This window comes from Nelumbo nucifera, chromosome 5, assembly GCF_055504915.1.
Source record: "Nelumbo nucifera cultivar China Antique chromosome 5, China Antique-T2T, whole genome shotgun sequence".
NCBI classification, from domain to species: domain Eukaryota; kingdom Viridiplantae; phylum Streptophyta; class Magnoliopsida; order Proteales; family Nelumbonaceae; genus Nelumbo; species Nelumbo nucifera.
The window spans coordinates 56,805,875-56,877,963 of record NC_142653.1 but is presented as its reverse complement, the minus strand read 5'-3'; the positions used below and the strand labels follow the sequence as shown (position 1 = coordinate 56,877,963).

Below are 72,089 nucleotides of genomic sequence, written 5' to 3'. Positions count from 1 at the left end.
TTGGATTGAGCTGCTACAAAGAAGCGGTTCATGTTGAGAATCCATGTTCCGGGTATGAATTTACTTAGGCCACGTTAGGCATCATCCTTGCCTGTTTCTGTCCTGCTCTAGAAACAATCAACCTAAAAGTGATCTTGTAGATGGTCTCCCAAAGCTGAAATTCACCAAAAACAAGGTTTGTGAAGTATGCCAAATAGGTAAGCAAGTGAAGACATCTTTCAAACCCAAAAGAAGGTATTATCTACCACTGGTTCTCTTCACCTCTTGTATCTTGACTTATTTGGACCAATTAGAACCACTAGTACTCTTAGGACATAAACATAAAATCTTGAAATCATTTACAAAATTTTGTAGAAAAGTGGAAAAGGGTGCCAAATTGTGAAGGCTAGAAGTGATCATAGAGGTGAATTAGAAAATCTATAATTTGTTTAACTTTGTAAAACATTAAGCATTAGTCATAACTTTTCAGCACCTAAAACTTAGCGAAATGGAATTGTCCAAAGGAAGAATATGATCTTACAAGAAATGGCAAGAAACAATGTTAAACTATCATAAATTACACAAGTTTTATAGTATGAAGTTGTAAATACCAAGGTTTTTAAAATTGACCCGGAGACCGAACTGGTCAGGGGTCCGGTTTCCGGGTTGAACGGTTGGCTCGTTTTGACAAAAAAAATAATAAAAAAAAACAGGTAAAACTGTTGAACGGTTTGAATGATTCAACTGCCCAAGTCAGCGATTTGCTGACCAAATCAACAGTTTTTTACAAAAATCCGATTTTGGAGAAGAACGAAATTGTTCACCTGACCGGTTCCCGGTTTTGAAAACCATGATAAATACAGCTTGTTATGAGTTGAATAGAGGTATAATAAGACCAATCTTAAATAAAACATCATATGAACTTTGGAATGAAAAAAGAAACAAAAAAATTGGGTATTTTAAGGTGTTTAGATGTAAATGTTTCATTCTTAATAGAAAAGAAAAGCTGGGTAAATTTGACGCAAAATCTAATATTTGCATTTTCCTAGGATACTTAACCAGTGACAAATAAAGAAAGAGTATATAACAACAGAGCTCTAATTAATGAAGAATTAAGTTATATAACTTTTAATGAGTTAGACCCTCTTGATCTAAACATCTTGATACACATGAAGAAATTGAAAAAATAATAAAAAATTGGAAATAGATAAATGTCAAGAAGAAGAGAGTGAATATGATAAAGATAATGTTGAATATACAATACCTAGTCCTAGAGAATGGAAGTTCACTAGCAAACTTCCTTCACTCTAATGATGTATCTATATATTGGTTAGCAAACTTTGCACTCTATATATTTGTATTTATACTCCTTCCAAACTGAGCCTAAAGACCTATATTGTCAGTTGGAGTAGCCCATAAAATTCTATACCAACATAATTTTCAGGTTGGATCAGATCAGATAATTGAATCCAATTGAAAATCGGATTGAATTCGGATCGACCTATATATATGTATATATTTATAAATATATTTACTTATAAAAATATATGTATATATTAATACGTTTATTAACATATTTATTTATAAATATGTTTATATTACAATTTTTTGTAATTTTTTTATAAAAAGGCACGCATATATTAATATATAAGATAAAAATAGTTAAAAAAATACTTGCACTTTTTGTTTTTCTTTATATAAACTGTTATGTTTTTATCTTTTAATAATTTATTAAAATTTTCAGAATTCAAATCGGATTGGATTAGATTCCGATATCCAACATCCTTAATGTATTCGAATTCGAATAACCATTTGTGAGATTTGATCAAATCTTTGGATCGGATCGAATCTTGAATATATGCTATCAGATCGGATTCAGATATACTGGATTGGATTCAGATATACCTGATTTGAATCTGATCCATTCTGTTTGGATCCCTACACCTTTTCTCTCATCCACTTTTACGCAAAGGTTAATTTCTAAGGCTCAGGTTGGAAAGAGTAAAACACAAATATGTAGAATGCAAAACCTTGTATTTTATATTATTTTGTATGTATTTGTATTTTATATTACTTCCAAAGGAAGACTTATGGACTAATCCTCTTATTTTTCAAAGGATAAAGTGATGAAACGTCTCCTGAAGTTTTTTATTATTGCTAAAACCTCTCCTTAAGTTTGATTAATTGCAATCACCTCCCCTAAACTTTTTGATTCAATTGCAAGTAAATTCCCTATGTTAGAATATTCTAAAAAGTACACAAAATGTCCAAAATACCCATGCGATTACTTTTGAGAAAAATGTTTATTTTCCAAATTTACTCTTTATATCAATTGCTACTCGAGTCTTTCCAATCTCTTTTCTAAAATTGATTTACTTTTCAAATTTGCCCTTCATATCAATCACTCAAAGGTAAAACTGCAACTTTAAACTCTTTTTTTTTTTGTTGTTCGTAAAGTTTGTATTGGTTTTATTGTAGAAACTAGCCTCAATAGTAACTACATGGATATTTTGGAAATTTTCGTGCCTTTTGTTAAAGAATTTTAACAAAGGAGGTCTACTTGCAATTGTATCAAAAAGTTTAGGGGAGGTGATTGCAATTACCAAACTTCACGGGAGGTTTCATCAATTTACCCTTTTTTAAAATGAAGAAAGATATTAGAAAATAATAAATTAATTACTTTTTCATATATATATATGTCATATATATTAAATTCATATAAATATGAAATATTGAATTTATTACATGAATATAATTATGGTGTAGAAACTGTACTGCAAAGGAACATAAACCAATTACATTAAAGAGGTAAAATGTCTACTTCGCTTTTCTTTGATTCACATTTTTGCTTCATGTTGTAATTAAACAGTTAGCACTTGCCTTATATAAAGGGCAGCCTAGTGCATGATGCTTCTGCCAATATAGGGTCTAGGAAGGATGGATGTATGCAGACTTACCCTTGTCCAAACAAAAATAAGAAATGATTTAAGTATCAATAATTGAAAAGATATGACATTAAATAGAATAGAGTAATGATAAATTGGTGTAGCTAACCCATTAGTTGGGATAAAGCTTGGATGATGATGATAAAGGTTCAAAATATTGTTACGTATTGGTCTGTATTGTTCGATACGTATCGTATCGGGGTTGGCCTTCTTGATATGCCCTTATAAGGGTTGTATCAGGTCAGGCCATGGTTTAGAGGGTAGCTAGGACTTAAATTGATGATCTCTCTGAATTGATTTTGATAAAAAAAAAATAAAATATAGGAAAAAGCACCGATATAGGCTGATTCACCGATATTTAGAACGTTGATGATGATGATGAATATTTATGTGCCAATTTCAAATATTAAATAAAGACAAAATTATAGTTTTAAGAGAAATTTGCATAATTAAGGTTCATTTTTTTAGAAAAAAGAAAAGCTTTATTGAAAACATCATGAAAACTTAACTCACGTTAGTTATTTTCACGCGACATGGCCCCGTAATGATAAAATTCAATACACAAGGATACAATTAATTATCTCTTAAAATATTTAGCTTTTTTTGTTTATAATATTTTCTAAATTTTATTAATAAATTCTCAAAATACAAGATATAACAAATTCAAGAAAGTGATCACAAAGAAATACAGAAATAAATCCTGTCAATAGACTTAGAAGGAAAGCAAGATTTATGTCCTATTATTTACCATATATATTATATTCAGAGAACCGAATTTAATATAAACAGGTATTAACACATTGCTTAAACCAAAATTAGGATTTTAACTATCTTGTGCAATATATTCTGAAGAAAATGTTGATTTTTATTATAATTATTATTATTTTTATCACATTTAATACAATTGAAACATTTGGGTTCTGTAATATTTTTTTCTACAGTTCACATTATTCATCTGTTTTATTATTTTTTTTGGGTTTCTAGCATAGAAGGGAATTTTTGGGGTTTAATATCAATAAAAGATATACTTAAAAAAAAATTTCAAAAATAGGTTAACTTTTTAAAAATAAGTATAGATGTATGTGTACATATATACTTATATAACGTATGTATATATATATATATATATATATATATATATATATATATATATATATATATATATATATATATATATACATATATTAGTGGGAATCCCATGGGGCGGGGATCGGGGTCCTTGCGGGGTGGGGAGTGCTCTCCCCGTCCCCGCCCTCTCCCCGCTAATGGGGATCAAAATTTCCCCATTCCTGTCCCCACGGGGGGAAATCATCCCCATCTCCGCCCCATTCGGGGCGGATCCCCATAGGGATCGGGGAAATGGGGAAAATTGCCATCCCGAATCTGATCCGATCCATCTATATTCGGAATATGCTTAATGCATAAGTACTGTATCGTATTTTTGGACACCAATATTTATAGGTGTTTATACAAACTCTTTTTCTTTAGAAAGTGCTAATGGGGTTTTTCTTTGTGGAATTTTTATTTGACATAAATTGTCCCCTATCTATAGATTTCAAAGGATAACTTTGTATTTTAATATTTTAATAAAGAAGTCATGGTTCTCAAAACTGGAGGGACTGAAAAAACTAGGAATTGGTTAGGTAACCGTTTCCGATTCATGCTAAATCCGCTTTTTGGTAAAAACCATTGATTTGGTTAGTGATCCACTGATCCGGGTGGCCGAACCATCAAACTGTTGATCCAAACAATGGTTTTTAGCCATTTTTTATTTTTTATTTTACTTTTTTTAAGTCAGAACGGGCTATCCGTTCAAACTGAATGGTTGAACTGTTCGAACTGGGAAATGGTCCCCAGAACGATTCCCTGTTTGATCCAGTTTTAAAATGCTTGAAAGAAGTGGTAATTAAAACAATTAACGTTGTATTAATTATCATATTACAAATCATGTAATTGACACTTCCATTAAAGTCATCAACCAATCTAAGCCATTAAAGATGTACTTTCTCCACATACACCATTAAAAACGTATTAATAATCATATGTGAACACTTCACCTCCACATACACCAATAAAAACATACTTTCCTCTAATATTAATCCTTCTATCCTATAAACTTTTCCTCCTAATACCTCTTACCTATCAAAACCAACCTCACTACCTGAGCTATGATCCAACCACACACCCCTAATTGGTTGCATCCACTATTTCCGCTTATCAAAATGCCATTCACAAGCTCGTTGCCACATGCCCTCTTAAGACTAGTTAGGCATAGATTTTCGGTCTTTGGGTTGGATGAGCCCAAAAGTTTTGCATTTCTTAGTTTTTGGGTTGGGCTTGAACATAGCCCTTAGGTAGTTGAAACTAGCCCAATTATATAAATATAGAGACATTTGCATACTAGTAAATGTGCATGTACTTTGTACATTGCAATTCTAGATAATGATTGCTGATATATAAGTTTTGGGCCCAAGAACTGAAATAAATAGGGCCCAACATGAGATTGAACAAAACGGAGCTATTGGGTCCACTAAGAAAAGAATAACAAAAAATTGGGCCCAATAAAGATGTTGGATGAGACCCAATGTGAAATTCAACTAGAAAATGGGCTCCCTAATGTATTTATGGGGAAGGTATCATTAAATTCAAACCCAAGAGTATGATGGGTAGGGCCCACTACAAGCCAAACTTAGTAGTGACAGGCTCACCATTTATGGCAATTGGAAAGATTTTTTTTTTCTCTCAAATCAATTAGAGAGGTTTTCTCTAATCAATGTAGTGGGCCCGATTGATTGGCTAAAAGGAAAATTTTGTTGGCTGATTCAAGGAGAATTAAGTTAATTCAATTAATGGATTTTCTTCCTTATGTGGGCCCTAATTTCTTGCCAAGTGGTACCCTTACAAACCACTTCTAATCAACCTTATTTATACAAAGATCACCGATCTGTTAATTGGAGTTCTCAAACCCGTCAATTTTCCAAAATAATACAAATTTTTATTAAGAGAATCCCATTAAGTTGGATGTCTTTCAAATCAATCTTGTGGGGCCCTTCATTTAAATGGCAATCATTACCTATAATAGAATAAAAAATTATTGTCAAACGAAGAAAGAAACCATAGCTAGCCGAATATGGTTCGTCTCATTTGAATTCAAATTTCATGTGCCTATGTTGAAGTTTCAAATTAAATGCTCTTAGCCACGTGCATGTTGAGAGGTGTTCAACTAAAATCATTCTCTTCTCTTCGGCTCTCTCTAGCAATTCCTGAGTATTGTTTCAACTTTTCTTGTTCCAGGAAGGAAGAACTAGAAATTTGGCTTCTCAACTATTGAAGCTTCAAAACTGTTGTAGTTCCGTGTTACATGAATCAAAGAATTTGGTCATTTGAGTTTCTATAATCAAAGAAAGCTCCATCAAATTACTGCAAACAAGAAATCTTCTATCAAATTAATTGTTGTAATCAAGAAGATCTTCATTTCTCAAAAAAAAAAAATTAATTTTTTTAATTTGTCTTCATTATTTTTTGTACTCCAAAATTACGCACGAAACTTGTGTTGACTAATTTCTGGCATTCCCAGTGGAACATCTCTTTCCTCTCATCTCTCAAGCTGGCACATCAAGTTTTTGTAAGTGGCTTGGATACATGGCTCCTAAGAAAGTCATTTCTAGTGTCACAGACAACAAGAAAAATGCAACTTATAGTACAAGGTCATCTAGTTCAAGTGCTTTGCCAACTTCTAAGTATGAGAGGCCAACCACTTGTCTCATGACGAGGTCCATGAATTCACAATTGGTTACATCTCTTATTCCCTTTAAAAAGCTGAACCAAACAGAACCTTTAAGGCAACCAATGGTGAAGAACGTTATTAAGGAAGGGATAACTCCAAGAAAAGAGTTGATCTCAACAATTCCACTTGAGCATCCAAGTGGATAAATACTTGTGTCGGACGCGGAATATAGTACCGGATCAAGGTTCGACTCTCAGCCTAACTCCTCTAAGACTAGAGGGTCCGATTACATACAAACACACTCCTACACTTCGATAGCACTCGTTATGATGACGAGAACTATTACAGTTGAATTACAACTTGCTGAAATGACTGCAACTATTGCTATGTTAACAAAGACAGTAGAAGAAAAAGACCTCCAAATTGCTTTTCTCATGAACTGAATTGAGCAAATGCAAGCAATGACATCTAGTCATGGACCTTCACACCCACAACGTATATAAATTAAAAAAAATTACCGATAGATAAAGGTATATCTTTACTTTGAACCATGAACGTATCAAAATTTGTACTATATATTATATTTGATGAAGAATTTCCTCCATTAGTAATGCAAATATGACGGTACGTGGATGCATGTTAAGAAAAGAATAATACAAACAAAGGGAATTATAGCCAATAGTTGGCTTATGGCTACATTAATGTAAAGCATCTTCCAATATCATAAGCTATCGAGGAGATCTCTAATATCCGAACAACTGTCGCTAAACTTAAAAACGAAGAAGCTATGTAGTATTTGCTAGTGAAGAAGGATACCATTTGCTACCCCAAACCTGATGGTAATTGGTAAGGCTGTATTTGGTTGCAATGCAAATAAATTTGTACTGATGTAAAACTATGACAGTATAAATGATATAAATGATTTGAGTGTAAATTTTGACCTATTTTTTTTTTTAAATTTTAGCTTATTTTGTTTGATTGTAATACAAATAAAATAAATTAAGACATGAAAAAGAATAAAGTAAATCTAAAAAAGATTAAATGAGAATTTGTATTTTTTTTTTCATTTGCACTCCCATGCATTTATACTAGTGCAAATAAAGTAGCACTACAACCAAATACAGTCTAAGGCTGCGTTTGGAATCAGTGTAAATCAAGAATGATGTAAAAATTTACACTGGTTTGCTTTTGTTGGCGTTTCGAGGGAGTGTGTAATCATGATTGTTGGCGTTTCGAGGGAGTGTGTAATCATGATTGAAGTAAAATTCCACTCCGGTTCAGTTTTATGTGCATTTGGATGGAGTGGAGTTTTACGTCATGAATTAGTGTAAAACTTTATCAAATGTAAAGTTTTACATTGATTATCGATGTAAATACTATATCGACAAAATTGATGTAAAACATTACACCGATCAGATCACACTTTTCAAAAGTGCAACAGTCACGATTCCAAACACATCCTAAGGGATTTTGAAATGTTAAATTGTGAACCCTAAAATTGTATGCCATTTAGAAAATCCATATATTTACTTCAAGGTTTTTAAAACCGGACCAGACAGGGAGCCGTTTGGGGACCAGTTCCCACGTTAAATGGTCTAACCATCTGGTTTGAATGGATGACCTGTTTTGACTTAAAATATAAAAAATTAAAAAATAAAAACGACCAAAAACTATTATCTAGGTCAACGGTTCGATTACTTGGGTCAATGAATCATTGACCAAAACAACAATTTTTGGCCTAAAAGCGGTCACGAGACTATCTAATGCCTGTGTAAAATGCAGATTGATAATAAACCGAAACAATCAAATTATGAGTGGAGTTTGTATTATTGGTATATCTAAGAAAACATCTTGATGATGCTGAAAAATTCTATACCAGGAATTTTCTTAGGAAGATGATCATGTCATTGATCAAATTTTGGGGGCATCTGTTTTAATCGTTGGGGACTTTCAACTTCCGCCTTCTAATTTTACACAAACTAAGCTCAAATTTTTGTTCATTATAAGTGAAAAGCACTACACTGTAAGTCTGTAACCACATAGATTTATAGTCTTTACATCAATTTACATTGATGATGAGTTGGCCAACTATATATGTAATAGAACTCATCTTCTAACCTTCTTGATAATAAGTTCGTAATGTAATAGAACTCATCTTCTAACCTTCTTGATAATAAGTTCGTAGGAGTAAGCTGGTTCCTTCCAGCAGCAGAGACGGGAATTTGAATTCCGCTACCATCAAATTTGGGGTGGGGGTTAGAAGTGTGGTGCTGTGCCACGCAAAGCCCATTGGGCTTGAAGCTTACAGACCACTTATGCCTTATGTTGAAATTTAATTAAATATAATGAAGGCGATAAGGATCGCAACATCAGACCACTTGGAATAAGCTCTGATACCATCTCAAGTAACAGTTTAACCTAAAAGATTAAGATGATAGGAAAGGTCCTTGAATAGTTTTTATTATCTAACACTGTAAACGGATAAGATTTTCTTTTCAGCTTTGGACTGTGATCAAGGTTCAAGGTATTGATACTGGCCGATACATCTCAGTCTTTTTTTTTTTATCTTGTACTTATTTTTTTTTTCGATTTTGGTTCAGAGGGGCTGGTTTAAGTCCCGGCTATCCTTTAAAGTAGGCCCTGACCTGATACAACCCCTGTAGGGGAGTATCGGGAAGGGCCCGATACAATATGTATCAACTGATACGTAACAATTTTTTGAACATTGATTGAGCTAGAAAGTGTTTTGAGCATTTAAAATTGCTTTAAAAACATTATAATTTGAACCAACGTTTTAAAAAATGACCCGAAAACGGAACCGTTCTGGGCACCGATTTTCGGATCAACGGTCCGACCGTCCACGTCGAACGGACGGTCCATTCTGACATCAAAATTAAAAAAATAAAAAAATGGTCAAAACCCGTTGAATGGGTCAACGGGTTGACGGTTCGACTGCTCGGGTCAACGGTTTGTTGATTTTTTCAATGATTTTGACTAGATTTCGGGTTTGGGGTAAAATAGAATCAATTGCCTATTGATTCCCAGGCCAAACGATCCAACCGTCCGAGTCAATGATGGTTAAAAAACGTTGGTTTGAACTCAAAACATTTTTAACCCCCAATTTCAAAAGCTAAAGTTGGGGCTTTGTGTTTATGGGCTTTACTTATCCAAACACAACCTTACAATCCATTACAGTTCTAGTATCATAAGGTCTGCTGATTTCTTATATTATTTGGAAATGAAAAGATTTGGGCTTTGTAGAATGAAAATGGCAGTCTTAAAAAGTATACCCAACAGCGTGCCTTTTAATCTCTTATCTCTCTACTCAAAAATGCAATTCATAGACTTAAACCCTGGTTGCCCCTTACCTATATATGGGACCTTAAATCATTAGGCTGCTCACTGATTTCAAGTTAATAGATAAAGTAAAATACCTTTTATTCATTTTTGTTTCCACATGCAAATAGATGTTTTATGTTTATGCTCAACTAAAAATTAAAAAGGAAAACAATCTTCAAAATCGGTATTTTATAAATATGGGATAAATGATATACCAAACCCACATTTATATCAAAAGAATGAATTTTAATCTCAAAAAAATTATAGAAATAAAAAACCAATAATAGAATAATTATTTTAGTGTTTAAAATTTATGAATTTTCACATGTTAGAAATTTGTTTATACTTTTGTAAATTGTTAATAACATTTTAATTTACATTAAACAACAACATATTTATTATTTACAAAAATAAAAATATTGTTTACAAATATTCAAGAATTTAATATTAAATTGAATCTATTAAATCCACTAACCTACATCTACAACAAAAATGATTTTTATATTTCAAAATAATTTATAGAAATAAAAATACTAACACTGAAATCATTATTTTAGTAATTAAAAATTTTCATCTGATATGTATTTTAGATGCTTAAATAGATTTGATATATTTTAAGTTGATGCTATGTATTTTTATAAATTATTAATCAATATTTTAATTTATATTTTATAATAACATATTTATTGTTTATAAAAATAAAAATATTGTTTACTAGACATTTGAGAATTTAATATTTTGTTGACTTTTTTATTATTGTTGAAAAGTAAAAATAATTGATATAATAATTAAAATATAATAGTTTCTTATGTTGTGTCTTAGACTTAAAAAGAAATTAACATAATAAATAAATAATGGCTTTGTGCATGTATTACTTTGTAAAAGTCTATATAATTTGTGTCTTGGAGTTTTGATTAATGTATCATTGATAAAACTATATGATATTTATGCATTTTATTATATTTATTGTAATATATTTCTTCTTTTATACCATTAAAATATACATTTCATATGTATTTATGCTTTATTTGTGGCTATTTTGACCCTAAATTTATTGTTAATAATGTATTTATAGGATTTGTATGTATTTCCCTATGTATTCAAATGTTTATATCTTTTGTTTGCATCTAGGTATTTCCAAAGCATATTCAATTCAAGTTGTCCTAATACAATACACGACACACGCCACCAATATTTTAATTATTGCTAAAAAGACAAAATAAATTCATAACTACTTAGATTTCAAATAAGATAAGATAATCTAGCAAAAGCATAAAACCGGGTGTGAACATGAATTGGGGACACATTTAACTCGATAATGAAATGTACATACAGGGCATATCTATAATCTCTTGAAAAAATGGTAGATGGGAACAATGTTGTGCTTAACCTGGAGTAATTTGAAGGGTATGCGCTTAGGAACAAATTTTGGGTTCTTTTTTTGGATTTTGAGAGGGGGGAAAGTTTGTCAATGGGATTTTGGTTCCCATTGACCAAGAATCCCATGTTCTTTTTTCATATTTATGTGAGGACCGGGGAAAGTTTATTTTGGTGGGTATATCATTTTACCCAAGTAAGTGATACCCATTTCCTAGGTGGATAAATAACTTTCCCACATTGGGGGAAAGTTGCTAATACTTGAACGAGAAAAGAATGAGCCTTTTATTAATGGATTTTTATGGCTAAAATAACCATTACCTTATTTACCTGAGAAATAAAAGAATATGAATATACACTTACTCCGGTAAGTGTTTCCCAAGAAAAACTTGTTCAAATAATTACATTTATCCGAGTAAGTAATTTACCGAAAAAACGGGGCCTTAATGTGTTCCTATGGCACAGAACTACAACCTTAACTTTAGTCCCATTGGCACCAACTAATGAAACCATATATGCCGCCTCGGGCTAGGCTTGGATTGAGGCCATGGGTAGCATACATATATGTACCATTATTAGATAAAAAATCTTTTTTCTAATGATATATGCATGTATACATGTATAAAATATGTATTTATAGATTTGTAAATGAAATTTGTACCCTTTATTCTTCTTTAATTTTTCAAAATAAAAAAGAGAAAAGGGAAAAGAAACTCTGATTCATCAAAACCCTAACCTTTCAAACCCAACCATTTCTATCCCGTCTCCGCCTCCGCCTTCATCTCCCTTTCCCTTCCCTACAAATCTCATTCATTCCTCTCTTTCTATCTATCACTCTTTCTCAAACCATAAAGTGGGATATAAGTTCTCTTTGTACTTTCCGGAGCAGCCGCTCAAAAGAAATCGATGGACAAGTCCATCAGCTCTACACAGTCTGCTAAAGCCGCTTGCTCTCTTTGATCATTTAGTTGAAACTTGATACTGTGGGCCACGGATTTTGTCAAGAGCAACTGGAGGACAACTTTCCAACATTTCATGACTTCCCTATGGGTGCCATTTAATGGCTTCCCTGTACCACCAGCAGCACTGTTTTCCACCATTTCATTCCCACCTCTTGTTATTCTTCTTCCACTGAAATCGAAGACAACCCAGTAAGGTGAACCCACCAGAGTACTGATGAAATTGAAGACAGCCCAGTAAGGTAAGCCCACGAGAGCACCAACTGGCCACCACCTGAGCAACAATGGAGGACGACGAGTACCGGTACTACCATCTCCTTCTTCGTTGCTGTCCAGGTCTGATTACCCACCACTGTCATTAATCCTGAGTTCCGAAGCTTATGATCCCTCTCCCGTGTCTTCCAGAGCACCGACTGTCCACTGCTTAAGCAACAATGGAGGACGCCAAGACTTTCTATCTAAAACGAAGCACTCTTTGGTTTTGCAATTCTTACTGATCGCTAAATTGGCTTCTACCATTTCTCATATCTTACCATGGAGCAGCCGTACGGATGGGTTAATAAGGTAGGTAGAAACGGACGAGACGAGAGGAAGAGGGGGAGTTAATCGCACAAAAAAAGTTGAAAGCTTCTGTACAGACGAGACGAGAGGGAGAGGGGAAGTGGGGGAGAAGTTGAAGGAAAGGGAGGGCAAGGCAGGCAGGCAGGGGAAACAGTCTTCATGCGAGAGTTTTCAAACTCAAACAGCGGTGCCGGTGCCGTGCTGGTTTGAGAAATGGTAGAGTGCTTCGTTTTTCAGGTGACTGTGCACAGTCGAATAAGCACTCTCGTCTCGTCCATGGAGCAGTCGACTGGCCCTTATTCACCTGATTTGAGCATCCGCACGAATTCAGATGTGCGCAGTCGCAGTCTTCAAACTCAAACAGCGGTGCCGGTGCTGGAGACTCCCCTTCTCCCCCTCGAGCTGATATTAGTGAGTGGCTCAACCCTATGAGGTACTTTAACGCAGACTTGAAGGGCTTACATGATGGGATTTTTGATTTGGCATTTTTAACATAAAAGGGTAATTTTGGGATTTTTCAAAGTTATAACAGTCATATGATGGCACATTTGAACGTTTTATGGGGGGGACCTTAACGGCAAGTAGTGAGTGGCTCAACCCTATGAGGTACTTTAACGCAGACTTGGAGGGCTTACATGATGGGATTTTTGATTTGGCATTTTTAACATAAAAGGGTAATTTTGGGATTTTCCAAAATTATAACAGTCATATAATGGCACATTTGAACGTCTTATGAGGGGGACCTTAACGGCAGGGGAACATTTAGACAATCGTCAAAAAGGAATAGGGAGAGACAGTCAATTTTCAAACAGTAGAGATACACTTAATCAATTAACTAAATTATAGGGGTAGTTTAAGAAATTACCTTAAATTCTATTATTAATTAATTAGACTATAAAGTCTATTAAAAGATGATTACATTAAAATACATACATTAATTCTTCTAAAACTAACCAACCAGCCAAAGGCCGCTCCAACTCAACTCAAGCACAAGCTAAAGGTTTGGACGTGACCTTCGACCCAACAAAACCCACCCAAGTTGCACCCCTAATAATGTTTGGCTTCCTCCTCCTGCCTTGGCAGTTGTTCCATCAGCCCAGACAACCTCAAGGGTTCTTTCACATAGATTTTCCTATACATGTTTGTAAGTTACAAAAATCCATTTATGGCCTCAAATAGGTTCCACGAGCCTAGTTTCAGAAGTTGTGTCTTTTCTTGCTTGATACGGGTTTTTCACGGGTTTTTCTACCTCCAAGGCTGACTATTCTCTCTTCTTAGCATTAGCAGCCTCAATACACTATTTTTGTACTCATCTATGTTGACGATATTATTATCACATGCTCTCATATTTCTCATGTTATGGATCTCATTTCGGCCATGGACAAACACTTTTGACTTAAACACCATGGGCCCTTTCACGAGTTTCTTGGCCTTGAAGCCCATTGTTCGTCTGATGGTATTTTCTTAAATTAGCACAAATACATTGTTGATTTGCTATTGAAGGCCAAGATGGATGGAGCTCACCTTATCTCTACCCCCAGGTCCACCTCATCTAAGCTCTCCAAAGATTTGGGTGAATCTCTTGAAGATTCACCTTCTTATAGGAGCATTTCATGTGCTCTTCAGTATCTCACTAATCTAGACATGACATATCTCTGTAAATAAGGTGTGCCAGTTCTTGCACAATCCAATGTTTGAGCATTAGACTGTAGTGAAGAGAATATTATGCTACTTGAATGACCCCATCCATTTTGGACTCTCTCTCCAATTTTTAGCTTCATGCTTACTCAGATGTGACTGGGCAAGATGCTCTGGTGATAGAAAATCCCAAAGTGGTAATTGTATTCTTTTGGGCAGTAATCTCATTTCTTGGTCATCAAAGAAGCAGCCCACTGTCTCCTATTCCAACATGAAAAGTGAATATCGCGGTATTGACATGGCCTCTGTTGAAATCTTATGGCTCCAGTCTCTTCTACATGAACTTCATGTCCTTGAGGATGCTAAGTTCAGTTTGTAGTATGACAACTTTAGGCTATGTTTGGTTTGAAGGAAAAGGTAGAGAAAGGAAGGGAAAGATATGAAAACCTATATAAAGTTTGTAAAGATTTCCTTACTTTTCCTTTCCTTTCCCTACTTTTCTTTCAAACCAAACATAGCCTTAGTGTTACATATCTTACGGAGAATCCAGTATTTCATGCCCTCATCAAGGATACAACATCTTCACCAAACCAGTGTCTTATAATTAGTTCACTTGTTTGCATGCCAAGCTCACTATTTCCTTAACCTGGTCTTCTTGAGGGGGGCTATTGGAGATATAGATGACTCCATGCATGTCTCCATGCAACCACCCATACAACAGTGCTAAGATGAAAAGGAAAAGGGAAATCACATGCACTATCCTCTCATCTCAATATTGATTATCTATATCACTATATATGGAACTATTATTCCATTCACTCCCTTACTAATCAACTTTTATTGGCTCTACAAGTTCACCCAACACAGAATAGAGCCAGAAACAACTCCATCTCAAAACTAACCTACAGTGAAAGAAACAAATCTGCCTCAAATCTTTAATGTAAAATCAAACCTTCTACAAAACACTAACTGTGTGTTTGGTACCATTGCAGTTTCTTCATGAAACGTTTTGGGGTTCATTAATAGAAATTAATGAGAAAGACGAGTTGCCACGTTACATATGAAAGTTACTTCAACTAAAAAATGTATGTGGGGAATGATCTTTGCTATTTAGAGTTGAAACATCAAATTTGATGTTTTAAGTGACAACAATTTCTATATTGATCAGCCCAAAACGTTTCAGCTGATTGTGTGACATGACAACTCATATTTTAATTCCTATTTTTATTGATCAACCCCAAACATTTCTTGAAGAAATAGCAATGATATCAAACACAACCTAAGTGACTAGTTTTTTGAAATTGACCAGGAGTTCCTCCGCAAAGTATGGAGTGTGAAGTTTTTTCAAAGAATGCAGCTGAGAAGCATGGTTTTCAAAATTGGACTGGACCGGACAATCAGACTGGAAAAAACCGGTTCCATGTGCTAGGCCTGGCACGACCTGCAGGCTGTTGTGCCATGTCGGGCCTAGCCGTAGGTGGCACGGCCTGAAAAAAGTATTTTTGCATTTTGGCAACAAGAAAATGCTTCACTATTTAGTAACATGTGGTTTTTTAGAACAAAATCATTTGAAGCTATTTTTTTCACTTTGTGCTTCAAAAGTACATTTGGGCCAAACATTCACAAAAACACATAAGGTATATGTACATATATATATACTAGCGGGGACCGGTGCTTGCAACAATAGTTGGGTTAGTATGTGGCCATTCAAGCCTAATAAAACTTAAAATTCTTTTTATTTAAAAGCCAATTTTCATCAATAAAATGGCCGGTAACACAAATATAACTTATGTTAAATTTAGATGTCCAAACATCATAAGTAATTGCAACTTTAGAATTAAGATTTGATAACAAATAAATTAAATTTTGTTTATATGAATAAAAAAATATTTTTTAAAGCATCCGATCTAATAGTATTCCTAGAAATTTTTTTATATTGTGGATTTACAGATTAAGCAACCATTTTTTAAGCTTAGTATCTTCAATTAACATAAATGGTTGTTTTGCATGTAAAATATATTTTGCTAATTCTTGTCTAATTTTTTCTTGTGAATATTTAAATGTACCAAAACTCCCCCTCCCAATTTGTGTTTGTGTTGTTTCTCTCTCTTCTTCTTCTTCTTCTTTCTCATGTGTGAGCAAATGTCTGATCAAATGGTCAGTACCACCCTTGCTATAATAGTTAAAGTCTCTTCTACATTTTTGGCAAACTGCTCATTTTCCCTTCCCCTCAATTTTCTCTACTTTAAATATTTTCTAAATCGGACTACTCAACTTAGAGGCCATCTTTTTCTTTCCTCTAGTATCAGTACCAGGGGTGGAAGTTCCACTTCCATCAATATCAATAGCATAAGTGCTAACACTATCATGATACCAGGGGTGAAAGTTCCACTTCCATCAATATCAATAGCATCAGTGCTAATACTATCATGATGTGATTGAATATTATCAATAGTGAACATGTTGGGGAATCGGTTTTGGGAAGAGCCGGCCATTTTTTTTTTAAATTCTAAAAAGATAAAAATTAATTTAATTGGACTTAGATTGCCGGTTCAGAATCACAACTTGATTTCAACGGTTAAAGTTTTTCAACATTCAAGCCTCCCAAATTACTAACTTGAGATACTTGAACTGGTTGAGCAAGCATTTTTCTTGTTGAAACTTCAATAAAGTTGAGACTTGAGAATTGGAGAATCAGACAATCAACCAATTAGAGTTACTCAGATTGTAGAGAATGTATGAGAGAGAGAAGAGATTAAGACAATTGTTGAATTGGTGTGATGAGATTGGTGGAGGATAAAGCTATCTATAGGAATTGAAAATAATTCAATTACCCAAAATACCCTATAAACTAGCTGTTTTTTAGTTGTTGGGAGGGGTATTTTGGTCATTGTAAAGTTGTTTATAACTTTATCCAAAAAGCCCCCCTAAACTAGTTGTTATATAGCTGTTGGGGGGCATTTGTGCTATTTTTTCTCCCCTCCATAAGCAAAATACATAAATACCCCCCTATATAGCTATTAGGGGGTATTTATGTAAAAATCTCCTAAAAAGCTAAAACTAGCCATTGGGGGGGGGGGGGGGGGGGCGGGGGGCAATGGCTAGTTTTCAGACGTGCCAAACGCAGCTCGATACGGGCCCTGCGGGCCATGCCGGCTCGTGGGTCGCGGGCGGCACCGCACCAACAGTCGTGCTGTGCCGTGTTGGCCCATGGACTACAAACCCCCAGCCCAGCACGACATAGACCAACATGCTAGGCCTGGCACGACCTGCAGGCTGTTGTGCCATGTCGGGCCTAGCCGTAGGTGGCACGGCTTGAAAAAAGTATTTTTGCATTTTGGCAACAAGAAAATGCTTCACTATTTAGTAACATGTGGTTTTTTAGAACAAAATCATCTGAAGCTATTTTTTTCACTTTGTGCTTCAAAAGTACATTTGGGCCAAACATTCACAAAAACACATAAGGTATATATACATATATATATATACTAGCGGGGACCGGTGCGATGCACGAGTTTTGTTCATTACAAAAGAAACAATCAAGACTTATAAAAAAATTGAAAGAATAAAAAAAATGGTCTAATCACTTTGCCAAAGACTAAAATAAACTATAGTAAGAATGGCCAAAACAAAGTCAATTTATTATTTAAAATAAATTATTATTGTTACTATTATTATTATTATTATTATTATTATTATTATTATTACTACTACTACTACTATTACTCTAATTTATTATTTATTATTAATTAATTACGATTATTATATTTGGTTTGTTATTATTATTATTGTTTTGTATTTTTGTTATATTTAAATCATTATTATTATTACTATAATAATTTAACAATTTATTATTTAAAATAAATGATTATTATTATTTCAATAATGTATTATTATGATTATTATTACTTAAATTAATTTATTATTTTTATTTTTACCCATAATATACATGGTTATAATCATAACCATGTACCATACAAGTCTTAATGGGCCCACTTTAAAATAGTTGTATGTGAACTTGTTTATTGGAAATGGGTTCCATCGAAAATGGGTCTTAATGAACCCATTTTAAGTGGAAGTTTAGTGGATTTTTAAATTAATATTTTTACTTCTATTATTTACCTCAACTTATTTATATTATTTGACCTATTAATATTTGACCTATCAACATCAGTAGTCAGTTGTTTGTGGTTGTGAAAACATATTTCCTGGAAACCCTTCAAAGAACCCCGTTTCATAAAATGCCACTGTGCGTTGTATCTAGGAACTACAATCATCTTTCCAAGGTGATTTAGTTCAGAGTTTAAATAGATACCTGATATGACTTGTATATATTCAGATAATTCATTCAGATTTATTTGCAATTGTTGTTAATAAACAACATTGTAGCAAATTAAACTAGGTTATAGAGATAAATAAGCTAATAGATTGTGGGCGAACCAGATATTAGTTGATGCTGAACCAATTTTGGCATTGGAGTATTGGGTAGCATTGAGTTCCAGTAAATCTCAGAAGGTATAGCAGCATCATCAGTTGCCACAGCCACCGCAAGTAGAAGCTGCACAAACTGTTGGATAAATGCATAAGAAGTGGGAAGAATATATAGAGAAGACAAAGAGAATATATAGAATGGGAAGAATTGAACAAAGATAAGATATATGCTGCTTTACCAGCAGAAAGGATGTAAAAATGTTTGAAGCCATTGGTGGCTTGGAAAATCAAATAAGGAAAGAGGCAGGCAGATCGAAAAGCTCTCTATAGCCAATTAAACATATATGGGAAAGAAGAGAAATGAGTGTAATGTGTAATTGCACGGTGCATCCACTACAACATATATAGTGCTTTTATAGACAGACAACCCCCCTCTAAACCCACCAAGTCGCTGTGTGCATTGACAGGTTACCTACCTATGATGTGACATCTCTTGCTAGATATTTCAGAGAAGCTTACAAGGTCCAAACACAGTCCCAAGAGAATTCACATCCTCTGAACCAACTAATAGCAATCTACCAAAAAAAACAAAAAAAAAAAAAAAATTTTAACTCTGCCATGGTAGATTGCTATTTGTCTGCTACTGGACAAGGGAGATGCTCCCCATGCACAGCTGCTATGGCTTGTTGGAAATAAGACAGGTTTGAAAATAAGAACAGTAAATAGAACAGGATTTTGAGAATGGTTCGAATGGCTACTTTATCAGAACCATGATCAGATCTGGAAATCCTAGATAAACTATAACTGAGATTAACCAGTTTGAGTGGAGTCTTGATATCTATCTGATGATGTGGTAACTACTGGTGATATGTCACCATTATCTTCAATATGCCCTCTCAAGCTAATGGGTATAGGAAGCACATGCAGCTTGTCAACTATCAATGTGAAGCGTGGAAATGATAGAGGTTTGGTGAAAATATCAACAAGCTGATCAAGAGAAGGAATATGCTGTATCTGAAATGAAGGCTTAAGAAGAAGACTCAGAGAAAGTGGAAGTCGACTTCAATATATATGGTAGGTGCAAGCATGAAAAATTGTTATCAATTAGTAAAATTAATTATTTTTTGGATTTGCATGGGGCCCTGCTAGTATACTATTAAATCTCGGCATGAGACCTTGATGGCAAAATACCCTTCAACATCAGTTCCAAAGAGAGTTGGAATCTAATATGGAGAGATGTACGGGTTGTTTGGCAAGTCTTTTTGGGAAGATCTTCTGGTAGCTCTGATAGTCAAAAGTCGCATTGAGTTTCTGCGTTAAAATTTGAGCAGCTCGAAGCCTGTTTGGTTAAGGCATGTCTTTTTGCGCGCATTTCTACACAAAGATGAATAGAAAAAAAGCGCAAAAACTCTATTTAGAGCTTCCCGAAAATCACCTGTTTTAAGCTTTTTGCATCTTTTCAGCACATTGGGTTTTGTCGGCTAGATCTACCATAAACCAAACGAAAAAAGACCAAACCACGATCTGCCACACTTATAAATAGCTAACAGACCGCATGGAAAAACATGTCAAATGAGACCGTAATAGTCCCATACAAATTTCAAATCTTCTAATGAAAAGCTTTGTGGAATGGTTTAAACACCAGAGATGAACCGTCTTTTCTCTCTAAGGATGAGAAGTCGTGTCTTTGATAAACACAGGGAGAAGAATCTTGGAAACAACTATCTTCTCTAGCTGTGACACACCATGTTCGTGCTATATTTGGCTGGTAGCTCAAATTGGAATTAAGCCTGATGACATTGGAGAGCAAAGGGAATTAAAATAATTCATATAAAGTACTGACATGGAATAGGTAGATCACATGGCAAAGGTGGAGAAAAATCTATCGTTGAGTAATAAATTCCTGATCATTTTTAGGCTTGTTAGGTGGGAGGCTTGTAGTGCTTTGGCTTTTCATAATAATTAAATGTTGGTTCCTACTCAGGTTCTAACATGCCAACTTGCCAAGATCTTCCATTAATGGCCTGAAATGACAACCCAACCGATAGATCAAACACCTATCACAATGGATACAGAGCTCACTTTTAAACTTCACATCGTTCATTTAACCCTACAACAAGAGTTGGTGCAATTGAGATCATTTATGATTTATAATGATATTCAGATTCTGCTACTATGGTGTAGAAAAAAGAAGTAACACGGTCTGAAAAGCCCATTAGGCTGTGAACACTGTAAATGTTTCTCTACCTTTTTCCTCCTATTCCTATCATTTCTTTCAAACCAAACACAGCTTTAAGATACTATTTTGACACTTATTTGGGATGGCATGGACATGGGATTCTGGCATATTACCAGGCTCCACATGAAACGCTAGTGAAAAACCAAGAAAGCCAAAATAGGCTTATATGAACTACAAAATAAGCCCTCACGAGCAGGTTCTTAATTAGGCTTTTGGGATTTGGGACTTTGAAGTATTTTGACTTTACCATGCTTTCAAAACACAATTGATATATACCTTGGTTGGTTGGGAACATGGGATGTGCTGTGGGATGCATGTGGGGCCTGCTGTGTGGAAAAACAATGGATGGCTGACACGCATATGACTTGAGGAAAGTGGGAGAAGTATATATATTTTTTTGATAAAATAAGGAGCTAGGGATAATAATGAGGGTAGCAGATATATTTTCTATAAAAACAGATGTCAAACTATTTGTGCCCATACAGTGGCTAAGCAGGCCGAATTGTTTACGACCAGGTCGACTTGGTGGGGATCTCATCTAGAGGTGTGAAGTGGGCCGTGCCGGTCTCGTGCAAAGTGTGGGCTGTGTTATCTTGGTTTGTGGGTTGTCATGGGACGTTTCGTTTTTCCCGGTGAAAAATTTGGGGTCGACTTAGCATGGCCCACGGCCCAGGCCCATGCCGTGTCGTGCCGCAGGCCTGGGCTGTGGGCTTGGGCTGTGCTGGATTGGGCCACAGGGCGGCGGGCCTTGGGCCTAGGCCGAACTGGGTTAGACTCATTTTTTTGACTTTTTTGTTTTTTTTTTGAAATTTTTGATTTCTTTTCTAAATAAAAGTATAAAACTAAAATATTTAACTTTTCTTTGAACATTGGAAACTATTTGAAAAATTAAGAAATGAGAAATGAGAAATCTAAGTTATCTAACACATAAATGAAAAATACTTAACCAGATAAGAATGATGGAATAACAAATTGGAAGAAAAATAGAAATTTTATTTCATTTAAATTTGAATGATACAAATTACAAATACAATGATTGGATCATTGGATACTTGGATGAATGAAATATGAAAATAGAATAAATTAATAAAATATAAAAAATACAATATAGTTACAATTGAAAATACAAAATTACATTGTTAAAAAAACAAATAAATTAAATAAAATTAAAAAAATTACAATAATTTGCAAAAATAAAAAATTTTGTGCAACTAGTCAACTTCATGAATCATGACTTTCATCATCTGCTTTAGGTGAAATATCTGGTGCCATACCCTCCTTTGTTTTGTAATATATCTTCTGCATCTAGCCAATCCTTAAAGCAGATGCACATCTCTATACCTTCACCGTCCGTGCAGCTTCTCTTGTCGTCCAATACCTTGGTACCTGCACTAAAACAAGACTCCAATAGAACTATAGACACCGGAGGGGTTAGTAGATCACGTGCAATGGCGACGAAAACTAGATAATTTTTTGAATTTTCACTCCACTAGGATAAAATATCAAAATTATTTGTTTCCTCACCTAAACTATAAAAATTGCTTGTAAATAAAAATTAAGTTCAATAAATGAACTTGTTGTAGAAGTAGTAGATTTCTGCCTTCTACTTATTAAATAAAAATGTTTTTCTCTTCTACTACTGGGCTCAAGATCAGAAGTAGAAGATGTTATACAAGTTGTAGAAATATTTCCTACTGCTTTAGATTCATAAACCATCTTTCCTAATCGTAGGGTCTAATATTGCAGCTAAACGATAAATGAGAGAAACATTCTCCGAATATTTTTTAAAATTATTTTCCATTATTTCAATAATACATTTAAATTATGAATTATTTCTATATTTTGCGAAATAATCACTAATTACCATTAATTGATAAGGTAAATTACAACTAGTTGGATAATAAATACATGATAATTCATTAGTTGCATCATAAAAATGTTTTAAAAAATCTCTTATACAAACTGCAATTTCCAAGTTTTCCTCAAATATAATATCATTAAGAACTTTTGCATTATAAAAATCAGTAAGAATTTGTTTATGAGAAATACAACTTTTTAACATAGAATAGGTAGAATTCCATCTATGTTTTACATGTAATATAAAATGTTTATAATTTAAACCATAATTTTGACATAAATATTTAAATTCTTGTTTTCTTGCCCCTGAACTTTTAATATAAATAATACAATTTATAATTTTAGAAATATGAGTAGAAATAATATTCAAGGCATCTTGAATACATAAATTTAAGATGTGACATGCACATTTGATATGAAATGATTTATCATTTAAACATGGTTTTAATTGATATTTTAAAATATTTATTGTAGAATAGTTATTGCTGGCGTTATCAAAACTAATAGAAAATAATTTATTTTCTATCCCATAAGCATGTAAAGTATTTAAGATGCTTGCAACAATAGCTGGGTTAGTATGTGGCCATTCAAGCCTAGTAAAACTTAAAATTCTTTTTATTTAAAAGCCAATTTTCATCAATAAAATGACCAGTAACACAAATATAACTTATGTTGAATTTAAATGTCCAAACATCATAAGTAATTGCAACTTTAGAATTACGATTTGATAACAAATAAACTAAATTTTGTTTATATGAATAAAAAATATTTTTAAAGCATCCGATCTAATAGTATTCCTAGAAACTTTTTTATATTGTGGATTTACAGAATTACGCAACCAATTTTTAAGCTTAGTATCTTCAGCTAACATAAATGGTTGTTTTGCATGTACAATGTATTTTGTTAATTCTTGTCCCATTTTTTCTTGTGAATATTTAAGTTTACCAAAACTCCCCTTCCCAATTTGTGTTTGTGTTGTTTCTCTCTCTTCTTCTTCTTATTCTTTCTCATGTGTGAGCCCGAAGTCCATACAAGGAGCCCGAACTCCCTACAAGGAGCCCGAACTCCCTACAAGGAGCCCGAACTCCCTACAAGGAGCCCGAACTCCCTACAAGGAGCTCGAAGTCCCTACAAGGAGCCCGAACTCCCTACAAGGAGCCCGAACTCCATACAAGGAGCCCGAACTCCCTACAAGGAGCCCGAACTCCATACAAGGAGCCCGAACTCCCTACAAGGAGCCCGAACTCTCTACAAAGAGCCCGAGCTCTCTACAAAGAGCCCGAGCTCTCCCTTGGAGCCCACCTTGCAAACACGAAGGGCAACAACCCGAACTGGGGAGCCTAATGGCAGTTCGGGACACGCCTCTCTCCGAACTCAATACTTCACCTCGCTCGCCTCGCGGACACCAAGCTAAACCGTACCACACCTGACACCGAGGATGTCCGTACCCAGGGCGGCGCACCTGACTGACTCGGATCTGACGATTGACAACCAATAGCCACCTGCCACCGCCACCTGCCACCGCCGTCTCCAGTCGCAGAGACGGCTCCGACAAAGAGCAGTGGTGGTTGTCCCAGCGGAGGTGACGACACCCGAACTGGCAGGAGCACAGAAGTCATATCCGACCTGACAGAAGCCTGGGAGTGAGTGCGCGAGGTGGTTATAAAAGGCTTCCTACCCCCAAGAACAAGGTATGTGAACTTTGTGCCATCTGGTTTTATCTTGCCTTTGAGATAATACTGACTTGAGCTTCGGAGCAATCTCACCGGGTCCCTCCCCGGAGATTCTCTACCCTTTTCCTGTTTCAGGCCCCCCTGTTGATCCAGTCAGAGGCAAGGTCGTTGACAGCTAAGATCGGCCGGATTGCGCTCCATCAATTGGCGCCATCTATGGGAACGCTTCCAAAAGCCTCCCTCTAAAACTCTCATAACCTCTTTTTTCTCCGAAAAACCCCAACACTCATGGCTTCTCTCAGTAGTGTCGGACGTAGCACGGAGATGAACATCACCGGGGAACAACTTCAAGTCCCCGTGGTGTGCATCAAGCAGATCACCATCCCCCTTCCGGTGGACGGAATCCCCAGCCTGAGTGCGCCACGAGCAGTGGCGCCCATAAACCTTCCCATGGGTGTCCCCTTTCCACTCCCTATCAAAACAACCTTTACTGAACCAACTGCTATCCCCCTGGCGACTAGCCAGAGCTAGTTTGATGACCTGATGCAGTGCATGCGGGCAATGCAAGCCCAAATGTAGCAGTTTCAGCAGCATAAGCTCCAACAGCGCTAAGTACTGCACCACCTCTCTCAATATCACTACCAGCAGCAGTTCCCCCAACTGCCCATCAACCAACCGCAGCTTCCGCCTCGGCACCCCACCCCAAGGACGGTCAAGGCTTCTCCCTAGGATGGATGCCATCACCGAGCTTCCTCCCAATTTCAGAACCCCCCTAACAGCCAGGCCTCATCCCCGGGCCGAAGGGAAAGAAGAATTGTCCCTGCCTCGCAACTCGCAGGCGGGTCCGGGACCTCGCCCACAAAATCAGCACCTCGGCGCTCTAAGCCCGAGTTCCCACTCTCAGAGAACCGATTCAGCGCCTTAGCAGCAGACTGCCAACATTCCGGGCCCATCGAGCTCGGCAACACAGAGGCCAGCAGCGCCAGTACCAGGCCTACTCAACGAAGGTGTCGGCGAAGTCACAGAACTGCCACCCGTGCCCTGCCCGAGCACAGAGGTAAAGAAGGGATAAGCTCGGACGAGGTAAAAGCTACCCCTATCCTCTCAGTTCCTTCCCCCCTCTCATCAGAACTCCTTGCAGTCCCCATGCCCAGAGACTTCAAACTCCCTCCTTTAGACAAGTATGACGAGTCCTTCGACCCCAGCGACCACGTGGATGCTTTCCAATCCCAAATGCACCTGGCAAGGGCTAGCGAGTCGTGCATGTGCGTGGCCTTCACCACCACTTTCAAGGGGGTGGCCCGCACCTGGTACAGAAACTTGGCCCCCGGGTCGATAAGGAGCTGGACCCAGCTCGTACAGGTATTCACCGCACACTTCGTTACCAGCAAGCGGTGCCCCAGAACAGAGGAAAGCAGCTTCGGAGTGGTTCAGAGAGAAGGAGAGCCCATTCGGGGCTACCTCAAGTGGTTCAATGACGCGTGTTTGCAGATACCGCGACTAGACCCCGTGGTACAGCTTGCGGCGGCTAAGAGAGGAGTAACACACAAGGAGTTCAAATGGCACATGGTAGCAAGCCAGCCCACGACCATGGCCGAATTCCTCGAGCTCGCAGACAAGTTCATGAGAACGGAGGAAGAAATAGGCAGGGGCGGTAAAAGGAAAAGAGAAGGCGAGCCCTCTAACCTGGGTGACAGGAAAGACCCGGCCCGGGAAGCGAGGCCAAGCCAGCCGTCCCGAGCTCCCATAGCAGCTCGGACAGACTACACCCCCTTGAACACAAGGCGAACTGATATCTTGATGACGATCAAAGACGCCCCATACGTGAAGTGGCCACCTCGCCTAAAGGGGAACCCAAACGAGAGAAACAAAAATTTGTACTGTAGTTTCCATAAAGATCACGGTCATAGTACCGAACAGTGTAAAAATCTCCGGGACGAGATAGAGGGAATCATCCGTCGTGGGTACTTGAGAAATTTCATACAGCATAATAATAATAATAGTAATAATAATAAGACAGGCCGACAAGGGGAGCACGGTAAGGACGCTCCCGAATCCAACAGCAGGCCAGCCGAACCATCGCAGAGGCAGCCCCTGGAAGAGGCCAGTTCGCGGAACCATCCACGTAATAGTGGGAGGTTCGGTGGTAGCGGGATGCACTTCGGCAGCGGCCCGGACGTCAGTTCGCGAAGTGGCCCGAGAAGAACAAAACCCTCCAAAGAGACCGAAGGCGGAAGAACCGATCTCCTTCACAGAAGACGATGCGCGAGGTGTCCACTACCCCCATGATGATGCGCTTGTCATAAAACTAAGGATCAGCGACTTCGAAGTCAGACGCGTACTTGTGGATTCAGGTAGCTCGGTAGACATCCTCTTCAAGTCGGCATTTGACCAACTTCGGTTGCAGAGACGCGAGCTAAAACCCGCGAACACTCCCCTGGTGGGCTTCAGCGGCGAGGAAGTCAGGCCCCTTGGGAAAATAACAGTACCTGTGGAAGTCGGGACATGGCCTTGTGCGGTGAGACTCAACCACGATTTCCTGGTGGTCGCGACCCCTTCCCCATACAATGCCATAATAGGGCGGCCAATCACTCATGTCCTACAGGCAGTGGTCTCCACCTATTACTTATCAATGAAGTTTCCTACAGACTTCAGTGTGGGAGTGGCGTGGGGCGACCAGCTCGAGTCCCGCAAATGCTATGTTGCCGCCCTGAAGGGAAAAACCAAGGTGGTTGGCGACCTCGAACTGGAGCGACCTACGGAGCAAGGCGAGGAGCGAGCTGCACCCATAGGAGAGACTGTCGCAATCCCAACTTCGGCCGCAGACCCAGCTCGGGCGATACAGATCGGTGCCTCCGTCCAGGAACCTCTACGAACTGAACTGGTGAGTTTCTTACTTCAAAATTTAGATATTTTTGCATGGTCTGCTTCCGATATGCCCAGCATTGACCCCAACCTTATAACTCACAAACTCAATACTGACCCTGAAGTCAGACCCATTAGACAGAAGAAACGCAACTTAGCCCCAGAGCGCTGGAGGGCGGTCGACGAGGAGGTCGAAAAGCTCCTCGCAGCAGACTTCATAAGGGAAGTACACTACCCGAGTTGGGTAGCCAACCCGGTGCTGGTAAAAAAGGCAAACGGCAAGTGGCGCATGTGCGTCGACTACACCGACCTGAACCGAGCCTTCCCAAAAGATTGCTTCCCCCTCCCCAGAATTGACCGCCTAGTGGATGCGACCTCGGGACATGAGTTGCTAAGCTTCTTGGACGCCTACTCGGGCTACAACCAAGTCAGGATGGACCAGTCCGATGAAGAAAAAACCACATTCGTAACCGAGTTCGTCCTGTACTGCTACAAGGTCATGCCCTTCGGACTGAAGAATGCTGGGGCAACCTTCCAAAGACTTGTGAATAAGCTGTTTCGGCCCTTAATTGGCACGAAAATAGAGTGTTATGTAAACGACATGGTCGTCAAGACCCAGTTTGCACAGGACTTAATACAAGACTTAGATTCTGTCTTCCAAATTCTACGTCAATTTAGCATGAAACTGAACCCAAACAAATGTGTCTTCGGTGTCACCTCGGGTAAGTTCCTAGGGTACATTGTCAACCGACATGGCATTGAGGCCAACCTGGACTAGATAAAGGCCATCCTAGATATGAGACCACCCCGAAAAGCAAAGGAGGTTCAGAGACTAAACGGCCGCATAGCCGCTCTGAGCCGCTTTGTGTCCAAGTCGGCAGATCGCTGTCTGCCTTTCTTTAAAGCAATCAAAGGCAAAGGGTTCGAATGGACCCGAGACTGCCAGCTCGCGTTCGACAAGCTAAAAAACCACCTCGCTAGCATGCCGATCTTGACCAGGCCCGAGGTGGGTGAGGTCTTAGAACTGTACCTCTCGGCAAGCGACGAGGTAGTCAGTTCGGTACTAATAAAAAAAGTAGATCGGGTCCAACAACCCATTTATTATGTTAGTAAAATTCTACAAGGAGCAAAGACGAGGTACCCGCAGATAGAAAAGCTAGCGTACGCACTGGTAATTGTAGCTCGGAAACTCTGCCCATATTTCCAGGCTCACACTGTCATCGTCTTGACTGACAAACCTCTGAGGCAAGTCTTGGTCAAACCCGAGGTTTCCGATCGACTGACGAAGTGGGCCATCGAACTCAGCGAGTACGACCTCCAGTATAAGCCGTGAACTGCTATTAAGGCCCAAGCCTTAGCAGATTTTACCGCCGAATGCACGTTCAGCCCCGAAGTCCCTAGGCCGGTTGAGCCCAAGACCCCCAGTTCGGGTGAGCTCGGAGCTCCCGAGCCAACAGAGTCCGAACCCCCTGAAGTAGCAGCCAGTTTGGTATCTCTCCTGGTTAGGCCAAACGCGAACTGGGATGAGGAGCCCTGGATCCTTCACGTAGATGGCTCCTCGAACAAGCAGGGCAGCGGGGCTAGAATAGTGCTGTGCGGCCCGAGTGGCACGAAATTGGAATACGCACTACGCTTTGAGTTCGCGGCATCCAACAACGAGGCGGAGTACGAGGCATTGATAGCCGGGCTGAACCTAGCGCAAAAGGTAAAAGCAAAACACATAGTTATCTGCAGCGATTCCCAGCTTGTGGTCAACCAGGTTACGGGCGAATACGAAGCACGCGAGCTAACTATGAGCGCCTACCTGGCAAAAGTAAAGGAGGCTCTACTCAACTTCCAGTCACACTTCATCTGGCAAATCCCGAGGTCAGAGAGCACTGAGGCCGACGCCCTGTCCCGGTTAGCCAGCACGAGTCACAACACCATGAGAACCGTGTACATAGAGGACTTACCTCAGCCTAGCATTCTCAGAGGGGCAAAGGAGGTCGCTCCTGTCCTTGAAGCAGAGCCGAGCTAGATCGACCCACTCGCGAGCTTCTTGCTAGACGGAACCCTCCCTGCGGACCGCAATGCAGCCAGGAGGGTGCGGCGCCAGGCAGCCAAATACGTTATAATAGACGAACGGTTGTACCGACAGTTCCTACACGCTCCCCTACCTGCGTTGCTTGCGACCTGCCGAAGCCGAGCTCGTACTCCGTGACACTCATGAAGGTCTGTGCGGCGGACACCTAGGGGGCAGAGCCCTCGCCCAAAAGGCACTTCGACAAGGATACTACTGGCCAACAATGAAGACAAAGGCTATCGAGCTCGTCAAAAAATGCGACAAGTGTCAAAAGCATGCCAACATCCACCATCAGCCTACCACCGAACTCAAATACCTCACCAGTCCATGGCCCTTCGCGCAATGGGGCATCGACCTCCTGGGGCCATTCCCGCCAGCAACAGGTGGGAGGAAGTTCCTAGTGGTAGCGGTAGATTATTTCACAAAATGGATAGAAGCTGAACCCCTGGCAACAGTTACAGCCTGAAACGTGCAGAACTTCTTTTGGAAAAACATAATATGCCGCTTCGGGTTACCTCGGGTACTGATCTCCAACAATGGCAAGCAGTTCGAAGAAATGAAGTTTCATGAGTGCTGCCAAGATATGGGGATTCGGCAGAACTTCACATCGGTCGCGCACCCACAGGCAAACGGTCAAACGGAAGTAATGAACAAAGCTATCCTCCGCGGACTGAAAGCACGACTAGACCGAGCTAAAGGGTTGTGGGCGGACGAACTACCAAGTGTTCTATGGGCTCACCGAACCACAGAAAAAACCGCCACAGGAGAAACTCCCTTTAACCTCACCTACGGCACTGAAGCGGTAATCCCAGCGGAGATCGAAATACCTACTCTATGGCTAGAAGCATATGACAATCAAACAAACGGAGACGAGTTATGCACCAACCTCGACCTATTGGACGAGGTAAGAGACCTCGCACACATCCGGACCGCAACATACCAGCAAAAGATAGCTCAGTACTACAACGCCAGAGTAAAAAAGTGAACTTCTGCATCGGCGACCTGGTTCTCCGTAAAATCATGGTGCCCGAGCCCGGCATGGGCAAACTCGGACCAAATTGGGAAGGGCCCTACCGAGTAAAGAGAGCGCTCGGGGGGGGGGGGGGGGAGCATACGAGCTTGAAACTCTAGAAAGCAAACAAGTACCCCGAGCTTGGAATGTCGTCAACTTGAGACGATACTACCTATAGATCAAGCGAAGTGGATTAAGTCGCTACCCCGAGCTCGGAACATCGTCAACTTGAGACGGCCAGTTCGAAGTTCGGGACAAATCCTCCCGCCACCTCATGAACTCCCCGCACCAGGGCAAGTCCCTTGGTGCGAGGAGTGGGGGGCAATTGATGAAGGAAGATTTGGCCCGATCTCACAATAACTCCAACATAGCAAGAACAGCAGCTCGGCACAACAGCGCGCCCAAGGAGCCCGAACTCCCTACAAGGAGCCCGAACTCCATACAAGGAGCCCAAAGTCCCTACAAGGAGCCCAAACTCCATACAAGGAAACCGAACTCCCTACAAGGAGCCCGAACTCCCTACAAGCAGCCCGAAGTCCCTACAAGGAGCCCGAAGTCCCTACAAGGAGCCCGGACTCCCTACAAGGAGCCCGAACTCCCTACAAGGAGCCCGAACTCCTTACAAGGAGCCCGAACTCCCTACAAGGAGCCCGAACTCTCTACAAGGAGCCCGAACTCTCTACAAAGAGCCCGAGCTCTCTACAAAGAGCCTGAGCTCTCCCTTGGAGCCCACCTTGCAAACACGAAGGGCAACAACCCGAACTGGGGAGCCTAATGGCAGTTCGGGACACGCCTCTCTCCGAACTCAATACTTCACCTCGCTCGCCTCGCGGACACCAAGCTAAACCGTACCACACCTGACACCGAGGACGTCCGTACCCAGGGCGGCGCACCTGTCTGACTCGGATCTGACGATTGACAACCAACAACCACCTGCCACCGCCACCTGCCACCGCCGTCTCCAGTCGCAGAGACGACTCCGACAAAGAGCAGTGGCGGTTGTCCCAGCGGAGGTGACGACACCCGAACTGGAAGGAGTGCAGAAGTCATATCCGACCTGACAGAAGCCTGGGAGTGAGTGCGCGAGGTGGTTATAAAAGGCTTCCTACCCCCAAGAACAAGGTATGTGAACTTTGCGCCATTTGGTTTTATCTTGCCTTTGAGAGAATACTGACTTGAGCTTCGGAGCAATCTCACCGGGTCCCTCCCCGGAGATTCTCTATCCTTTTCCTGTTTCAGGCCCCCCTGTTGATCCAGTCAAAGGCAAGGTCGTTGACAGCTAAGATCGGCCGGATTGCGCTCCATCAAATGCCATTGATCATATGCTCATGCGTTTACTTTCTCCTTTGAAGATGAGATTCTGTTTTAGATTTTGTTATTTATTGTGTGCTAGAGTTCCTGTTATATTGATTGTTCGATCTGTTCTATTTTGATAGTGATACGTGTTTGCACTAGGGATCTTTTGGATAGTCAATAAATGGAAAATGGGTAGACAATTGCTAATACGCTCTTTTTCATCATATTAATTGTTTAGAATCCCATGTGGCCCATGATTTAACATTATTCTCAGAGGTCTCATCACCTCAATTTCGTAATCTGATGGATAACAATTCTATTTCCAGCACAAATGAACTGTTTTTTCTCGATGTATAGCTACTTTGCATATTTACTCGTTGGCTCGAGATTGCAAAGGAAAACCACAATGAAATTATTCCAAATGATAATACATAGCATAAGAAAGGACCTGAAACAAGTTCTGCGCTCCCATCACACATGGATATTATTAATATCTAGCAAGCATAAGCTAAGAACCACAAATAGTTCTCCAAAACTAGAAAATATCATCACTTCTGGAATTCCAAAACGCAGCTGTGATATGCAGAACAAACAACTTGAAAACTGGTAAATCCTGAACTCAGTGCCAAGTCCTGGAACTGTTTGTATGTTCTTTCTTTTCCTCCAGGGCTTTGTGATAACATGAGCAAATCCTGTTCCCATACGACTTTACTGACAGGATCGGTCGCCTCAAGGGTCTCTGGAAGAATTGATTCAAGGGCAATCACTTTTCCCAAGTTGGGTAAGGCTTTCCAACAGTTCTTCAGAAGCTTCAAGCAATCCTCGTCGTTCCAATCATGAAGTATGCACTAGGAGAAAATTAAATTGAATTCCTCCAATGAGTCACAGGAGAAAATTGAAGAGCTTGTTTCAAATTTTATATTTTTTACATTCATTCATTTATATTTAAAGCTCAAATTGGGACATATATAGGCATTATTTAATTAGAACATGACAAATTGATATTAGCATATATGAACAATTAATATTAGAAAATAAATCATGAGCTGTAATTGGATGAGCTCGAATTGGGTAAGCTCAAATTTGAGATTCAATCAGCTGGATTTAATTGGGTTGGGTTGAATTCATAATGAGTGAAACTAGCTTTCACCCTTTACATCCCCACAATGCTTAATTATAAAAAAAAAAAGATCATTCTTATATATTAAAAATTTCAAATAAATCACCTTCATAAAAATGGCATCTGCATTTGGAACATATTCAAACATATCCCCTCCAAGATGCTCCACACCTGCTTCATAAGTAATTAAATAGTTTTATTAGGACTCCACTATAATACTCGAAAGACAAGATACCAGAGAAAAAATTGCTGAAAAGTATACTGTACCACACTGCAGAATCAATTTTATATAATTTAAAATGACAAATACCCCCATTCTAAAACACCAATATTCACATGTTTATTGACAGCAATTCCAAAGTGGCACTTATCCTAACTGTACAGTAAGACTAAAAATTCTGAGAGTGTGTTAAACAGTTATTCACCCAAAAAGTTCACCGGAATTGGTAACCGGTGAATCAGTACGACTATAATACTGAAAAGCAGATATCTCTTCAATATTTTAGGCAATAATAATCAAGCAAAAGAAAAAAGTGAAGTGCCTTTACCAGGGTAAGATGGTGCATCTGCTATGACATGGGGTAAATCAAAATTAATGCCCTTAATTTGAGGATACTCGGCTGTGATCATGTTAATTGTGACTCCAATTCCGCCTCCCACATCAACTACCACTTTGAGGCCCTCAAATCCTTTGTATGTCTCAAGAATTTTCACCATGGTCATTGTGGTAATATTTGACATTGCCTTGTTCACGACCTTGTTAAACCTAGCATCTACCCCAGTATATTCAAATACATGCATCCCATGAGCCTTGATGAAAGGAACTCCACCTTCAAGAACCGCATCTTTCAAGCATTGCCTGCAGCCAAGGTTCGATGATCAAGTTTTGATTGAATTGAATATAGAGCTAAGGTTGCAATTAGATATAACAATTTTGGAATTGGAGGCTGTAATTCTCCATTATTTGGGTTCTGTTTTTTATTTTTTTTTGTTGGGTGGTTCCAAAAAAACTAATCAATAGGAAAGATTGAATTCCTGGGCTGCAATATAGGGCTGTTCATGGGTTGGGTTGGATCGGTTTACTGGCATTTTTCCAACAGACCCGATATGGTCGATTTACCTAGAAATGAAACCGAAATCGACCCGATACTAAGTAAAATCGACTTGGTCGGTTTTGTGAATGATTCTCTTGGTGTGAATGGTAAAGGATTCAAGTCTAAAAAAGCAAAAGCTGGATGCCTGAAAATTAAAAATAATTTGATGGATTAAAATTGATATTTTATATATCCGAAATTTTATATATAATATGTATTTTTCTGAAATAAAGCTGAAATATATATATATATATATATATATATATATATTAAAACCGAAATATATCAATATATATAATATATCTGAAATATTATATATATATATATATATATATTATACAATATATATTTAGGTCGGTTTGGGTCGGTTCGATTTCGGTTTTCACACATAAAAACTGAAACCAAACCTAACCATCGGTTTATATTTTTTTATAACACAAAGCCAACCGATGCTGAAGAAAAAATGACCAATTCAGATTGGATCGGACCGGACTGATCGGTTTGGGTCTTGTTATGAATTCAATCTGCTATTGAAAACTGAAATCCGTAATCCATCCAAAATCATTCAGATCTAGGGAGCTCAAATTGGATTCAAATCTTATCAGATCCGGATTTAGCCCAAATTTGCTTTATTTATATTTGTTCAAAACAAAGAAGGAAATTAAAACTGTCACTAACTAAAATACCCTTTATAGATTTATTGATTTACTAAAACCTATCCATAGTTTGTATTTTATAAACACGCCATATAATTTTAGGGATTTGGTTTGATTTAATTGCAATATTACAAAAGAAAGCATAAAATATTCCAATATGTAATGACCCAATTAGGGCAGTGCTTAAAAGAGAAAGCGATTGGGATCAATAAAGTTGAAAGTGTATTGAGCATTAATTAATTGTAGATTTGATATACTTTGTGGGGCCAAATGTGCTAATTTTGTTTTGGGAATGAATGTCAGCTAAAAAAAGAAAGCGACTGATGTACTCTGTGATAACGAATGTCAAACAGTTTTGTTTAGATGATATTACCAACTATCCATGAAGGTTTTGTCCTGAAGCAAAAGCAGGTAAGGCCGTAGCGAGATGTCATCCTGGTTCCCAGTGAGGAATTTGCAGACGGGAGCCAAGCCATAGACCATTTGGACTTGGTTGTCGTCCCGTTCGACAACAGAGGATTTGATAACAGAGTGGACAGCCAGGAGACGCAAGATACGGTCGAGAATGGCTGGAGCATCTGGGTTTTGCGTGGGCAACTGTGAGGCGATGTCCGAAGTCGAGAGGTAGGCACTAGGGCCGGCCCTAGATATGATCTCAAGCACGTCCAGCTCCAAAGCTGCTTTTAAGACCATGGGAAACACCGTAGCGCTTGCCAGTTGCAAGGCCAAGAGACAATTTTCTTCATTATTGTCTTTGCCTTCACTGAACGACCTTCCAAGATCATAGACAGACGACATGTTGCAGCTGGCCGAGCGAGGGACTGAGTTGCAGGTTTTTGGGAAGGAGAAAGATAGTTAATTAGAAGGGGTAGAAGCAACTCTGTCCTCCCATCTAACTTTCACTCCTTTTAAAATAGAGCAAATGGCTCATGGTGGATGATGATAAGACCAAGCTCAAAACCCAACAATGTATTGTTGTGGCCCAACATTGAAATAGATGGAATTAATGAAATCATGATGGTGCCGGAGGAGTCCGGATCTGCTACTTCCACATCGCGTAATAGCATGTACTTGCTCCACATGGGGAACATCTTATCTTATTCATGGGAGATATCGTTGTTTATACATAGTAGAATGTGACTGTGAGGTTGATGTGAGGCGCACTCTGTAAGAAGCAGATCCCAATTCGTACCTCATCAATAAAGGCGATATATGATTCAAGGTGGGATCGGTCAAATATGGTATATTTTCCGTATCATAGTCGAACCCTCGATAATATATATTTTTTTCTTTTTTATATCTTATAAAACATTCGATTCCAAATCTCCTTACCAACCAGCTGGCTGGTACGTACTTTGCATCAGGAGAATAATATGTTAATGCAAAAGTGAACTGCATGCAGATGCATTACAGTCGGTGGTACCTGACATTGTCTATCTTGTAAAAATCAAGCCAAATTTTTGTGTCGCAAACCGAGAGGGGAAACATAAATTAATAAGCGGAAAATTTGTACATCCAACCCTGCTCGACTGAATTGGAATACACCACGTTCTATTCCTTCCTTACATATAACATATTGTTTGAGTTAAATACAGTATGGGCTATATTGTACTTTGTATTTTTTACATGTCGGATATTACATCGAAACACCTCCGAAGATCCATTACTTTATCTTTCTGCGCAATTGCGATTGTAATATAGGTCTTGGTTTTGAAAACTGGACCGGATGGTTGGGCCTGTAAACCCAGGAATTGGTTATGGGTCCGGGTCCGGGTCCAGGTCCAGGTCCAGTTTTGGATCCAAGAACTATCTAACCCAGGGTTAGACCTTTTTATTCCCCTTCCATTGGAGTGTGGTGGTTTAAGTATAGGCACAGAATTCTCTACGTACTTCTGTCTTATTTGAAAATAGGTTGAGCGCCTTTTTCAAGAAAATATAGAATAGTGTGAACATTTAAATAAGTTTAGTTCTTTATCTGATCGTAAAAACCCACTTTCCAAAGATCTTCAGGATAGGGGCTCATTGGACTAGATGTAGTTGAACAATGACCCCTAGGAGGTGAATCGGGAGATCATGTATTAAAATTTCTTGTCATCAATCAACATGTGTTACATTAATTGTTGGGTATGTGTTCTTCAATCACAATTACTTCATCATAACAAATAACAAATGACCTCCATCTCCACACTCTTACTTTATATGCTTTTTCAACTCCGTTTCTTAAACGCTCGTGCTCTCTACAAGGGTGTCAATGAATCGGTTTTGGATCGGACATAATTAATTTGGACGAATTGGACGGACCAATAAGACATATCGGATTGGATTAATTCGGTCCAAAATATTTATTGGATTGGATTGGGCCTGGTTCATCCATAACAAATTTATGTTGGAATGGGTTGGATTAAGCCAATCTAGTTCATTGTTATAAGATAAGAATATATGTATCAATGCACTGGGTTTCGGTTGAAACTAATCTAAATCAAAATGAATTTGAACAGATTGGATGATCCAGACATTAAATTGGTCCAAAACATTCATTGGATTAGATTGGACCTGATCCATTATTTATAATGGACTCACATTGGACTGGATTGGATTGGACCAATTGACACCCCTATCTCTCTACCCTGTAAAACTGGTTTAAGTGTGAAAAACAATTAAGAAATTTGAGATAATTAGAAAGAATATATCTCATTTCACTTGCAATCAATCTTTTCCACAAGTAGAGACTTTTATGCTAGTTGTCGACAATAAGCATGATCTCCCAAGTCCCAACTAAATACTAGTCTGATGCAAAGGCAAAAATATAAAATGTTCAATTTGTGCCAACCAGAAATATGATTTGACAGGATGTTCAATTAGTAGCAATTAAGGACATTAGAATTTTGTAAAAACTTAAAAGGAAGCATCACCTTAATTATATTATAATGAGTTCTTTCTTCAAGAAGCTTCAAGCAACACTGCACTAGGAGCATAAGTGTGAATGCCAATATGTAGAGTGTAATAATTGCAATGTGGGGTTAGTTTTGCACTGACAAATTTATCTTATTACCAAATAGATTTTTGGCTGCAATTGAAGTAAACATGAATTCCAATAAAATATATGCCTTTTTTTATTAAAAGTTTACTTGAATGCAAATTTACTTCTTTTTTATTGATGTATTTTTACATCTTATATTATCAATGTAATTAAATATGTATTGGAAAATGTATTTTCTATCATTTGTCAATGCATAAATGTAATGTTGCCAAACACAGGCAAAAGTAAAGCAGAGTGCAAATTAATCCTGAACCGGGATTTATACTCCATTTGCATATAAGATTTTGCACTCTACAAATTTGTATTTCAAAACTAAGCCTATGGGACAAAGCAGGTGCAAGTGAGGCCCAATAGTCGTTCTAATACCATTGATAGCCTTTGGTTTTGCAGTTCTTCCTATCTGGAGAGGTGCCAAGCACTTGGGACATCTCAATAACTGGGACATATAGGCATTATTTAATTAGAACATGACAAGTTGATATTAACATATGAACAATTAATATTAGAAATCAAATCATGATCTGTAATTGGGTGAGCTCGAATCAGGTAAGCTCAAATTTGAGATTCAATCAGCCAGATTCAGTTGGGGTTGGGTTGAGTCCATAAGTGAAACTAGCTTGATAGTTTTATAGGGTACGATTATAATACCGGAAAGACAAGATATATCGGTAGTGAAAAGCAGAAACTTCTTCAGTATTTTAGAGAATAATAATCAATTCAAGCAAAAGAAAGTGAAAATGCCTTTACTAGGATAAGATGGTGCATCTGCTATGACATGGGGTAAATAAAAATTAATGCACTAAATTTGAGGATACTTGGATGTGATCATGTTAATTGTGACTCCAATTCCGCCACCCACATCAACTACCACTTTGAGGCCCTCAAATCCCTTGTATGTCTGAAGAATTTTCACCATGGTCATTATGGTAATATTTGACAATGCCTTATTCACGACCTTGTTAAACCTAGCATCTACCCCAGTATGTTCAAATACATGCATTCCATTAGCCTTGTTGAAAGGAATTCCACCTTCAAGAACCGCATATTTCAAGCATTGCCTGCAGCCAAGTATGATCAAGTTTTGATTGAATTGAAACAACAACGAAAATGAACTTAAACTCTATTTATAGAACAATTTTGGAATTGGAAGCTGTAAATCTCCATTATTTGGGTGGTTCCAAAAAACTAATCAATAGCCAAATTTGAATTCCTGAGCTGCAATCTGCAGGTTGGATTCGGAGCCTGAACATCTGAATTCAATCTGTAATTGAAAACTGAGATCCGAACCCCATCCAAAACCAATCAGATCTAGGGATGTAGCCCAAATTTGCTTTATATTTCATCAAAACATTGAAAGAAATTAAAAAACTGTAATTTATTAAGATACCCTCCATAGTTATATTGATTTAATAAAGTAAACCTACCCATATATAGTTTGTATTTTATAAACACCCCATATAGTTTGTATATATAATTTTAGAGATTTGGTTTGACTTATCCCAATTAAGAAAAAAAAAACATAACATATGCCAATATATAATGATGACCCAATTATGGTATTGCTTAAAAGCGAAAGCGATTGGGATCAATAAAGTCGAAAGTTGAATTGAGCATTAATTAATTGTAGATTTGATTGATAACGTAGACGTCCATGGGCCCATGCATGGCCCATGCATACCTACGTAACCTCCAAAGCCCATTTAGCAGAACCTTATGGGCTCTTGTATATAACTACCTAGGATAATCTTATTCCTACCCAAGATAAGAATTATCCTAAACAACCAAAGATAATCCTAATCCTATTCAAAGATAAGATCTATCCTAGATGAATCACAACTAACTCAGATAAGCTCTATCTCTGTTAAATTCTCATCTTGTGTAATCCTAGTATAACTCAATCTCTGTAACTATAAATATGGCAGATTCGTCCCCCATCAATGGAAGGGTTAGCCATATTATTTCTTGTGTTTATTTCTCTTTGATTTACTGCTGTTATTCTTATTTTCTTTGTTTGTTTTAACTTGGTATCAGAGCCATGTCGACAGAGACAAGCACACATGGTAGCAGTCCAATAGCATCCAACAATAGCTCATCCATGAGTAGTGCACTCCCTTCAATCTAGAATGTGACTCATTATCTTCCTATTAAACTTGGAAGTGACAAGTGACAATTATTTGTTGTGGCGGGCCCAGTTCCTTCCCATCCTTTGACACCACCATCTATTGGAGCTTGTAAAAGGGAAGAAGAAGCCACCGCCTAAAGTTATACCCGACCCAGGCAGTACAAGGATGATAGTGAACCCTGAATTCAAAAAATGGACTGATATTGACCAACTTGTGTTGAGTTGGCTGATTTTCTCTCTCACTAAAGGAGTTATGGCACAAGTGGTAGGTCTGTCGACATCATCAGAGGTATGGACTTCCCTTGCTCACAATTATTCTACCCACTCCTGATTTTGGGTACTGCAGTTGCACAGGTAACTGCAAAATCTTAAAAAAGGTTCTCTCTCTATTTTTGCATACATACAACGTGCAAAGTCTATTACTAACAGTCTGCCTATAGTATCTGAACCAATTCTCAAATCCGAACTGGTACTTTACATTTTATTTGGCCAAATCAACCAGATGCAATAGATCTTGGTATTGCTGATATTATGGGAGCACTTCTGAACCATGAAAACTGGCTTGAAGACCTATCTTGTGTCAGATCCTTAAAGTGCGAATCTTGTAGGCGTTCCTCCTAAGAAAAATAATTTTCAGAAGCCCCCACAGTAGTTCTCACCAAATTTCAACAATAACAGAGGTAAAGGGCGTGGTCGTGGCTCCCCACAGCATAATCATCAAGCCCTTCAAAATCAGACACAACAATTTTCTAGAGGACGTGGAGGTAAAAATAATATTACTTATCAGATTTGTAATAAATTTGGACATAGTGCCCTACAGTGTAGAAAGGCAAAATATGCCTTTGGATTTTCTGATAACACTTGCAATGATCCTTCTGCATTTCATGAAGGGCTGAATACCCCTCAGAACCAGTATGAAAATAATTTTGGTCCCAACTAGTATCCAGACTCTAGAGTTACTCATCATATGACTCTAGATCTAGACAACCTGCAGAATCGCACAAAGTATACTGGACCAGATCAAGTGAAGGTTGACAATGGTTAAGGTTTGAATATTCATCATACAGGATCTTCTTCTATGATTTTTAATCAGCATGCTTTCTCTTTGAGAGATATTTGTCATGTTCCCTCTATCTACAAGAATCTATTATCGCACAGAGTATACTGGACCAGATCAAGTGAAGGTTGACAATGGTCAAGGTTTGAATATTCATCATACAAGATCTTCTTCTATGATTTTTAATCAATATGCTTTCTCTTTGAGAGATATTTGTCATGTTCCCTCTATCTACAAGAATCTATTATCTGTTAGTCGATTTACTAGGTATAATAATTTATTTTTTGAATTTCACCGTGATTGTTGCTATGTGAAGGACTATACATGGAGAATCCTATTTCGAAGAGCTAGTAGAGACAGCCTATACAGCTTTCTTGCGCCAGCCACTATCTCTCTCGAAGCTCTTCTTAGAGAATGCACCTCTCTTCATTGTTGGCATCTTCGTCTTGGTCATGCAGCTATGCATAATGTATGGCAAGTTGTTTCAAAGTTTGGTCTTCTGTTTATTCATTCTAGTGTTAATGAGTTTGTTTGTGAGTCCTTTCAAATGGTTCTCAATCTAAGCGCCCATTAGATTTAATATTTTCAGATGTATGGGGACCTACTCCCATTAAGTCGAATAATGGATTTTCATATTATGTTTTATTTCTAGATGATTTTTCAAAATTTTCTTGGGTGTATCCTATTGCTTGAAAATCATATGTGTGCGATGTTTTTATCAAATTTAAGAGACATGTAGAAGTCTTGTTCAATACCAAAATCAAGGTATTTCAATCAGATTGGGGTGGAGAGTATCGCTCTCTCTCCTGGTACTTAGACTCACAAGGAATAACACATCGTTTGGTATGCCCTCATACGCATGAACAGAATGGAAGCACAGACATGTGGTCGAATCTGCCTTGTCTCTATTGGCCTCCTCTAAGCTCCCTTTCTCCTTCTGGGCTGATGTAGTAGAAGCTGCAGGTTTCTTGATAAATTTACTATCAACTGAGGTATTGCATGGTATGTCTCCTTATGAGAAACTTTTTCAGACTAAACCTGATTATTCTCTACTGCAATGCTTTTTGTGTGTTTGCTATCCTTTTCTATGGCCCTACAACAAAAATAAGTTTTAGTTTCGGTCTCTGCCATGTATTTTTATTGGATACAGTACCTCTCACAAAGGGTACCAATGTCTCCATGCTCCTTTAGGGCGTGTTTTCATCGCTCGCCATGTTGTATTTGATGAAGATTCATTTCCAAGAATTGCTGAAACAGAACCAAGTCCAACTCCTACTCCCGCAGGAATCCTTATTTTAGTACCAGCACCGCTACAATTTGCAACTTTAGCCGTATCTCCTTCCTCTCAGTCTCCTTTTGCTCTTGCATTCTGTTCTAATTTAGCAACCACCTCTCCAGTTTCAGGACCATTGGAGCAATCTTCATCTAATCGGCCATAGAAGTATCCCAACATTCAAGACTTGCTAGAGTTTATAGCACCTATTTCTCAACCAGTACATACTCACTCCATGCATACTCGGTCAATGAGCGAGAACCTCCCCCGGTCTCAACTTGTGACAAGGAATTCCATCCTTTCTGCTCTTGTTTCTCTCTTCCAAGAACAAAAACTAAAAACTTTAATCAAGCTATCAAATCGCCAAAATGGAAAGAGGCCATGCAAAAAGAATATCAGGCCCTCATTAAAAATGACACTTGGCACCTAGTTCCGTATAATCCCTCCATTATATTGTCGGAACTAAGTGGATCTACAAAATAAAAAAGAAGGCTGATGGAACCATTGACCGTTATAAAGCTAGGTTGGTCGCTCAGGGTTTCAGCCAGGTATCAAGCCTTGATTATTTTGATACCTTCAGTCCAGTTGTCAAACCAATGACTATACGAACAATTCTCTCTCTTGCTCTTGCACAGAACTGGTCAGTTCATCAATTGGATATTGACAATGCCTTCCTTCATGGCATTTTGGACGAAAATATTTATGTGCATCAACCGAGGGGCTTCGTTGATCCCAGGTGTCCCACTTATGTCTGCAAGTTGAAAAAGGCTCTCCATGGTCTCAAACAAGCACCACAAGCCTAGTATTCACATTTGAGTTTTGTCCTTAAATAGATGGGCTCAACTCAACTGCTGATCCATCTCTCTTCATTTTCTCCTCCAACAAATCCACTCTCCTTCTGTTGGTATATGTGGATGGACATCATTTTGACTAAAAACTTTGCTACCGCCATTAGTGACTTTCTCATATCAATCTCTAAAGCTTTTTCACTAAAGGACTTAGGATCCTTGCACAATTTTTTTGGGCATTGAGGTATGTCACAAATCAGGTAGTTTGACTCTCTCACAGCAGTGTTACATCCTGGATTTACTACGTAGGACCAATCTCGAAGGGGCCAAACCTACAAGTTCGCCCATGTCTACCTCTAGTCGTCTAACCAAAGAATCGGGTGATCCATTACCTAATCCCATGGAGTATCACAGTATTGTTGGAGCATTACAGTATGTCACCATCACATGTCCAAATATCCCCTTCGCAGTCAACAAAGTCTGCCAGTTTCTTCACTCTCCCACTGATGAGCATTGGACAGTTGTTAAACGAATCCTTCGGTATCTCAAAGGTAATCTTACTCATAGTCTCCTTTTTCAAGGTTCCTCAACTCGGCAGTTAACGGCATACACAGACGCCGATTAGGCTAGTTGTCTAGATGATCACCGGTTTACAGGAGGGTATGCTGTTTACCTTGACTCCAATCTGATCTCCTGGAGCTCCAAGAAGCAACCCACTATTTCCCGCTCCAACACCGAATCCGAATTCAGGTCTCTTGCCAACACAGTCACAGAATTGCTATGGATTCAGTCTCTTCTATGAGACATTGGTTTTCTAGCCCCTCCCCCTATTATGTGGTTCGATAATATGGGTGCTACCCATTTGGCCACCAACCTTGTTTTCCATGCTCATACAAAGCATCTCGAGGTTGACTACCATTTCCTATGAGATCTCGTCACCAAGAAGCAACTTTAGATTCGGTATATTCCAACTATAGAACAGATCGCAAACATCTTCACTAAGCCACTTTCCATAACCCGTTTTGCCTCTCTTCGGGATAAGCTTCTGGTTACCTTGTTCCGCTTGCGGGGGATGATAATGTAGACGTCTATGGGCCCATGCATGGCCCATGCACACCTACGTAACCTCCAAAGCCCATTTAGCAGAACCTATTCCTATGGGATCTTGTATATAACTACCTAGGATAATCTTACTCCTACCCGAGATAAGAATTATCCTAAACAGCCTAGGACAATCATAATCCTATCCTAAGACAAGATCTATCATAGATGAATCACAACTAACCCAAATAAGCTCTATCTCTATTGAATTCTCATCTTGTGTAATCCTACTATAACTCAACCTCTGTAACTATAAATAGGGCTGATTCGCCCCCCATAAATGAAAGGGTTAGCCATATTATTTCTTCAGTTTATTTCACTTTGATTTACTGCTGTTATTTTTATTTTCTTTGTCTATTTTAACTTTGTTATACATAGTTTCAGCTCAAAAAAAAGAAAGCAACTGATCTCTGATAACTAGATACCGAACATCAAACAATTTAGTTTAGATGATATTACCAACTATCCATGAAAATTTTGTCATGAAGCAAAAGCAAGTAAGGCCGTAACGAGATGCCATCCTAGTTCTCAATGAGGAATTTGCAGACGGGAGCCAAGCCATAAACCATTTCGACTTGGTTGTCGTCCCTTTGGACAACAAAGGATTTGAGAATAAAGTGGATAGTCAGGAGACACAAGATACGGTTGAGAATGGCTGGAGCATTTGGGTTTTGCATGGGCAACTGAGAGGCAATATCAGAAGTTGAGAGGTAGGCACCAATGTAGGCCCTGGATATGATCTCAAGCATGCCCAGCTCTAAAGCTGCTTTTAAGACCATGGGAAGCACTGTAGAGCTTGCCAATTCCTCAAAAAGAAAGTCTTAATTGAGCAATCCTAATCTAAGAAAACACTCCATAATAGAATCCTAATAAAACTCTTCAAAAACAAATTTCTAATTGAATACAAATTTGAAATCTCGCTATAATGCTAACTTGGTAAAAATGAATTAAGATAAAAACTCTGTGATGGCACCAACTTGGTAAAAACAAACTAAGATAGATATTTTGTAATGATGCTATATCGGTAAATATTTACTAAGTTGGGTTGGTGGCATCATCTTTGCTTCTTATGTGTCTTGGAATGGTTCCAACTTGCATAGAATTTATTATCTTCCTCTTGTGCTGCATCATCCTTCCCGAGTTGGGGAGAATCTGTCCTTCGATTTAAATCATCATCTTACTAATTGCCAACATATGGTACCAAGTGTTTGACATTGAAAACATCATGGGTACGTATATGGCTAGGTAGGTTTAGTTTATAAGCATTCTCATTGATGACTTCGACTATCTCGCATGGTCCAACCTTCCTTTGTGCCAGCTTTCCATGTTGTCCAATCGGTAGGCAATATTCAATTAAAATGGCCCAAGCATAGTCTCCCGTATCAAACACTATTTTTCTCCTTTTTTCCATCAACATATTGTTTGTACTTAGCATTGATTACCTCTAGCTTGTTCTCAACTTCTTCCTAGAGGTTCTTTAGTTTTTGTACCATATCATCAGCCTTGTCATGAATTAGGCCTGACCAACTAGTAGCAAGGTTAAGGACACTACGAGGGTTAGCCCCATATACTACCCCAAATGGAATGTATTTGGTACTCTTGTTTTTTGACTTATTGAAGCAAACTCAACTTGTACTAATAAGAGATCCCATTGTCATTCATGGATCGCTGCATTGGTTCTCAAAAGATCCCCCAAACTCCTATTGACTACTTCTATTTAGCCATTCGCTTGAGTATGATATGAACTACTAAATTGAAATGAGGTATCCATTAGCTTCTAGAGACTTCTCCAAAAGTGTGATATGAACTGGGAGTCCCTATCCAAAGTAATCGAAGATGGTAAGCCATGGAGTTTGACAATTTCCTCGAGGAATAAACTAGCAATAAGTGAGGCATCCATTGTCTTCTTACATGCCACAAAGTAAGCCATTTTTGAAAATCGATTTACGATCATCATTACAGAATCTACCTATCGCTTGGTACATGACAACCCAAGAACGGAATTCATAGATATATCTACCCAAGGTCCTTTAGGAACTGGGAGGGGCATGTATAGTCCAACATTGGTTACCGTTCCCTTAGAAACTTGGAATATGTGACAATGCTCCACAAACCTTGTAATGTCTCTCGTCATTTTAAACCAAAAGTAACTAGCTAAGATAAAATGAAGATGAATTGTTTTGTCTCACCGAAAATGTCCTTCATTGTGAAGCTCTTTGATGGTTTTCAGCCACCATGAGCAATCTGGTATATATAGGCAGGTTCCCTTGAATAGGAAGCCATCAGATATCACAAAGTCCATCCTACTACCTACTTACACCTCCTTTATGATACCAACAAAATAAGGGTCAGTGAAAAATAATTCACAAAAAGTATCAAGTCCTAGTACCTGTGCTCAAAACAAAGATAACATGGCTCTCCGTCGGCTGGGTGCATCCATAACTTGATTGTGCACACCCGACTTGTGCTTCAGCACAAACGAATATTCTTGGAGGTATGTTGTCCATTTAGCATGCTTTGCATTCAACTTATGTTGGCCCCCAATATGCTTAAGTGCCTCATGATCTGAATATAGAATGAACTCTTTCTAGACGCGATAATGTTGCCAACACCGGAGTGCTTGCACCACTGCATAGAGTTGCATATCATAAGTTGAGTAGTTGAGGTGTGATCCATTCAATTTTTCACTATAATAGGCTATGGGCTAGCCACCTTGGCTGAGAACAACATTGATTCCAACCTTAGAGGCATCACAATCAACCTCAAAGGGTTACTCAAAGTTGGGAAGGGGTAGCAAGGGTGCAGCTGTCAACCGTGCCTTAATCTCAATGGAAGCTCTTTCTGCTTTAGTAGTGAACACAAAATTCATTATAGCCTTCATACAATTTGTGTATGGTGCCATAATAGTGTTGAAGTTGCTAATGAATCACTGGTAGAAGCTTGCAAGACCATGAAAACTTCATGCTTCAGTAAGTGTTTTGGGGATGGGCCACTCAACAATGGCATGGACCTTCTCTGGGTCTACAGAAACTCCTTCCTTTGAGATGTTCTACCCAAGGAATAAGACCCGATTTGTGGCAATGAAGCACTTCTTTATTGTAGCATAAAGTTGCTCATTGCGCAAAGTCATAAGTATATATCTCGAAGATGCAACAAATGATGGTTCATATCAGTGCTATATATGAGAATATCATCAAAGTATACCACAACACACTGACCAATAAAAGGCTTGAGAACCTAGTTCATGACCGTCATGAATGTGCTTGGTGCACTGGGAAAACTCAATGGCATAACTTGCCATTCATACAAACCATCCCATGTCTTGAACGCTATCTTCCACTCATCACTGGGACGGATTCTAATTTGATGGTAGCCTGATTTCAAGTCCAACTTAGTGAACACCTTGGCCCAAGAAAGCTGATCCAACATGTCATCCAAGCGTGGAATCGAAAATTGGTATTTGATAGTTATCTTGTTAATTGCCCGGATATCAACGCACATCCTCTAAGTGCCATACTTTTTGGGTACTAATGAAGCGGGAATCGCACATGGGCTCATACTATCTCATAAGAACCCTTTAGAAATCAGTTCATCTACTTGCTTTTGTAACTCCTCATGTTTAGTGGGACTCATTCTGTAATAGGCCTTGTTGGGGAGATTAATACCCGACGTTAAATCTTTGCAATGTAGGATATCCCTTAATGGTGGTAATCCTACTGGTAAGTCCTCAGGTAATACATCACTAAATTCATCAAAAAAAGGCCTCACCTCCTCTGGAGCCTCTCCACCTTTCAGGTCAAGCATCTTGTTAATTAAAGCATATGCAACACCAGTCTCTTTTAAAGCACTTGTGAATTCAGTTATGGAAAAAAGGCTAGAACCCTTATCTGGTTTCGGTTTAGGTATAGTCTCTTGTGATGGACATAAGGTCAGCTTCTTTCCTTTAAACTCAAAAGAGTATGTGTTGTTTCATCCATCATGGACCATGTAGCGATCAAATTCCATGGGCACCCACGTAGCAAATAGAAAGCGTCCATGCATACAACATCACACCACATACGATCACTATAATTATTTCCAATAAAAAAGCTCACTAGATGCCATTGTGTGACTGAAAACTCATTCTTTCCTTCTAGCCACGCAAGCTTGTAGGGGTGAGGGTGTTGTTGAGTTTTTAGGTTTAGCTTGTAGACAACTACTTCTGCTATAACATTCTCAAAACTCCCGCTATCAATTACAAGACTTGCAACTTTCCCACCCATAGTACATGTGGTGTGGAAAATATGATTTCTTAGCCAGTCCGATGATTCATCACTAGGAGTTAGGAATGATCATTGCATCACTAAGGCCTCTCTCACATCCCCATACACCATTTCTCCCTCTAAAGTTTCTTTATTATAAGAGTCAAACATAGGTGGGGCTAAACAGTCAAATGCTTCTAATTGGGTTTCACTCTCATCTTCTACAAACAACACTCCCTTTCTTTTCTCACCCCTTGCACATTCAACAGATTTATGGTCTAGTTCACCACACTTAAAACACTTCAATCCAGGTGGACCCACCTGTTTTTGATTAGGTCCGCGTCCTTGGTTTTGGTTTAGCCCATGGGACTGCGACTGACTTGGAGGTGGGTTAGAATTATTACATGGGGGTGGTCTGGCCACATTAGTTTGGGTTCGGCCCAATTAGTAAGGTCATTTGCTTTGTTTTTCTATGGTTAAAGTATGTTGATGTGCAATAGAAACATCATAGAGTCAAATAGGTCCAATATGTCCCAAATATTTGGCCTCAGCCAACCTATATACCTAGCCACTAATTGGTCTTCACTTTCAGCTAACTCATTCCAAGCCACTAACAGATGAAACTTCTTTGTATATTCATCTACTATATTAGTTCCATGCTTTAGATTTTGCAATTCTTGATAAAGTAAATGAATATAATTATGGGGTAGAAATTCTAACCTCATCTTTGCCTTGAGTTACTCCTATGTCTGAATCTTTTCCTTGCCTCTTCTCTGTCGCATAACTTTCAATTGATGACACCATTCTACTACTCGTCCTCTAAACTGAGTGGTTATTAAGAACACAATCTTATTTTCCAGAACTTCCTTGCGTTCAACGACTTCTTCTATTACAAAGAGCAATCCATGAATTTTTCTTGATTCATGCCTCCCTGGAATTTCGGGATTTCAACCTTGAGACCTGCTTCCCACCATCTCTAATCACTACCCGCAACTACAGGGGATCAGTTTGCTTGCCTTGATGATGAAAAGGATTGTGTGGAGATACTTCCATCGGAATCATTGTCCCTTGTTTCCGACTAGGAACACAGTGATTTCACCTCCCAAGCAAGTGCCTCGACATGTCTTCTAAGCTCTTCCATCTCCTCTTGCGTTTTGTTGTTGAGTTCCTGTTCCATGATGTGAGCTATTGGTTTCTTCTTAGGATCCATAATCTGAAGGAGGACCAACTTGAGCTTTAAAACCAACTGACATAGTATGGAAAAAAATACATTGGGAAAAGCTTCAAAGAAAAGAAAAGAAGTCGAACTACCAAGAAGAAGAATTCTTCATTGAATAATTAAGAGAAAGCTCAATATCAAAAACTATCATAGCCTTCCCCTAGCTACTCTTTATGTAGGTATACACCTTATGGCTCCTACAAGAAAGTTTCCTAATCTATGAAAACACTCCATAATAGAATCCTACTAAAACTCCTTAAAAAGAAAGTCTTAATTGAGCAATCCTAATCTAAGAAAACACTCCATAATAGAATCCTAATAAAACTCTTCAAAAAGAAAGTCCTAATTGAATACGAATTTGAAATATCACTATAACATTAACTTGGTAAAAATGAACTATGATAGAAACTCTTTAATGGCGCCAACTTGGTAAAAACAAACTAAGATAAAAATTTTGTGATGATGCTATATCGGTAAATATTTACTAAGTTGGGTCGGTGGCATCATCTCTACTTCTTACGTGTTTTGGAATGGTCCCAACTTGCATAGAATGTAATAGCTTCCTTTTGTGCTGCATCAGTCAGAGATCATCTACATGTAATTGATTTGTAATCTATCTAAATGTAGATGTTTTTTGTCATCGAATTCAATTATCAAGGAGCTTAAGGAAGGTAGATAAATTTTATATTAGGGTTTATAAGAATTGAGGGCTCATGTGTTGTTGGGTCTGTGTTCTCAAAACCACATATTGTGACAGATCACTATTACTTCATCATTAAAGGACCTCCATCTCCACACTCGTACTGCTTTTTATGCTTGTTCAATTGCTTTTGTTAAAAACTTGTGCCATCTATCTTGTAAAACTGGTTGAAGTGTGAAAAACAAGAAAGAAAATTGAGATAATTAGCAAAAGAAGAATATATCCAATTTCACTTGCCATCATAATTCCTTTCCACAAGTAGAAATTTTTGGTACTAGTTGTGGACCATAAGCATGCATGATCTCTCCCAACCTAATACTAGTTTGATGCATAGGTAAAAACATAAAATGCCCAACATGTGCCAAATAGAAAAGCGATTTGATAGGATGATCACAATCATCAACAAAATGACAAAAAAAGGAAAAAAATATGTAGAACGGATGGAAAATCATTGGGAGACAACAACCATAAGGTCCAAAGGACATTAGAATTTTGCAAAAACTTGAAGGAAAACATCACCTAATTGTGAATTCACAAGAGTAACAGATAGACTTTAAGGTTGTGTTTGGTTTGAAGGAAAAAGTCAGGAAAGGAAAGAAAAGATAGGGAAACCTTTACAAACCTTTTATGGGTTTCCCTACCTTTCCTTTCTTTTCCTCATGTTTTCCTTCAAACCAAACATAGCCTAATGGGGTGTTCTTTTTCTTGATTTTGAGAGGGGGAAAGTTGGTTAATGGGATTTTGATACCCATTAACCAAGAAATTCATGTTCTTTTTTCACATTTATGTGGGGATTAGGGAAAGTTTATTTTCCTGGGTAGGTAAGTGATACCCATCTCCTAGGTGGGCAATAGCTTTTTTATCTGGGGGAAAGTCAATAACACTTGAATGGGACAAAAATGCCCCTTTTAATGATGGATTATTATGGCTAAAATGGTCATTGTTTTATTTACCTAGGAACTAAAAGAACATGGAAACACTTACCTGGGCAAGTGTATTTACTCAAATAAGTAATTTACCAAAAAACGAACAAAGACAAAAAGGTTATTTTCATTAATATTGGACAACATAGCTGATAATTTCTTTTCCAATTGAAGAAAATATGTTGAATACAATGAGACAACAAAATGGCTCAAATGTACCATCTTGATGACAAGTAAATAATGAAGCTACAGAAGTGATTCCATTTGATGTTGCTCGATCCTAGGTATTGCAAGAACCGAGGTCACATTCAAAAAATCCTTGCCAACAGGGCGGAGCCGAGGTGGAAGGATGAAGCCACACAATGAGATATGAAATCAAGAAAAGGTTAGAAGCTTGAGGGGTTATCCCTGGGTAGGCACTCTGACTTTCAAGTCTGTAGAAAGTAGTAGGTGGTCGGGCTGAGCAACTAGATAGTAGTACTGGTCCGAGCAGAGTAATGGTATGGGAGTTAAGAGTTGGATCCTTTGAGTGGGAGGTACCTTTTTATAGATTGGTCGGGTGAGGCTTCCGGGGTTGTTGTGATGATGTTAACTACTGAGGTCTTTGGGATAAGACCTAATCCCCAACAGAGTTTCCCCATTCGTATGATGATCTCCTATCTTGGTCGTGCTTATCCACATATCATGGTGTTGACGTGGCCAAAGAGAAAAGGTGGGCCGTGGATATGACGTGTGCTGTCGTAGCCGAGGAGATAAGGGGGCCATGTAGGTGCTACATGGCATCCAAAGCCAACTCAACCTAAATCCTGACACGATTCCCCCTGTTCCGAAGTCGAGGATAAAGTTCTCGGCCAAGGTGTAGCACAGAAGAGTGCTTTAGTCTTTGGATGAGGAACTTAAAGTTCAAAACTGGTTGAGCTTTTGGTCTGGTCCGTGTGGCCCAAAGTTAGACTGGTTTTTCTAGACTAATCCGGTCTAGGTTGATGGTTTCATCGTCTCTAAAACGGGTTGTAAAAAGCATTGCTTTGCTTCCTAGGGTTCTGCGTGTGTGAAGGGCAGAGGCGCTGATTGGCCTTCCCAGGCTTGTTAGAGTGACGCTCGATCTCTACCGTCGATCTTGCTTTGATCTAGACTGTTGGGAGTTCTACAAATAGGAAGAGAAGAGCATTTCTCCTTCATCATTTGTGAAAAAAGTCCCTTGGAGAGCTCGGCGAGGAGTAGTTTGCGGTGCTCGGTGTTTGCTTTAGTTTCATAGTCTTAGCCTACAAAACTTGGTAAGATTTCTTCCTCTTCCTCTGGTTCTTTTTCCTCTTCCTCTTCCTCTAGTTCTTTTTCCTCTAATTTTTCTTCTTCCCCTTATGAGTCTGAGTTGGGGTCTTTCACCGAGGCTGCTATACTCAATGTTCCTAAGGCCAAGGGTTAGGGGACTGTGGCCGAAGACATAGAGGGGGTAAATTCTAGAAGGTTTACTGAGGCCGAGGAGGCTAAGGCTAGACCGTCGAGCACGGAGGTAGAGCTTCCTGCGTGGGTTGGCCACCGATTTGGGACCACCCTTTGTTGTTTGAGCCCTGAGGACATGGCTCAAATATAGGCTTTGTATTGCATCCCTGATGTATACGAGTTGAGGTATCCAAGTGATGGTGAGAGGCCCACAGATGCTTGATCGGGTGAGTTCTATGTGTATGAGAAGAGTCTAGAGTCCGAGTTGAGGTTTCCTTTGCACAAGGGAGTAGTTTGGGTGTTCAAATGGTATTGCGTACTGTCGGTGCAGCTGATGCCGAAGTCCTTTAGATTTCTAATTGGCCTCATGTCGTACTGCTTAGTCACGATGTCAAGCTTACCTTGGGGATGGTGACCTACTTTCACCAACTGAAGCATCACTAGCAGGGCTACTATTACTTCTTGGCTAGGCCATGCATTAAAGTGCTTGTCGGGGTCTCGTCCTCGGTGAAGTACTGGAAGGAGAGATTCTTCTTCGTGTGCTATCATAGGGGCTTGCCCCTTCTGGCCACGCTTTAGGTGTCGAGGACTAAGGTTCCACAGCCCGTGTGGTCCCGACTTACCAAGGAGGAAAGGTCAGCTCTAAGCATGATTGAGGAGATCAACGTGATGCACTACACGTCCTTCTTGATATTGATCCGTACCAGACTAAACGGGGAGGCCAGTCCGTTTCGTCGCTTCAATTCACTTTGTTGATCTTTTCTTTTCTGAGCTTACAACTTGTCCTTATTAAGTGCTTATTTTGGTGCAGGTGTTGAGATGGCGAGCGAGGAAGAGGTTCTTCGCAGGATGATGGCTGGGCAAGAGAGGCATAGCCAAGGTGCTCAAAGGGCATAGCCCTAGTCTGAGGTGGTGCCACCGAGGTCTACCAAGAGGGCTCTCCATTAGCAAAGGAGAGTCAGGCAACAATCTGAGGAAGACATCATAGTGGTCGACCTAGAGGAGGGTTCCTAGTCCACTATCCCCCTTCTTTGCGAATGAACGTGTCGGAGGGCGTAGCTCGGTCCTTCAGATGCATAGTGGAATGTCCGTTCTAAGGATGGGCTTGAAACAGAGGGTGTGCCCGAGCAGCTTCTCCATGGCATAATGACATAGGCAATGAAGCAGGAAGTTGCGGAGTCCCTGAGTGGTGTCCTAGAGAGCTTACTCATCCGCCAGTTTGCATCGGTAAGTTAGTACTTGTTCTTGATTTTTGGCTTGTTTGGTTGAAGTTGATTGTGTTGACACTTCATTTTTTCCTCTTGTTCGGCGATTGTGTATCACTTTGGCACATCTATGAGGCAAGCCATGCTGAGGTCTTGCAACTGAAGGCTCGATTTGCTGAGCTGGAGATGACAACTGAGCAAACAACCACACTAGAGGAAGAGGTGGCTGAGATAAAGCACGACATATATGAGTGGACATATACTATCCACAATATGAAGAGGTGCATCGATGAGTTGAAGGCTGAGCAGGAGCGACTGAAGAAGGAGGCTGCTGATGCTACAAATAGGGATGCTCAAGCAGTTGCTCGGTTTAGGGGCTCAGAGGAGTATCAACACGAAATGGATGACTTTGTCACGCGTTCCTTCGAGACAGGGTTTAACCTTTTTCAGAGGAGGGTGCTGCGTCATTACCCCGGTATTGCCGAGGTCGCGCGGGGTTGGGGTCCCTACAATGGTGCCACTCCTCCCACCAAGGATAACACCGTTGTGGGCGTGCCTGAAGAGAATGTAGGGACCAAGGAGAATGTGGAGGCCGAGGACCACCTTATCGTGGACTGAAGTTCTTGTCCATTGCTACCACTGCTTGTCCAAATTGTTTGTTCTGCTCTGTCAAAGTTGTCTCTTTTTCCTTTTTTTTTTGTTAATGTCATTAGCTCAGTATGCCAAACTCAGGATCTTGTATGCATTTCTTTTAAGTTAATGGAAAAGGACATTTTTTGGTTTTGAGGTTTTGTTCTTTTGTTGCTCACTTTTGCCTTCTTTTCTTTGCAAAGTTGTAGGCCCTAGTCTTATCATGACCAAGGTCGGTTGTGGCCGAGATCTTTGATCTCCGGATTTTGGCTGAAGTGTTATCTAAGCTCTCATCTTTTGGAGGGATGCTCAGTTGCAAGTCTCGAGAGCTTTTGGCTCTTCATGGGCTAGCCGTTCTTCAGCTAGCTCTAATTTGACACTTCACCAGTAGGGTGTGCGGAGTTCGATGATCTTCCTTTGGCCTTGGGAGGTGAGAGCATTTTTCTCCTCTTTGGGCTCTAGCCATAGATCAGCTGAGTCAACTAATATGGTTTGCTATGTGCTGCCGGGTCAGCCAATGACTATGTGTTGTTGGCTCTGGCCGTTATAGATCAGCCAAGTCAATGCGTGGAAGTTCCAACTGTTGAGAGTTTGGCTGACTGTCGTACGTTGCACGGTATGCTGTCTAGAATGTGTTGCGTAGTGTGAGGTGTGCGGTGTCTGTCGTGCAGTGTGAGGTGTGTGGTGTGTGTCGTGCACTGTGTGTGCGGTGTGCATTGGATGGCCACTTTGTGGAACAAAAACCCTCTTTATTTATGTAGAATTATTGGTAGTACATCCAAAGATTCTTGGTCTGTGCGGGGGTCTTCATTGTTCTGTGGCTAGCATCTCCTCGGCAGGATGTTAGGTAGCATTGTCGTGCCACCCTCTGGTCTCCACGTGCCACCCCTACTCCATGTGGGATCGGGAACTTTATGTTGAGGTGGAAGGTGGGGACGGAGGCCTACAGAGCATTCAAGGTCAGCTGACCGAGGATGGCGTTGTAAGAAGAAAGGTAATGAATGACGGTAAAGCCCACCACTGCCGTGGAGGTTATCTCCACAGAGAAGCCCATTAGGGGAGTGTTGACTGGTGTGAGATGATCCCTGTCGATGCTGAGCTGATCAAAGGCATCTTTGAATAGGATATTGGTTGAGCTCCCTGTGTCTACTAGGATGCGCCGAACTTCATAGTTTGCTATCTTGGCCATGATTAATAGGGCATTGTTGTGCGGAGTTTGGACCCCCCTGAGGTCATCCTCAGTGAATGTGATTGGATCCTCTTGTCTTTTCCTCTATTATCTGTTGTCAATCTCTAGTAGCTACACATATCTCTTTTAGCCTGAATTGCTCTCCCCTCTAGAAGCCATTGCTCCTAATATTACTGCGATGACCCTGGCTAGGGGAGCTTGGATTCGGGGCTTGAGGAGTGGCTCTACCTTGGAGGGTTTTCTTATTTTATGTCAATGAAGCATGCAAGGTAGCTGTGCCTGATCAGGTCTTCGAGGTGGTGGTTTAGATCGTAGCATTTGTCGGTCACATGGTTGTGACCTCAATGAAAGTTGCAGTTCTTATCTCGATTCCTTTTGTTGCTCTGGGCCTTCATCTTCTCAGGCCATTGGACGTACTTGTTGTCACACTTCTCCATTAGGATTTCGGACCACGGTGGGATGAGCAGCGTGAAATTTCTATAGGTTGATGGGGGAGTCCCTAGTCTCCTTTCTGGTCAGCGGTCCTGTCGCTTGTTGTCCTAGTCTGCCCTCTCTAGCTTGCATTCTTCGGGATCCCGTCTCTTCTTGTTTGTTCGTTCCTCCTCGTCTCTTTGTTGTGCTTGGGCTTCTTCCGCATTGATGTACTTCTGTGGATGGCTCATCAACATGGCTATGGTCTGAGGAGGGTTCTTTGAGATGGAGAAGTTGAATGGAGAATGCTGAAGACCTTGTTGAATGACTGTGACAGCCACCAATTGGTTTAAGTGCCAAACTTGTAGTGTCTCGGTGTTGAATCTCACCAGGTAGTCTTTGAGGGATTCCCCTTGCCAAAGTCTTCCAGTGCTTTTGGCTTGTTGTGAATTGTTCCAAAAACTGGTTCTCCAACTGCTCTCAAGAGGAAATGGAGCGCGAGGGGAGAGAGGAATACCAGGTCAAAGCTACTCCTTTGAGGGTCCCCCCAGTTGGACGCGTCGGGGCAAGAGGGGGGACGGTCTGGGTGGGTGATGCCGCGGACCCTAATGACTGTATCACCACCAAGATTTAGTCGACCTTTTCTTGCATTGCTTGGAACTGCCGCGACTTGCTAAAGTTGTTGGGTTTCATGGAGCGGAGGGCTGCTAAGAGACCGGGATCCTTGAGAGGGGGATCGTCCTATCGATCTTTTAGAGTTGTTTCTTGGCATCTTGATTGGTTCTTGATTGCATGACAAAGAAAGGCTTTTCGTGCATTTCCCACAGATGGTGCCAATCTGATGCTACTCAATCCTAGGTAGTGCAAGAACCGATGTCACAGTTAGATAATCCTTGCCAAATGGGCGGAGCCGAGGTGGAAGAACGGAGCTGCACAATGAGATCTGAAACCAAGAAAAGGTCAGAGGCCCGAGGAGTTATCCCTGGGTAGGCACTCCAATGCTCAAGTTAATAGAAAGAAGTAGGCGGTCGGGCCGAGCAACCAGAGAGAAATGCTAGTCCAAGCAAAGTAACAGTATGGAAGTTAAGAGTTGGATCCTTTACCTTGAGTGGGAGGTATCTTTTTATAGTCGAAGATCCCTGTCCTGGTCGGATGAGGCTTCCGAGGTTGTTGGGATGAGGTTAACTAGCGAGGTCTTCAGGATAAGACCTAATGCCCAACGGAGTTGTCCCCATTCATACGATGATCTCCTATCTTGGTCATGCTTATCTGCATGTCGCGGTGTCAACGTGACTGAAGAGATAAGGTGGGCCGCAGATACGACGTGGCGCTGTCGTGGCCGTGGAGATAAGGAAGCCATGTGGGCGCCACATGGTGTCCGGAGCCAGCTAAACCATAACCCAAACATTAATATCTATCTATGTTGGGTTATTCGATTTTTGGTTGGTTTACAAATGACCAAAGCGAAACTGATCCAAAGTCGTTCGTAAATACTAGAAAACCGACTAGTTCGGGTCAAGTTGGTTGGGTTGTTTGGTTTCATTAGTTTGATGAACAACCCGATTTTATCTAAAGAAAGTTTGGATTAAAAAATTTAAAAATTATCTAAATATTCTAACAAAAATATATAATAACTTTAAAATATCTATTGAAAACAAAAAACATAATTAAAATCAATTTAATAATATTCATATTTTTAATAATTTTATATTTTTACAAAATTGATCAGAAAATTATGTACTAACAATATAAAATATGGTTCTCTAGATTTGAAAACTCCAAACCTCATTTTTAGAGTGCTAAATTTGAAAAAATTTGCAAAAAACTAGTGTGAATCATTTTTTTTTTTGAAGATTTTTCAAATTTTGAAAAAATATGTTAAAAATAGGTAATGTTATTCATTTTTTTATAATACCTTATGATTTCTTTTTTCTTGAATGTATAAATTTATGTTAATCTACATTTCTTATATTCAAAATCATAATTTTTTTTTGTGTTATCGGTAGATTTATGAAAAATTCTTGATGATATTTGGGGAAAATATAAATTAACAAAAAATTTGAAAATTTAATTTTTCCTTTGCCTATAAAGACTAAATATGTTTTAGATCTCTGGATTTATCTATCATATCCATAGAGGAATTGAAATTTCTTCTTTAATATTTTTTTTTGATTTTTTTATATTTTTAGAATTAAAAAATAAATAATAAATAATTATATTTTATCATTTGATCACAACAATTGAATATATTTTAATTCTATGGATTATCTATCATATCCACACACCAATTGAAATTTCTTCTTTAATAAATATTTTTTTTTATTTTTATATTTATAGAATTAAAAAATAAATAAATAAATAATTAATTATATTTTATCATTTGATCACAATGATTGAATATATTATAATTCTTTGGATGATCTATCGTATCCACAAAGCAATTGAAATTTCTTCTTTAATAACTATTTTTTGAATATATTATATAATGTTTATTTATTTTTTATATTTTTTGAAAATAAATAATATATAATTATTAATTACTTAGAAGTTGTGCCAATGCATATTTTTTGGTTGGATAGGAGAGTTGGGTTTTACCCATCCCATAAAACATTATAAATTAAGAATTATAATTTATAAATTATAGTTAAGCATAGGATTTTTAATGAAATTATAATTAACTACAATATATTTCTCAATAAAACCATTAAAATATATTAATTTAATGTATATACACCTCATTGAGGTCTTACATTTAGTATTCTTGATGTATTTTATGATTTAACAAAGTGTTTATAGTATTTCCAAGTGTATCTCTGCGTATCTTAGTTTTTCTCCAATACACATGTGTATCCAAGGCGTATCTTGATACATCTCTTAAAATTGCCTTTCTGATACACTTAACATTTTTGACACTTTGAAGCGTGATCATATTATATGTTTGCCACTTCTTCCAAACACTAACTATATGAGTTATAGATAATGGTTTTAACAAAAGCTTTGGGGACCAAGGACCCCTACCTTTATACTTGGCTACACTTGGTGAACTCCACCTTTCTTCTCATTAGTGTTTGTAAGTGAGTTAAAGTCTCTCCATGAGCCAGCCATTGTGTAGAGTTTTCTGTGCCGATGGCTATATATTGCAGATAACATCCAATTAGTCTATGAGGGTGCAAATGCACAACAACATGGATGCATCTATTCAAAGTATTAGTTGTTTCAACTTTCACTTCTTCACTTATCTACAAAAGCCAAAGACCGATAGAAAAACCTTTAGGCCCCATTATCTTTTTGGTAAGTTTTTTACCAATTTTCTTTTATTTTCAAGGTAAATAGGACAATAACCATTTTATCCTTAAAAATTGATTATTAAAGGGGCATTTTTTGTCCCAATCAAGTATTAGCAAATCTCCTCCTAGGTGGGAAAGTTATTTACCCACCTTGGAGATGGGCCAACACATGCCAGATTTAAGTTAGGCTAAAACAGGCCACCAATAGAACTCATTGGGTCAACTAAGATGTCTCAATGGACTGGCTTCTTCAGCTGATACGAAATGGGCCACAACGGGCCAATCTGAAAAGGGCCAACAACGGCCAATAAAGACCTCAATGGGTCAATGAAATGCCTCAGTGGGCTTCTTTCTTTCTTTTTTCTTTTTTTGAAATAGACCCCTATGGGCCAAATAGAAGAGCAGCAGGTCCATGAAGCCAAATTGACCTGTTGCCACTAAAGCTGGTGTAAGATGTCATAGACCTTAGAAACTAATTAAGTTGGAGAAATCTTTCTGAGGGGGAGATGAGGAGTGGAATTCAGGGGAAACATTTGGTGCTGTAGCGGTATCATATAACGAAAGAGGTTTTGATGCCCCTGTTGTCATTGTTGCTCTGCAGATCTGGTGATGGTGAAATCATGATTGTGGGCTTGAGCCTTTAGGTTTTGGCGGCCCAACAAATGTTGACATTGAAGGCCACACTTATCGGCTTATGTTTGTTGAGAGTGACAAAAAAGAAAAAAAGTAAGTGACCAAAAATATCATCGTTATGGTCATTGGAATTCATGACGATCTGGTCGGTGGTGTTTTTTCACCGGCCATTAATGGAGTTCAGATAAAAGAAAAACATGAAAAATTTGTTTCTCACCGGGGTCGCATGAGTTCCTACAAATGATCACTAGAATTGATTTTGGGTTCTGATGGTGGTGGTGCAAAAAAGAATTGATTCTGGGTTCTGATGGCATGACGAATGAAACACTAATCTTCACTTTCAGCATGCAACTTTATAACAACGAATAGTGGGTGATGGTGGTAGGCTGGAAGTTAGGTAGTTGGGTGAATGAGAGAAAGATAACTAAAGTAATAGTGAAACTAGAACTAAAATAGAATTGGCTATAAAAAGAAATATGAATGAAAAACTAAATTAAACAAGAAGGCAGCCAGCGGGTAGCTAAGATGCTAGCCACCCGTCGGAAACATGGGAACAATTAGAAAGACCTCAAGGTTTTACCTTTGGCTCTGATATCAAGTTAAAATTCAAGGTTAGAAAGAATATATTGATTGAATATGATAATTACATTATATTTATAGACTAAAATAGAGATCAAATCTATTCAAACTCAAACTCTTATACTCTACCTAGGATTCTATGTAGTCTATCTTAATCCATTTTAAACTCTATCATAACATAACAAATTATGTCTTACTGAGAATTCCTAATATAACTCTATTCAACATCATCCTTATCATAACAGCCCATACATCAAACCTTATCTTAATTCCCTAACGCTGGGCATATCAGAGAAAAATGCTACAAATTGATAGGTTATCCACCTAGCAATAAAGCAAGGGAGAAATCTTCCACTACTGATACAATAGGTGAACAGTAACTCAGCTGATTGAACAGATTCTTCACCCATAGATAGTCTCATAGTGGAGAGTATCAACAATTGATCAGACTTCTTACTCCACTTACTTGTGCAAATATGGATGGTACATCCATCAGTTCTTGTTGTTTTTTAAATTTTGCTTCTTGGATCGATTTTGGACAGTAAAGCCACTGGACCATAATGGTTTTGTGTCCCTAACCATTGATATTACATTGCACAATGTCCTATTCTTACCTGATTTTCTTTGCCTTCATTCTCTAGTAAGAACACATAACAAATAAACTATTAATTAAACTCTTTTTTTCCTACCTTCTAAATCCAATAGAATCTAAATTCAAAGAGAATTATTGGTGTGGAGAAGCTCTATAATGGGCCATATCAATTTAATTTACTAGAGTTCCATCGCTGGTTGCTCTTCACTCTACATGTCTTCAGCCTCAGTAGTGGTTCGATTAGGTCATGCATCTTGTGATCATTTGTTTCTTATTTCCAATTTAAATATTTCAACATAATCTTTAAGGCTATGATTGGTTTGAAGGAAAAGGTAGGGAAAGGAAGGGAAATATAAGGAAACTTATACAAGGTTTGTAAAGGTTTCCCTACATTTCCCTTCCTTTTCCTACTTTTTCCTTCAAACCAAACACAACTTAAATGGTTGTTGTGATGCTTGTAATAAATTAAACCTAAATGGCCAAATTACCTTAGTAATACACACACTACTTCTACAATATTCCTGGGCTACTTGTGTCTTATTGATGCAACATAAATTCGAAATGGAATGGAATGGAATTCAAAATTTGAACCACTATTAGAATTTTATGCGACCCATGATATTGATGATTCACAGACTAGATGTATGGCCACACCACAACAGAATGGTGTGGTCAAGCACAAGCACAAATACTTACTTGAAATGGCATGGACATTACGGTTTCATGCAAAATCACCACTCCAGTTTCTGGGTGAGTGTGTACTCGTTGCTATGTACTTATATCATAAACCAGCTTCCCACTCTAGTCGGTCCTCAATGGGCAACCTCCTTTTCAAAGACCTTATGGGAAATTATTGACCTATAAATGCCTTTTGAGTATTTGATTTTCTTGCTTATGAACAGTTACTAGGCAAAGTTGTTGACAAATTTGCCACTCAATCTGACTGGTGCATTTTTGTCGTGTATCCATATAGACAAAAATGCTACAATATACAATCTCAACACCAAAGTTTCTCACCCTGTTTGGTTCGAGGGAATAGGGATTTGGAATCGAAACCGGAATGGGTTTTATTATGATTCCAATTGTTTGTTTAGGTGGAATGGGAATCCCATTTTCATTCATTCCCCATTTGAGGAAAAGACCATTCTCTGCCCCTCCTTTGGGAATGAAATCCTATTCCTACTTATTGTAGTTCCCGTTCCTATTCCTGCCTGAACCAGACAGACTATGGAAATGGACCATTCCAATTCCGACTATAAACCAAATGGACCCTCTTTGTCTAGGGACATTATTTTTTATAAAGAAAAAACATGGTGCCTCTTAGGCCCATGATAAGGATCAAGTTTCGAGCTTACATTCTCCTAAAGGTTCTAATCTTCCTCATACTAATAGGCCTTATCTATGCTTAACCTAAGTGTATCCAGAATGCAAATACTTTTCTTTAAATAGCCTCATCAATATCTTTTTTTGCATTTTTCAATATTTTGAACATCGCACCCAAATTAGGGCTAGGATATAGATTGGGTAATGCAAAATTCTCGTGTAGTTGCCATCCCTAACTAAGCCCAAAGTCTTCCAAATTCCTCTTTTGTTGCAGATCTTTACAACATTTTTGTTTTGTATAATTTGGATCAGGTCTAAATGCATTGTCCTAACAAGCCATAGCAATTCTATATGGGGAGCATCTCCCTTGTCCTACATGGCCAAATGTTCCCAATGTACCATGCAAGGGCTCTTGGTACCAACTCACATCCTCTGTACCTTGGTGTAGAAAATTTTCTCAAGTACACAAATAGCAATCTACTATGCCACCCTGTCTTTATCCATTTCAAAGTTAAATCATTTTTCTTTGTTAGATTGCTATTGGTTGGTCAGAGGATGTGAATTCTCTTGGGACTGTGTTTGAACCTCGTGAGCTTAACCGAAATAGCTAGCAAAGGGTGTCACATCATAGGTAGGTAAACAATCAATGCACACAACGATTTGGTGTTTGATGAAAGGGGTTGTATGGCTATAAAAGCTTTCAAAAGTTCGCACATCCTTTCTCTTGGTAAAGCATAACTGGTCATTTTTCAATTCTTCCTATGCGATCTTTTTCGAACTTTTCTTTCCTCTGAACTCTGAATGCAGAGAATGTTGTTTTGAATTTTGAATTCTGAAAATTATCAAATCTCCATTTTGACCCATATATGAGAGTTTTGTTTGTCTTTTTGAGATTATCAATAGAGAACAAAAAGTTAACTGATTACACTTTAAGACATAAGAGATAAGAGGAAACAAACAAATATTTTTTTCTTAAAGTTAAAAGATTCTTCTTAAGAGATAAGAATTAAGAGGAAACAAACAAGCCCTATGACTTTCTGTAAAAAAAATTCAACTTGTCAATGCTTTTGACTTGACAAACATGTTTTATATTTCAAAACATGTATTTTCCGCTTCTCCTCCTCCCATTTCTCTCTTTTTTTTTTTTCATTCTCTCCTCACCTCCTATCTCGTGTCAAATCACTCTCTCAATATCAAATCTATCTTTCTCTCTTTACCTTTCCTTTCACGTCAAATCACTCATTCAATGTCAATTCTCTCCCACCTTCTCTCTCACAATTCCCTCATCGTATTCCTATTTACACTCGTTTTAGAAACCCCCTGTAATTAATTTCTAAAACACCACTATTGTTTACACATTAGTAAGACACCCTAATACTTTGCAAATTGCAATCAGTTTACTTAATCCAATTTTCGTCAAAAATCATTGGTATTTCGGTATTGTAACCTCATGAAAAAGTGAAAAACCCAAAAATGCCCCAATGAAAAATCCAAACTATGAGGGGTTTCATAGTAATACACAAATTATAGGGGTTACTTTAGTAAATACATTAAATTAGAGGGTGTCTAACTATCAAGTAAATGACGCTTAATGAAATATATCCAAAGAAGCAAGATAAAGAAGATAATTTAAAAGAAAATAACAAATGAGTAGATAACTAAATTATATTTTAATTAAGATGTTGATCCTAGGATTGTTCATGTCCACAAAGCGTGAGACGTGGGACAGTTCAACAATCCAATAAATTTTTATTTATTCATTTATTTGTTTTGTTCAATTTAATAAAATACTATTTAAACATTTATTTATTTGATAAAATTAAATATATTATTTAATTTTATTTATTCCTTTTTATTTTATTTTTTAAATGATTTATTTAGTTAGGAATAATTTACGAAAGATAACTAGATTAGGATTATCAATGGGTTGGGTCTACCCAATGTATCCAAACCGATTGAACCAATTATAACAGTTCCTATTCCATAATTTTGTCTCGTTTAATGAATAGGTTGGTTTCGGTATTTGCTTGTCTAGAACCAATTCAAACCCGAAACCGAGTATTTTATGATATATATATAAGTTTTTTATAATTTTTATCATATATTTATGCTTGAAATAGTAAGTTTGATAGATAATAAATAAGACTTATTAACATATAAATAATATAGTATTTTTCTATTATTTTTATTAAGAATATATTGTCAAAATTTAAATTTTAAGTTATTATTTGAATAAACAACTAATGTTTTTAGTATAATTGGGTCTATAATTTTGTTTTACTAAATAATCGGTTCGAGATTACTCCTACCTAGACCCAACCCATTGACAACCGTAAAGCATACTAGGGCTTCCCCACTATAGCTATTTACTATTCTTAAATAATATAGTTATAGTTATTTTATTTAACAAAATAATAACAATCTAAGTTATTAGGATAAATTACAAATAGGTGCCCTATGAAGGAAAAGGAATTCCATCATATGGATGGCCAAACCATGCTAGATGGTTGGGCGAAATTTCAAAAAAATTCTTTTACCCTTCTAAGTATCGTATTACCAATTTTAGGAAAACTACATTTTTTAAGGATCGTTCTTGCACCGAACCGGACCAGATCTAAAACCAAAAGAAAGGGAGAAGAATAACTGATATGGATTCTACACATGTAGTTCGCAAACTGGGTGTTCACGCCAAAGAGGGTACCAAAACCAACTTCCACTGAAAATGGCGTAGCTTAGGTGAAAACCGGTTCAGTAACAATCCTTCAGCAAGAACTGTAATACAATAGCTTGGATCGAGCAAGGGAGGTGAGCATGAAATTATTCTAATTTTTCTTGCAAAATCAGAAGTGAGAATTGATCTCTATCAATCCAATAACTGGAGAATGAACTGGGTTTGTATGGCGGCAAGAACAGAAGAAGAGAGAGCTAAAAGCAGTGTGTTCTGGAGCAGTTCGCCCTTCTCTATTTATAAGCCTTAAAGATCATCTCTCCTAATCCAATTACGAGCTTCCAGATCCAAATCTTCATTTGGGTTTGGACTCTTTAAGTGGATAGGACTTATCCTCTTATCCTAAAGACTGATCCAAACCCACATTCGCCCAAGTCACATGACTGCTTAAGCTGTCATGTGACTTCTTAATTAAACCAATTAATAATGGGCTTTAGGCCCATTAAGCAAGTGGCTTACGTCCCCTTTTAGTTGTTGGCCAATTTGGCTTTTTTTGTATGGCATAGGACCCCAACAATGACCTCACATAAGCACATATGGGTTCAACCCAGCTTCTGTGGAAAAGCCTGGCCGAATTCACTATCAAGCATAGTGAACCCCTGAGTCCACTATGCTTAAGCTGTCATGTGACTTCTTAATTAATCCAATTAATTATGGGGTTTAGGTCCATTAAGCAAGTGGCTCACGTCCCCTTTTAGTTGCTGGCCAACTTGGCTCTCTTTGTATGGCGTGAGACCCCAACAATGACAACACATAAGCCCATATGAGTTCATTCCAGTTTCTACGAAAAAGCTTGACCAAATTCACTGTCAAGCACAGCGAACCCCTAAGTCCTTCAGTATGGGCTCTTAATGGGTCCAACATTTACACTAAATAGTCATTGAATTCAGCCATCCTATGAAGGCTCAAGGACAATGGCATTCTGTGAGATTATCCCATCAGGTAAAACGACCCTAAATGGTCTCTTACAATTAACCTATCAACCCTTAATGATCAACCACTACCCAATAGGGAAGGACCTCTCCCCTGTTTGCAAGGTGCAGTGTTGCACTATCTACATGGATGGATCCTGAGAATATCTAATAGAGTCCGGTTTCTCCTTTTCCGATACACTGTTTAGTTGTGGTGTAGCAGGAGGAGACAACTGTGATATAATCCCATTATCCTTAAGGTAGTCCCTGAATTCGTCAGAGAGATATTCACCTCCTCGATCTGATCGAAGGGCTTTGATCTGTCTCCCAACTATATTTCGACTTCTCGTCTAAACTCTTTGAACTTTTCAAAGGATTCGGACTTATGTCTCGTTAGGTACACGTAACCATACCGAGAATAATCATCAGTAAAGGTTATGGAATAACAATGTTGGTTGTGTGTCTTAACATTCACAGGACCATATACATCAGTATGTATCAGGTCAAGTGTGCTTGTTGATCTTTTAGGCTTACCCGTAAATAGTCATTTCGTCATCTTGCCTTGAAGACAAGGTTCACAAGTTGGAAGTTCTTCTATAGTAAGAAAATCCAATGGACCATCCTTTACTAATCTTGTGATACGATCTATATTAATATGGCCAAGTCTATAATGCCACAAGCATGTTGGATTAATCATATTACGTGTTATTTTCTTGGGGATAATTTTCGTCGTAGTTTCGGTTATGTTTGTTTACAGAGAAGGATGGAGGACATAGAGACCATTCTCAAGTTGTCCGTGAGTAAGGAATTTGTTATTCAATTTAATAGTAATTATATCACTAAATAGAATTGAATAACCATCCTTGCAAAGTTTTGAAACTGAAATCAAATTTCTTCTTAGTGAGGGTACATAAAGACAATCTTTAAGTCTCACAATGCCTTCTCTGAAAGCTAAATCTATAATTCCTATGGTTGTAGCTGCAACAGTTGCAAAAGTCCCCAAGTAAAGGATCACCTTGTTGTCACTCAACCTTCTGCTTTCTTTGAACCCCTACAATGTGTTACATGCATGAGTAGAAGCCCTGGAGTCAATACACCAGGATGCAGAAATGACCAACATATTGGTCTCTATGACAAGAGATTTGAAATTACTTTCTTTGTTCTTGGATTCCAGATATTGAGGATATTTCCTCTTCCAATGTTTGGTTTGTTTGTAGAAGTGACATGCATCCGATGTTTTGTCTTTCTTCTACTTTTTTGGCTTGTCTACTTTCTTCTAAGGCCTCTTCTTGCCCTTCCTCTTTCTTTTACCTAATTTTCCACCTTCAACAAGTATGACTATTGGCTTGTCCTTCTTAATCAGTTCTTCGGCCCTCTACAACATATTATTGATCTTGAAGGCTAACCTTTAGGTTGTTCATGTTATAATTCATGACAAACTGATTGAAGGAGGGAGACAAAGAGTTTAGGATGGCATCAGTTTTTGTGTCATCATCGAGCTAAGATCCATGAGCTTCCAGTTCTTTAATATACCCCATCATTTTCATGGTGTGGTCATGGACCTGTTGGCTCTCAGTCATCTATATGGTCATTAACAACTTGAGGATCTTTTGATGGGCATAACGATTTTTCTCCTCGTACATAGTCTTTAGACTATCCAGGATGTCTTTGCAGAGTTCAATCTTATCGAATTGCCTCTGGATAGCATTATCTAAAGATGCTACGATGTAACACCAGACAACAGAATTTTTCTCCTCACATTCCTAATATTCCCTCCTATGAGCCTCAGAAACCTTGTCACCCGAATATTCCGGAGCAGGGTTCTTAGCAACATTGTCCAATTTCTCGGACGTCAAAACTAGATTAAGGTTACGGTGCCAATCAGCATAACTGGGTCCCTTAATTTTGTTATCATCCAACAGTTTGGCGAATTGTCCGTGTGCCATTTCTGATAGAAGGCAACATATATTAGTTCACGACCTAAAATTTATTCATGTTATATTACATAGAATGGTCTTTTATCTATGTTCCGTTTTCATTTGTTCATCTTTGAGATTTCCCTCCTATCTCAGTGACGGAGGCATGGTGCATGTCTTTGGAAATGTGGAAAATCACATAGGTGCACGAAGCTAAATATTTCAGCTACAAAACCCCACCACTTTCTTTGAAGGATCATGTCCACCCATCCAATGAGCTTTCCCTTTGGCCTTATCAGACAAGGTTCGTGGACCCCAAGGTATCGTGAAAGAGTCTTCCATTTTAGGATAGGCCTCTCCCACATCGGTCTATGATGCCCCTATCATCTCAGGAACCAATTCAACCGACTAGACCAGCAAATGGATAGCCCAATTTTATGGTTCATCTCCACCCACCGATTCAACCCGCCTTCAAGCTAATGACGGGAGATCTTTAGAGAATTCATCATATGATATTCCCTATCACTTGAACTTATATTAATCTGGAGGGAACAAGTAAAATGGTCCCTATGTCTGATTTAGGTCATACCAAAGTGGCTCCCATTGACTTTCATAAAGCCAGATTCGAATCGGCCCAAAACGGGCTAGGGTTCTACGGCGTTCCTCTTGGGGAGGAAACTGATTAGGGTGCCCATTGAAAAGGGAGATCATCCAATGATCTAAGGGCACCATGGAAATGATGTGCATTTAGCTATGGTGTTTGCAGAGAGCCACATACGATTAAACATGGGCCAAGCACTTATGACCCATGTACGAATCACATTCAGCACATCACAAGCATTCACATAATCATAAAAATGATCCAATCAATTAATGGCTTGTAAAACTCTAATTAATTTAATTAACACATAATCAGCCCATTAAGGCCCATGAATTATCATATAATATTATCTAGGTATATGGGTTAAACAACAAAGAGCAGTTTGGCCCATATAGCAGTTGGGCTGATGTTGCTTTAACTTAACATAAATTAGGTTTTACAAGGGAGGGCCGAATTGTACCATGTGTTGGGCCATCAAACCCTTGGCCCATAATTGAATTTGAGACACCTAAAATGTGATCCATGGGGCTGAGATCAGACCCCATTGAACCATGGGTTCGGTCCAACCAGTTTGGATCAAACTAGCTCAATTTGGCCTAGGGTTTGGCGTCCAAAAAATGCTACAATTCTCAAGATTTCGGTATGAAATTATTAACAACTGAATATTGACAATCAATCATAGTAAAAATAAATAATCTAGGGTTGTAAGTGTGATGGTCCGAATCTAATCTGGATGAACTACAATTCGCAGATTGTAGAATTTTCTCTGCAAAATTTATTCTTCTCCTTCACACGCACTAGAAAGTATTCCAATGTAAAAAAAATAATAAAACCCTAATTTTTATTAATTACATCAAAATAAATCCTAATACATTTTGTCTAAAAATAATAAAAAATATTTACAGACCAATGATCAAATAAATAAATAGCAGGGTGTGCAATTCTTAGCGCTAATAAAGAATTCGATATCCATCACACCAACAGCCCAAAAACCAAAAAAAAAATAATAATAGAACAATTTTCATATTATAATAGAATAAAATAAAATGAATTTCATATCAAATCACCCAAAAACTGAGAACTAAGTTTTCAATAAACTAAAAACTGCGCAAATCGGGTAGAACCGTAGAACAATTCTACCGATTTTGGTTCTGCTTCAGATCTGGTTTATTTCAATTCAAGATTGAACCTTTGGCTCTAATACCACTAAAGGAAGGGGAAAACCATCATATGGATGGCCGAACCATGCTATATGGCTGGGCGAAATTTCAAAAAATTTCTCTTAACCTTCTAGTTTTAGAAAAACTACATTTTTCAAGGATCGTTCTTGCACCGAACCAGACCAGATTTAAAACCAAAAGAAAGGGAGAAGAATATCTTATACGGATTCCACACGTGTAGTTCCCAAAGTGGGTGTTCACACCCAAATAGGGTACCGAAACCAACTTCCACTGAAGATGGCGCAGCTTAGGTTGAAGATGGTTCAGCAACACAGTCATTCAGCAAGAACTGTAGTTCAACAAGTTGGGTCGAGCAAGGGAGGTGAGAATAATTTTTTTTGCAAAATCAAAAGTGAGAACTGATCTCTATCAATCCAATAACTGGAGAACGAATTGGGTTTGTATGGAAGCAAGAGCAGAAGGAGAGAGAGCTAAAAGTAGTGTGTTCTGGAGCAATTCGCCCTTCTCTATTCATAAGCCTTAAAGATCAACACTCCTAATCCAATTAGGAGCTTCATAATCCAAATTTTTATTTGGATTTGGGCTCTTTAAGTGGATAGGACTTATCCTCTTATCCTAAAGACCGATCCAAACCCACATTCGCCCAAGTCACATGACTGCTTAAGCTGTCATGTGACTTCTTAATTAAACCAATTAATAATTGGCTTTAGGCCCATTAAGCAAGTGGCTTACGTCCCCTTTTAGTTGCTGGCCAATTTGGCTTTCTTTATATGGCATAGGACCCCAACAATGACCTCACATAAGCACATATGGGTTCAACCCAGCTTCTGTGAAAAAGCCTGGCCGAATTCACTATCAAGAATAGTGAACCCCTGAGTCCATTAGTATGGGCTCTTAATGGGCCCAACATTTACACTAAATGGTCCTTGAATCTAGACATCTTATGAAGGCCTAAGGACAATGGTCTTAAGTGAGATTAGCCCATCAGGTAAAACCGCCCTAAATAGTCTCTTACACTTAATCTCTCAGCCCTTAATGATCAATCGCTGCCTAACAAGGAAGGACCTCTCCCCTAGTTGCAAGGTGCAGTGTTGCACTCTCTACTCGGATGGGTCCCGGGAATTAAAATCTTTTGCAAACATTTTCCTTTAAAACATAATATATATTATCATATAAATATATTTTGCAAAACAAATCTCAAACAAGTTTGAAATCTACTGTCGGCAGTTTTGGTTTCCATCAGAGAGAGTGCAGTCTCGATCATTCACTTTGTCCAACAAAGGGGTTGATCCTGTCATTAGACCTGTTCATGGGCCGGGCAGCCCGACGGGCCAGCCTGGCTCGGCCCAACCCCCTGACAGGCTTGAATAGGTATATGGGCCCGCGGGCTTAACCTCGGGCCAAAAAGCCCGACCCACAATAAATTCGAGTCGGGCTCGGGATTTGCCAAAATAGCCCGACCCGAGCCCGGCCCAGCCTAACCTATAGTTAAACCTAAGTAAAAACCCTAGTTGAGACCTTTTGCCTCTTCCCATTCTTTTTTCTAGTCGAACCCTTCATCTCCAATCTCTAGTTCTCCACATCCTCCACACTCCATAGTTGTCATCCTCACACTCTCAGGCAGCCACAACCAGCGAGGCGGCGAACGTTCACCGGTGCAACAACTCCGGCGGCGGCAGTGATCTCTCTCTCTCTCTCTCTCTCTCTCTCTCTTTCTCAGACGTGAACTGATCAAGTGATCATTGTCAAAATCGCTGGTCAGGCTTGCAGCTCACAGACCACAGTCACCGACTCACCACGAACTCTCCAATGAATACAATCACCGGAGGCGGCGGTGAGTCCTCTTTACCATTTTATTCTATTACAATCTTTAGTTTTTACTGTTTTTATAATTGTTGGTCCTACTGAAAAGAACAAGGCAAAAGTGCCTTGTTTCTTCTCTCTGTCTAGTTGATGCACCGACTACCTGGGAATCAATATAGTTTCATTCAATTCTCAGATACCAATAAAACGAACTTCCTAGAAAGGCATCAACTTTTACAGAGGCTGAAAAGGAAAGGTTTCTTGCCAACATGGGAAGGAATTTTCAAGTAAATTACTTATTAGTGTTGGAGATAATATATTATAAACTTTTGCAACTTCCAGTTGATTGGGAGTCTGATTCCACCA

The 72,089-nt window shown here is 38.7% G+C and overlaps 1 protein-coding gene, 1 long non-coding RNA gene and 1 pseudogene across 3 annotated transcripts; all 3 read right to left on the bottom strand.

The window, feature by feature from the left end:
* Positions 1–18,466: 18,466 nt before the first annotated feature.
* LOC148791637 (uncharacterized) lies at positions 18,467–19,352 on the bottom strand. 2 transcript variants are annotated; one of them, XR_016076081.1, is made up of 3 exons: positions 19,196–19,352; positions 18,966–19,092; positions 18,467–18,849 (listed from the first exon to the last, which is right to left on the bottom strand). It is a non-coding gene; the product is annotated as an uncharacterized LOC148791637 (long non-coding RNA). The 2 variants fall into 2 exon arrangements; XR_016076080.1 differs by having other exon boundaries at positions 18,467–18,840.
* Positions 19,353–32,348: 12,996 nt separating this feature from the next.
* Positions 32,349–35,803, bottom strand: LOC104596816 (caffeic acid 3-O-methyltransferase 1-like). The gene is made up of 4 exons (XM_010258115.3): positions 35,204–35,803; positions 33,629–33,939; positions 33,187–33,251; positions 32,349–32,808 (listed from the first exon to the last, which is right to left on the bottom strand). Exons 1-4 carry the CDS (start codon positions 35,626–35,628, stop codon positions 32,509–32,511), a joined length of 1,101 nt encoding a protein of 366 aa, XP_010256417.1. The 5' UTR covers positions 35,629–35,803; the 3' UTR covers positions 32,349–32,508.
* Positions 35,804–38,582: 2,779 nt separating this feature from the next.
* Positions 38,583–49,256, bottom strand: LOC104596924 (caffeic acid 3-O-methyltransferase 1 pseudogene; annotated as a pseudogene).
* Between the last annotated feature and the right edge of the window lie 22,833 nt (positions 49,257–72,089).

Coding starts and splice junctions, on each gene's coding strand:
- LOC104596816 (XM_010258115.3), bottom strand. CDS start 35,628: ATGTCGTCTGTCTATGATCTTGGAAGGTCGTTCAGTGAAGGCAAAGAC. Junction 33,940..35,203: donor AAAACCTTCATGGATAGTTG/GTAATATCATCT, acceptor CCTTGGCTGCAG/GCAATGCTTGAAAGATGCGG. Junction 33,252..33,628: donor AGATGCACCATCTTACCCTG/GTAAAGGCACTT, acceptor CTTATGAAGCAG/GTGTGGAGCATCTTGGAGGG.